Genomic DNA, 71,197 nt, shown 5'->3' with positions numbered 1-71,197 from the left:
CTGTAAAGCAGCCAACACAATTAAAGAACCTCAGCCGTTCTGGCTCTAAAGCCTGGCCATTAGGTGAGAGTACTAAGAGCCTAGCGTTGAGTTGTGCCGCCTCCACGGGGCAAACTCTTGGGGCACCTGTCAGTCAATCCTGGCTGCCCGCTGTGAAGGAGCTCTGAGCTCTAGCAGTTAAAGTCACGGGTGTGGAGAGGCTCTTAGTGCTGCCATTGGGGCACCTGTCAGTCAGTATTGACTGCCCGCTGCGAAGGAGCTCTGAGCTCTAGCAGTTAAAGTCACGGGTGGTTAGGACCTTGGGGCATCCGTCAGCCTAGCCCGGGCTGCCCGCCGCGAAAGGACAGTGCGTCCTAGCGGTTAAAGTCACGGATGGTATAAACGGGCATAGCTGGCACCTCACCAAACATCCTTGGCCGTCGCCTAACAACCACCAGAAAAGAAAAGCAATCTTCGGCTGATGGCATCTGACTCCGATGATGAAAATGAACATGCATCAGTCCACACTGCTTTGGATCGTTATAGAGCAGAACCCGCCACCAGCACGGACATGTCCTCTGGAAGGGTGGTTGAAGCATGAAGGGACGTACGACTCTTTAGCACTTCTGGCACGTAAATATCTTGCTACACCGGCTACAATAGTACCAAGTGAACGCCTCTTCTCACTTTCAGGTGACACTATAAACAAGAAGCGGGCAGCATTATCTCCTGAAAATGTAAACAAACTTGTTTGGCTGAACAAGAAGTAGGACTGAGTGGACTTGTAGGCTCTAAAGTTTCACATTGTTTTGTTCTTGAGTGCAGTTATAAAACAAAAAAAAAATCTACATTTGTAAGTTGCAAGAGTTTGCACTACAGTACGTGTATGAGATGCCATTGAAAAATACTGTTTCATTTGTTTATATTTTTTATTACAAATATTTGCACTGTAAAAATTATAAAGTGAGCACTGTACACTTTGCTTTCTGTGTTGTAATTGAAATGTATTTGAAAATATAGAAAAACATCCAAAAATATTTAATAAATTTCAATTGATATTCTGTTTAAACAGTACAATTAAAACTGCGAATAATCGCAATTAATTTTTGAGTTAATCACGTGAGTTACTAATTAACTGACAGCCCTAGTGGGAATGTATATAAAAGTGATGCTTGCCATTTGCGAAGGGATCCACAGACCTGCTTTCAAGCAGAACTGTTGGCATTTGTAGTTTTGTGATGTCGCATAGACGTCGATACAATGAGTGTCCCCATTGTTAAAATATGTTTTGCAGGACCACATCATTCAGTTCCCATTCGTGATCATGAGAAGCCTCGATGAAGTCCAACTGTTGCACAGGATTTAGAGTTGATTTTTGTGCATTTATCTGTAAGAGGAAGTTACTCACCTTGTGCAGTAACGATGGTTCTTCGAGATGTGTGTCCCTATGGGTACTCCACTGTAGGTGTATGTGTGCCCCTGCACCTCTAATCGGAGATTTTTGGTAGCAGTGTCCCATTGAGCCCGCGCACGTGCCCTCCCCCTCCCTCGTGGTCTGCCTCAAGGCTACTTAGCACTGCACGGGCGAACCCCCCTCACATCCTTCTCTACCGCAGAGCCCTAAAGAGAACTCCGAAGTAGAGGGGAGGAGGGCGGGTTGTGGAGCACCCCTAGGGGGACACAGTTTGAAGAACCACAGTTACTGCACAAGGGGAGTAACTTCTTCTTCGAGTAGTGTCCTTTTGGGTGCTCCACTGTAGGTGACTCCTGAGCAGTACCCACCACTGGAGGCTGGGACTTTGGAGTGGAGTTTTTTTACTACAGAGAGTACTGTGGACTCAAAGATGGTGTGAGTGGCCAAATCTTCAGGGATTGCATAATGTTCTGCGAAAGCATGGGTAGAGGCCCAAGTCGTTGCTCGATAGATTGCTGAGATAGTGGTATCCCTGCAGACAGTGACTGAGGTAAAAACTGATCTCATGGAGGGCGTATGGACTCTGAACAGAAGCAAGTAGCATGCTTGATAAGTGATTAATGCAACTAGAGATCCATTTGGATAGTCTTTGAGCTGATACCACAGAGCTTTTGGATCTTTCTGTGGACAAAAAAAAGAGTTTAGGGGATTTCCTGGAGCCCCTTAGTCCTGTCCAAGTAGAACGCTAATGTCCTTCTAATATCTAGCATATGCACAATTATCTCCCAGTTGTCACAATGTGGTTTTGGGAAAAAACAGGGAGACGGATCTGTTGATTCATATGGAAAGTGCAGCGAAAGTAGGGAGAAACTTGGGATATGGCCTTAGAATTACTTTGTCTGTAAAAAAAAAAAAATGTGAATGATGGATGTGCCATCAGGGCCGCTATTTCTCCTATGTGCCTAGCTGAGGTGCTGGCAATTAGTAATGCTGTCTTCATGGACAGGTGTAAGAAAGAACAAGTTGCCCTGGACTCGGAGGGAGGTCTAGTCAAAGCCCTGAGAACTAGGTTAAAGTCCTAGGCTGGAGCGGGTGGTGTCACATGCGGGAAGAGATTCCCAATGCCCTTAAAGAATCTGTGCATTAGTGGGTGAGCAAACACCAAGCGGGAAACCGATTTCACCACGAGATGAACCATAAGGAAGTTGAATGAGAGTTTAAATATAGTGCAAAATCAGAGGGAGGAAAGATGAGGTTGAGTCTGTGTGTTTGAAATGACACAAATTTGGAGTCGTTTCCATTTTGTAGATAAGTATGTCAAGTGGTCAGCTTTTGGTTGTGTTGCAACACATCTTTCAGCTTGTCAGAGCTTAGTTCCTCTAAGCCTTGGAACTAAAAAGGAGCCATGCCTGGAGGCAGAGGACCTGCAGGCTGGGGTGAAGGGTCAGCCCATTGTTTTAAGAGAGCGGGTGAGGGATGGGCTGAAGAGAAACAGGAGGGCATATTGCCATCTGTGTCAGGTAAGGGAGCCAGAATTATCATGGTCAAGAGGGGCAATCAGAATAACTCTTGCTTTGTCTTGTTGACTTTTCAACAGAATCTTGGATAGAGTAGGAAACTGGGAAGAGACATACAAGTGGGCCCTGTCCCATGGGAAGATGAGGGCAACTGCCAGTGAATGTTTCCCCAGGCCAGCCCTGGAGCAGTAACACACATCTTTCTTGTTCTGTTAAGTAGCGAAGAGATCCATTGGCAGGGTTCCCCAAAGGGCGGATATATCTTGGAGCACCTCTGAATTCACTACACACTCATTGTCATGAGAAAACTGCAACTGAGACTGTTGGCTGTGATGTTCCATATCCCTGCTAGACAGACGGCTGAGATGAGTACATTGTGATGGGTGCATCAATTCCAAAGTTTGAGTGCTGCCTTGTAGAGGGAGGGAGATCTGGCAGCTCCTTGGTGGTTTATACAAAACATACAGGTCCATCATGACCTTTGTGTGTTGTTTTTGATAAAAGGCAGAAAGTGTGCACATGCACTCCTGACAGGCCTTAGCCCCAAAAGAGTGATATGGAAGGTCATTTCTATGGAAGGCCATTTGTCTTGAACCTTGTGGTTGTATAGGTGATCTTCCCAGCGTATTAAGGAGATGTGTCCCAGGGTGGTGAATGTGGGTAACGAGAGGAACGCTCTCGATTGTACTGCATCAGGTTGGTGCTGATAAAGTCCAGTCACTGTACCGGGGTTAGTATGCTGCTACAATGAAGAGAATCTTGGAGAACACCCTGTGTGGAGCAGTCTGTACTGAAAATGATCCTGCCCCAAAGGTAAGCAGTAGGAAATCTGCTGTTCGATGGTTGTCTTGAGATATGGAAGTAGGCACCCTGTAGGTTCAGGGCTAGAAACAATCTCCTGCTTTAGAGCTGGTCTTAACTGCTATGAATGTAGGGCAAGGTGTCTTCCGAGTGGTGTGACAAGTGTATAGATGGCAGTTGATGCTGTAAGATATCGTTGTTCAGGCCCTCGACCAGCTCATCAAAAGTGCTTATAAGAGTCAGTTTGAGAGGCCACAGACTGGGGTGCAGCCTGTTCCCACTTTTGAGCCCTGGTCCTCTTACATTGTGGCTCATAACAGCACTGAGATGGTGGGTATTGAGAAGATTGTGACCTGTGGTGTGGTTGAGAGGTATATCATAGAATATCAGGGTTGGAAGGGACCTCAGGAGGTCATCTAGTCCAACCCTCTGCTCAAAGCAGGACCAATCCCCAATTAAATCATCCCAGCCAGGGCTTTGTCAATCCTGACCTTAAAAACTTCTAAGGAAGGAGATTCTACCACCTCCCTAGGTAACGCATTCCAGTGTTTCACCACCCTCCTAGTGAAAAAGTTTTTCCTAATATCCAGCCTAAACCTCCCCCACTGCAACTTGAGACCATTACTCCTTGTCCTGTCCTCTTCTACCACTGAGAATAGTCTAGAACATCCTCTCTGGAACCACCTCTCAGGTAGTTGAAAGCAGCTATCAAATCCCCCCTCATTCTTCTCTTCTGCAGACTAAACAATCCCAGTTCCCTCAGCCTCTCCTCATCAGTCATGTGTTCCAGACCCCTAATCATTTTTGTTGCCCTTCGCTGGACTCTCTCCAATTTATCCACATCCTTCTTGAAGTGTGGGGCCCAAAACTGGACACAGTACTCCAGATGAGGCCTCACCAATGTCAAATAGAGGGGAACGATCACGTCCCTCGATCTGCTCGCTATGCCCCTACTTATACATCCCAAAATGCCATTGGCCTTCTTGGCAACAAGGGCACACTGCTGACTCATATCCAGCTTCTCGTCCACTGTCACCCCTAGGTCCTTTTCTGCAGAACTGCTGCCTAGCCATTCGGTCCCTAGTCTGTAGCTGTGCATTGGGTTCTTCTGTCCTAAGTGCAGGACCCTGCACTTATCCTTATTGAATCTCATCAGATTTCTTTTGGCCCAATCCTCTGATTTGTCTAGGTCCCTCTGTATCCTATCCCTGCCCTCCAGCGTATCTACCACTCCTCCCAGTTTAGTATCATCCGCAAATTTGCTGAGAGTGCAATCCACACCATCCTCCAGATCATTAATGAAGATATTGAACAAAACCGGCCCCAGGACCGACCCCTGGGGCACTCCACTTGACACCGGCTGCCAACTAGACATGGAGCCATTGATCACTACCCATTGAGCCCAACAATCTAGCCAACTTTCTGCCCACCTTATAGTGCATTCATCCAGCCCATACTTCCTTAACTTGCTGACAAGAATACTGTGGGAGACCGTGTCAAAAGCTTTGCTAAAGTCAAGAAACAATACATCCACTGCTTTCCCTTCATCCATAGAACCAGTAATCTCATCATAGAAGGCGATTAGATTAGTCAGGTATGACCTTCCCTTGGTGAATCCATGCTGACTGTTCCTGATCACTTTCCTCTCATATAAGTGCTTCAGGATTGATTCTTTGAGGACCTGCTCCATGATTTTTCCGGGGACTGAGGTGAGGCTGACTGGCCTGTGTATCTTCTCTTCTGTTCCACAGTGTAGATTCCTAAGGAGTGTAACGTGGTCCGAGAATTGTTCAGGATTTGGAGAGAAAATCTGTCTTCTCTGCATAGAGTTTGGCCCTTCAAACTGGAAGTCCGTAGTTCTTGGGGCAATCTAGAGGTGTAGCCCAAAAAACAAAAACAACACAACCCACCTCAGTACCACTGTCATGGAGACTGGGTGGGCAGCTCTAACAGCTATATCCAGTGCTGTCTCTAGCACCAGTCTGGCTATTAACTGACCGTCTCTAAGAATGGCCTGAATCTGTTCTTTTCGTGTTTCCAGTAATGTTCCAGAAACATACTGGGTTTCCCATAATTAATAAAATTGTATTTGGCCATGACAGTTTGGTAATTTATGATTCTAAACAGTAATGATTGATTGGTTGTTTGTTTGAAAAGTGTGAATTGGGAGTACTTTGTTCCAGGTGAGCCTTGAGTGGGCCTGTTATAAAAAGCCAGTCAGCTGTGAACCAGCTAAGTGTCGAACAGCAGAGAGGCTAACAGAGAGAGTTTGCCTGGGAGTTCGCCTGGGGAGAGCCCACTGAGGCTTACATCTTGACGGCCTCTCTGAGTAGTTACTACAACTCCTGAGGAAGCTCGTAGAAGGAAGGTAATATGGATGGGGAGCTGTTGTGACCTGCACTGGATGTGCCATGTTTGTCTTTCTTCCACAGGACAGAAGCGACTTTGTCTGTACAAAGTGCAAGCTGGACTCCATATTGGAAGAGAAGGTTCAAGGTCTGGAGAAACAAGTATCGACCCTGTGTTGCATAAGAGAAACTGAAGATTTCCTGAATAGACGTCAGGATATGCTTCTATGGGCACAATGTTCTGAAGATTCAGAGCAGGCTGCGCAGCAGGGACAGGAGGACGGTGAAGAAATTTGGCAGCATGTGACCTACAGAAGAAGAAAGGGGAGCGTCCATGTACCCGCAGCGCAGATACAAGTAAGCAACCATTTTCATGTTCTCTCCACAGGTACTAATGCGGAGAGTGGACTAGATGATACATCTGAGGGAAGGGAACAGAAGGAGACTCCGCCGAGTGGAAGGCATGAGATGCACTGTCCTAGGGATGGGGGTTCCACGACCACCGCTCCCAAGAGAAGGTGGCAGGTGGTGGTGGTCAGGGACTCTCTCCTCAGGGGGACTGAGTCATCTATCTGCTGCCCCGACTGGGAAAACCGAGAAGTCTGCTGCTTGCCAGGACATATGATTCACAATGTGATGGAGAAACTGCTGAGACTCATCAAGCCCTCAAATCGCTACCCCTTCCTGCTTCTCCACGTGGGCACCAATGATACTGCCAAGAATAACCTTGAGCAGATCACTGCGGACTATGTGGCTCTGGGAAGAAGGATAAAGGAGTTTGAGGTGCAAGTGGTGTTTTCGTCCATCCTCCCTGTGGAAGGAAAAGGCCTGGGTAGAGACCGTTGAATCGTGGAAGTCAATGAATGGCTACGCAGGTGGTGTCAGAGAGAAAGCTTTGGATTCTTTGACCATGGGATGGTGTTCCAAGAAGGAGGAGTGCTAGGCAGAGATGGGCTCCACCTAACGAAGAGAGAGAAGAGCATCTTCGCAAGAGGCTGGCTAACCTAGTGAGGAGGGCTTTAAACTACGTTCACCGGGGGAAGGAGACCAAAGCCCTATGGTAAGTGGGGATGTGGGATACCGGGAGGAAGCACGAGCAGGAGAATGCGAAAGGGAAGGGCTCCTGCCTCATACTAAGAAAGCAGGACAAACAGCAAGTTATCTCAAGTGCCTATACACAAATGCAAGAAGCCTGGGAAACAAGCAGGGAGAACTGGAAGTCCTGGCACAGTCAAGGAATTGTGATGTGATTGGAATAACAGAGACTTAGTGGGATAACTCACATGACTGGAGTACTGTCATGGATGGATATAAACTGTTCAGGAAGGACAAGCAGGGCAGAAAAGGTGGGGGAGTTGCATTGTATGTAAGAGAGCAGTATGACTGCTCAGAGCTCCAGTATGGAACGGCAGAAAAACTTGAGTGTCTCTGGATTAAGTTTAGAAGCATGAGCAACAAGGATGATGTCGTGGTGGGAGTCTGCTATAGACCACAGGATCAGGGGGATGAGGTGGACGAGGCTTTCTTCCGGCAACTAACGGAAGTTACTAGATCACAGGCTCTGGTTCTTATGGGAGACTTCAATCACTCCGATATCTGCTGGGAGAGCAATACAGCGGTGCACAGACAATCCAGGAAGTTTTTGGAAAGTCTAAGGGACAATTTCCTGGTGCAAGTGCTGGAGGAACCAACTAGGGGCAGAGCTCTTCTTGACCTGCTGCTCACAAACTGGGAAGAATTAGTAGGGGAAGCAAAAGTGGATGGGAACCTGGGAGGCAGTGACCATGAGATGGTCGAGTTCAGGATCCTGAGACAGGGAAGAAAGGAGAGCAGCAGAATACGTACTCTGGACTTCAGAAAAGCAGACTTTGACAACCTCAGGAAACTGATGGTCAGGATCCCCTGGGAGAATAACATGAGGGGGAAAGGAGTCCGGGAAAGCTTGCTGTATTTTAAATAATCCTTACTGAGGTTATAGGGACAAACCATCCCGATGTGTAGAAAGAATAGTAAATATGGCAGGCAACCAGCTTGGCTTAACAGTGAAATCCTTGCTGATCTTACACACAAAAAAGAAGCTTACAAGAAGTGGAAGATTGGACAAATGACCAGGGAAGAGTATAAAAATATTGCTCAGACATGCAGGAGTGAAATCAGGAAGGCCAAATCACACCTGGAGTTGCAGCTAGCAAGAGATGTTAAGAGTAACAAGAAGGGTTTTCTTCTGGTTGCTAACATACCTGAAGAAGTCAAGGAAAGTGTGGGCCCCTTACTGAATGAGGGAGGCAACCTAGTGACAGAGGATGTGGAAAAAGCTAATGAACTCAATGCTTTTTTGCCTCTGTCTTCATGAACAAGGTCAACTCCCAGACTGCTGCACTGGGCAGTGCAGAGGTGACTAGCCCTCTGTGAAGAAAGAATTGGTTCGGGACTATTTAGACAAGCTGGACGAACACAAGTCCATAGGGCCGGATGCGCTGCATCCGAGAGTGCTATAGGAGTTGGCAGTTGTGATTGCAGAGCCATTGGCCATTATCTTTGAAAACTCATGGCGATCGGGAGAGGTCCCGGACGACTGGAAAAAGGCTAATGAAGTGCCTATCTTTAAAAAAGGGAAGGAGGATCCTGGGAACTACAGGCCAGTCAGCCTCACCTCAGTCCTCGGAAAAATCATGGAGCAGGTCCTCAAGGAATTAATTTTGAAGCACTTAGAGGAGAGGAAAGTGATCAGGAACAGTCAGCATGGATTCACCAAGGGAAAGTCATGCCTGACTAATCTAATTGCCTTCTATGATGAGATAACTGGCTCTGTGGATGAGGGGAAAGCAGTGGATGTGTTGTTCCTTGACTTTAGCAAAGCTTTTGACACGGTCTCCCACAGTATTCTTGCCAGTAAGTTAAAGAAATATGGGCTGGATGAATGGATGATAAGGTGGATAGAGAGCTGGCTAGATTGTCAGGCTCAGTGGGTAGTGATCAATGGCTCCATGTCTAGTTGGCAGCCGGTATCAAGCGGAGTGCCCCAAGGGTCGGTCCTGGGGCCGGTTTTGTTCAATATCTTCATTAACGATCTGGAGGATGGTGTGGATTGCACCCTCAGCAAGTTTGCAGATGACACTAAACTGGGAGGAGAGGTAGATACGTTGGAGGGTAGGGATAGGATACAGAGGGCCCTAGACAAATCAGAAGATTGGGCCAAAAGAAATCTGATGAGGTTCAACAAGGTCAAGCGCATAGTCCTGCACTTAGGACGGAAGAATCCCATGCACCGCTACAGACTAGGGACCGAATGGCTCGGCAGCAGTTCTGCGGAAAAGGACCTAGGGGTTACAGTAGACAAGAAGCTGGATATGAGTCAACAGTGTGCCCTTGTTGCCAAGAAGGCCAATGGCATTTTGGGATGTATAAGTAAGGGCATTGCCAGCAGATCGAGGGACGTGATCGTTCCCCTCTATTTGACATTGGTGAGGCCTCATCTGGAGTACTGTGTCCAGTTTTGGGCCCCACACTACAAGAAGGATGCGAAAAGTTGGAAAACGTCCAGCGGAGGGCAACAAAAATTATTAGGGGACTGGAATACAAGACCTACGAGAAGAGTCTGAGGGAACTGGGATTGTTTAGTCTGCGGAAGAGAAGAATGAGGGGGGATTTGATAGCTGCTTTCAACTACCTGAAAGAGGGCTCCAAAGAGGATGGATCTAGACTGTTCTCAGTGGTAGCAGATGACAGAACGAGGACTAGTGGTCTCAAGTTGCAGTGGGGGAAGTTTAGGTTGGATATTAGGAAAAACTTTTTCACCAGGAGGGTGGTGAAACACTGGAATGCGTTTCCTAGGGAGGTGGTGGAATCTCCTTCCTTATAAGTTTTTAAGGTCGGGGGGGGGGGGGGGATGCGAGGGAGGAAGGCAGGCATGGGTGGTGGACTTACCTCAGGGGGCCCGTACCGCAACTGTAGGTTGGCTTGATGGACCTGGGGAGGACCCTTGCAGTGTGAAGGTGGGACATGATGAGGGCCAGGGAAATGATCTCTTCCTGGCCAGTGTCAGATTCTTCAGTGCCTAAGGGTGGCACTGACTGGGGTATTGGACATATGATGCGAACCTGCCACACTGATAAGGTTGATACCCATGTTGTTTTCTCTTGGTTTCAGGCGTATATAGTCCCAGAGTGCAGAAAGTCACTTGGGAGTCTGTCACTGTGTGGAGAACTTTATCTGTCTTTGCAGCAAACAGTTTCTGTCGGTTGAAGGAGAGGTCCTCCACCATGGATTGCATCTCCCTGGAAAAACCCGAAGAGTGGAGCCAAGATGCGTGGTACATGACAACCACGGTGGCTGTAGATCTCCCCATTGTGTCTGCCACATCAAAGGATGTTTGCAGAGCTACAAGCTGACCTTCAGTCACGATAGATTTAAATTGATCTCGTCTTCTGGGATGTCATTAATCAAGTCCATAAGCTTGGAGTTGTTGCTGTGGTTGTATTTAGCTAGTAATGCCGCATAGTTGGCCACCCAAAATCGCAGTGTTGCTGATAAGTAAACCTTGCATCCAAAAAGATCCAATTCCTTCCACTCTTTATCATGGGGAGTGGATCTGTACTGAGTTTGTCTACCACATTGGTTGATGGCCTCCACAACAAGGGAGTTTTGTGTAGGATACGAAAATAGGAAGTCCATGCCGTTGGAGGGCACTTTTTTTTTTTTTAAATCAGCCCTCTTGCAGTTGGGTGGTATTGTCACCAGGGTTTGCCAAATGTTCTTGGCTGGTTCCATTAGGGCGTCATTGATTGGAAGCACTATTTTTGTGGCTGAGGAGGTTTGCAGGGTGTTCAATAGTTTGTATTGGGATTCTGGTACCTCCTCAAGAAGGATCTCTAGGCCTTCAACCACACATTTAAAGAGTTCTTTAAATTGCATCAAGTCATCAGTGGCAATGTTCCCTCTAATTTTTTACATCCATGTGCGGAATGAATTTTGTTATGTGCGCCAATATGGAGGTGATTTGTGGTGGGGGTGGGGCAGAGGAGTTCAGAGTGTGGGAGGGGGTTCAGGGGTGGGCATAGGGTTGGGGTGTGTGTGGGGGGTGAGGGCTCCGGGGTGGGGCTGGGGATGATGGGTTTGGGTTGCAGGCTGCCCGAGGGCTGGGACAGGTGAGAGGAAGATAGAGAATGAACTCCCCCCAGCCCTCTCTCACTGCAACAGTCCGGGGCTGGGGGAGAGGCACCTCTACTCACCTGCTTGGCCCTTGATAGCCTGCTGCATGGTGTAGAGGGAACTTAGGTGGTGTGGTGTCTTGTTTTAGTCTCTCCTCCCTTTGCTCAACTATTTCCTTAGGGGACTCTGACGTTACAAGCACTGAAGGTGGTGGTGGTGGCGGCAATCTAATCCCCTCCCTATTGGGGTAGAGTGGCCTGCTGTAATGCCTTCTCTAGGCGGCCCAGGGATCCCAATAGGGCCACTGTGTGGGGAACAGCATGGGTGAGGACATCCTTGGGTGACCACACCACAGATGTATGTCCTGTATGACCTTGATCGTAGAGGTCCAGATGGTGGTGCCACCTGGACAGGAGAGGAGTGGTGTGAAGAAGAGAGACCCTCTTTCTGATCCTCTTCCTCCTCGCTGGAAATTGGAAGAGGTAGTGGTGATATGGGTTGTTCTGATACTGCGTGCACTGGAGAGATGTTGGTGCCGAAAAGTGATGAGTCCAGCGTTGATGATACTAATATGAAGGAACTGGCACGCTGGTTTCGGCACTGACTTCTTCGGTGCCAATACTTGCGGCATCGCAGTGGACAATGCCAATGATTTTGTCCATAAAGTTTTTGGTGCCAATGGCATCGAGGCTGGCGGAGCCGGCAGTGGTGCTGTAGCCTGTGTTGGAGATCTCAATACCACTGCCTTAAGCAGTGTCGACAGTGTCACGGCAGAGGAGGTAGGCTTGCCTTTGCCTCTTGAGTCAGCACCGGAGTGCTGGGGATTGGCAGAGGCCACAGTGCGGGTGGTGCTGGAGGATCCCGGTGCCTCATAGGTACTCAGCCATGGTGCGATCATTACTGAGGCAGGAGACTAAGCAGGAGATAGTTTATTTTTGGTCAGTTCTCTCTGAGAAGTTGCTGCTTGTTTCCTTGTTGATTTTTAGAGGAATGAGTCTTCCTCTGGGAAGAACGTGAGGTCTCCAGGGATCTTTGATGATTTAGTTGGGGATTGGTCCTGCTTTGAGCACGGGGTTGGACTAGATGACCTCCTGAGGTCCCTTCTAACCCTGATATTCTATGATTCTATTTGTCCAGTGGGAGTCTGCTGGCTGGGGTCTGAAGCTGGTTGCAGAGACTTCTCCATTAAAATGAGATTGAGGCACAGATCCCTGTACCTCCTATCTCAAGCCTTTAGGTTGCTGCAGTGAGTGAATTTTTGCGGGATGTGCGACTCACCCAAGCAGTGGACGCATCGGAAGTGTCTGTCCAACACCAGCATGGAATCCTGGCACGAAAGGTATTGCTTAAAGCCCAGTGAACCAGGCATAACTGGAAAGATGTCTGTTTACTCTAGGGGTGAGCTTAACTAGTCTATGGAAAGAAAAAAAATATTTTAAAAACTAAGGAAAATAGGGAAAAGGAGGTGAATAACTGAACTAAGCTAAAACTATTTTAATGCTAAATGAGCTAATTTTGTGACACTGCTGGGAGCTCCATCTCATGCAGAGGATGGCTGAGAAGGAACGGAGGGAGTCAGGTTGTGCATGCGCTAGATGAGGTGCCAACGATGCTGCAACAGGGACCATGCATACACACTGCTGCTGAAATTCTCTGATCAAAGGCACAGGGATGCATCAACACCTGAAGTGGAGCACCCACAGGGACACCACTCGAAGAAGCTGCCTGAGCTATATCATCCTTCCCCATGTGGGATGAGTCCTTCCTTCTCTGCTCCAGACAAACTAACTTTAGGAGGGCATTCCTAGCCTTCTGAGTGCACTTGGGAAAAAAGAGTGGCCAAAAGAGCAGTGGCCAGGGAGGCAGTGAAAAAGTCACACATGTGAGCACCATCGCTATGCCGACCTAATGCCCAACATAGATGCAGCTAGGTTGATGGACGAATGCTTTCGTCTACCTAGCTACTGTTGCTCAGTGAGATGGAGTTCCCATAGCGATGGGAAAAACCCCTTCTGTCACTGTACAAAGTGACTATACTACAGTGTTAAAGCAGCATAGCTACAGTGCCATCACTGTAGTGCCTGTAGCGTAGACATGCCCTTGGAATGCCCATTATTGAGTGGCAAGATCACTGGAGGGGCATGTCTTAAACCTCAGATTTAGCTTCATCCATAACAGCTTGGAGTCGCAGTATGGGGGTGGGGCAACTATCTATGAAAAAAACCAGTAAAAAATTCCCTTAGTTTAAATCAACAGGCAAATTAACAAGACTAACTAATCACTAACACTACTGCAACTGCTGAGAGGTTGTTGAGTCCATTCTGCCCTTATTCCCTCAGATGGGGGTTGCAAAGACATCTGGGGCCTTGGTGTGCTCACAATGGACACTGCTAGCCAAAAGAATCCATTCTTGGATGCATGGAGCATGTGTACTCAAAAATGGGATCCCTGTGAACAAATATGCATAGAACCTGGTATTAAAGCTACTGCACTCCGTCTTTAAAGGGCAACAGTATTATTCCTATTGCAGAAAAAAGTGACCCCTTTTAATACAGCATCTTAAACAGGGTGCCCACAGGTCTTGTACAGTAAATTAATTTAGCTTTTGATCATATACAATAAATAACCCACAGGGGCAGGAATTTAGCTATCACACCTTGAATTACTCTGCTAAATCATCTAACACTCAGAGGCAATTAGCAAAAGAAAGATTGAACACAAGGTCTAACTCCCCATATGAGCTCTGGCAATTCCACCACCTTGTAAGATCACACATGAACAAAAAATTGACTCTCAATGGGTACATCTACACAGCAATAAAAAATCCAAAGCAGAGTCTCAAAGCCAGCGTCAGCTGACTCAGGTGCATGGGGCTTGGACTGTAAGGCTAAAGAGTTGCAGTATTGACCAGTGGTTCTCAACCGGTTTACCATTGTGGGTTGGATATGCAGTTCTGACTTTGTTATGTGGGCCACATCCACATAATATATATATTACCTGTATGGCCCTGAGGATGTCATTTGGAGCCGCAGCTGTGTGCTGACTGGCCGCAAGCAGTCCACAAGTTGAGAACCACTGGTGTAGCCAGCTGGGCTCGGGCTGGAGGCCAGGTACTGAGAGCTTCCCCCTTTTGGGGTGTCAGAGCCTAGGCTCCAGCCCAAGCCTGAATGTCTACACTGCTTCTTTTAGCCCTGTTGCCCAAGCCCTGCAAGCCCGTGTCGTCTGACCTTGGCTCCAAGACTGGATGCTGCAGGTCTTTTATTGCTGCGTACATGTACCCAATGAGATAAAATTCTGTAAACTGATGAAAATGCAGGAGCTCCATACATAGCTTAGGGTCATGACCATTCCCACTAAAAAAATAAAAGATGAAGCTACTGAAAACAGTTTGTTTTATTTCCAGGATCAAATATTACAATAGGACATTTACATATATTTATAAAAAAATGCAGCAGTTGTTTATATCGATTAGAGAGGTTTCCTTGAGTTTGCTCCCTCCCAGCACAGTGAGCTGAAATCTTCCGAAGACTTCTCCTCCTCCCACTTAGTTGCATCATAATTAAAGAAAATTGCTGCTGTACAAAATGACAGGCAAAGTCACAATTTTGCACAGTTAAAAACTACGTTTATCAACTGGAGGACCCAACCCCATAAACAAACAACGTATTGTATCAGAGTGCACGATGTGCCTGGTTAGACACTACACTTCTTAGACTCAATTGAATTTGACTCAGATTTTTGTCAATTAAAGCTGTTCTATAAGATAGCACCTCATCCCCCTCCTTCATCTACGTTTATATTGTATCCTCTTACGACTTAAAAGTTCCTATACCTTTAAACAATTATAAGATACAGGATTATTACTCTCTTCCGTACTGAAGGTGTATTGGTGGAAATAATGACAACTGACAGTGACCAAGACCAGAATTTCTATAATTATTAATGTATTTTTGCATAATGGTAGATGATAAAAAGTGAGGCAATTTAAGGCATAAGACAGTGACACTAAGTGCTGCATTCTTCAATAAAAAGCCAGTATGGCCATTTTTACTGGGACTGGATAGACACTGCAAGTGATCTCACAGGTAACTATTAAGAGATTCAAATAAAATTCTCCTGTATTACCCAAGGCTGCGTCTATTAATCTCACATGCTCAAAAAGCAAACAGCAGATCATAACTGAGCTGGAATAAAATTGAGCACTTTTCTGGCATACAAGGGAAAAATCCTTGTAAAATAATTATTTTAGAATGCCTGTAGCAGTAATGTGCACAGATTTCAACAGCAGTTGTCAAAATCTGTTCTGATTAATTTGCAGAGGAACTAGTTAGAATCTGGAGATTAATGAAAATTCCAACTCAGGTAGGTGTCTGGCACATTTATATGGGTCAATACTTTACCCAGTTTTGAGTTGATTAAAAAAGAACATCCTAGCCTTTATATAACAGGGGAAGATTGCTTTTTAAAAAAATAGCATAATCAGAAATGTTAACACAGCATGACAAAGGCATGCCTATCTATACTTCATGTGACTGACGGCTGTCAGTATTTATACTTAATATAGCCAAAGCATGTCCATACACCTCCATGCCCTGGACTGCGTCACTGTGTTAACTACTAGCTTGGTAAAAGAAAGGGTGAAAAATCTAAGAAATGATGCAAACTGATTCAGCAGAGCTGCTGAATTAGGCAAGAAGAGTGGGGGGAAAAACAGTTAGTATATAGTCCACAAAGCCACTACAAGGATAACTGCTAAAGGGACGTCTCAAAGGATACATCCAGTTTCACCCCAAAAAGTCTCTGTAACAAATCCTCAGCTAACCTCAATACATGAATAGCATTAATCACTTGTCTATTTGTATTCATCTTTACACTGTTTGGCATCTGGAATAAGGGTAGAAGACCAATGAGTTCTCTCACATGGTGCCTTATTTCCCTCCTAGAAAAGTGATGATTTGTAGATCAAACTTTCATGGTCTTTCAGTGCTAGTGGACCCAGCACTCCAGCTGGGAAGAGCAAACACAACAAATAGAGAAACAGACTTCTTACTCCGAAGGTTACATTCTAATAATCACTGTCACTAACTAGTCATGCACAGTACTGATTGCAAAGGTCATACACCACTCAACTGGGAATCCACTAGGCTGTACCACATAGCTACATATGCAGTTCTGTTTGAGCACTACAGATCAAACACTCAGAACAGAAAAGGTGAAAGGTAGTTATTGTTAGTTATACTCTACTGGTACCCAACTGTTGGTATATTTAATCTGTTTGGTTTGATAACAAAAATGAGTTCTCACTACAGTAGTATCAGACATACAAGGCCAATATTGCTATTGAAGGGCAATCTGGGTTTTTTTTTTAAATTTCAGGATCTTTGTCAATTATACTCTTAAAACAAAGCTGTATTCTGAGCAGACTGAGGACTTAGTGCTGTCAGTTATGTAGCTCATTCAAACTTCTGTAAAATGCATAAATATTATGGGGAAGTAACAATGAGAATATGGAACATTGCAATGAGCTATTTCTTTCAGTCTATAAATCCCATTTTAACTGCAGTCTGCACAACTATGTTGGTAAGTCTACTGAAACAGAAAGACAGAGAGGGTTTTGTTAAATCTGCTAGTTTTTAAAATGTGCACCAGTGTGAGGCAAGAATGTATTTCATCAGATGGTTTCTAGCAACTGCATAAACCGTGATAACAGAAATAGAGGTTTGTATGCATTACTGTGTCTCAGATGAAAAATGCAGAATTATATGCACTTGAGTGTATTTACAACACTAATACTAACAAATTACAGGCACCTAAATTTCTATTCAACTATCCACACTGGTTAGGAATGGATTGCACCTCCCACCCCCCAAAGTTTTTCATTCTAGTGTACTAACAGACTAGCAGATTTGGTTCTTTCTGAAAAGCTTTGATGTACCACAGCTAAGGAAATGCTGTTTAAACAACTCCTGATAACTCTGACACCCTTTGTAACACTATATTGTGTTACTATAGTTTAATAACACTTTAAAGACTGTAAAAGCCTGTAATTACAAGGCTATTAGACATAATTTCAAAAAGAGAGTACAAGCACGTTTGCTGATTTACAAGGGAGTGCAATGTGCTTCCAGAAGTAAAGCTTAGGATGTGAGTGTACAATACCAATCTTTTAGGTCCTAATTCAAAGTTCACTGAAGTCAGTGAAAAGACTCCCAGTGGCTTTTGCTCAGGCCCTCACTGCCTTCTCTGGACAGAGCATGTTGCAAGGTTGAAGCTTTCGGTCAGCTTGCTTTACTATATGCTGTGTCTGAAAACCTAGCATAGTGGTGATCGCTCGCTCCACAGGGGAGTGGAGGAGATGACTGTAAGACGGCCAAGGCTCCCAGTATCCTAGGAGTCACACATCTCAAATTCCTCCACGGTAGGGATGAGCTAGTATCATAACCCTTTAAACCGATGCTCTCTTGATCTGATGTTTATGAAGCTACTATACACGTCCTACTCCTAGTCATGATTAACTGTTATACTCGTGATTAATTTTCAAGGAATTAACGAGTCGGAGAGCAAAACAAGACAAATGGTACACGTGGGACAAACTGCTCCTTTTAAAAGAAAGGAGCTACAAATCAAAACATAAGAGTTTGAAATACTATTAATCTGAGAGGATTGAGATGGCTATTCCCTCCCGTATCTGCCAAGGATACGGACTCCCATTCTATAAACACATCTCTACTCCCTAGTACTCTTCATGACAGATCCACAAAGTAGCACCCATTAGTAAGACCAAACTACGCAGTCATTTAGGTTAAGGGTCTTGCATGAAGCTACACAGCATGTCCACTTCCAAACATTTGTTTTGCTAGCCCTTAGATCACCACTTTCCCTTGCAACTAACATGAGACCTTTCCCCAGCCCACTCCAAAGTAATGCGCATCACAGCCTCAGTGTCATGAAACAATTTGACAAAGTTGTTGTTTACGGGGCGCCTTCTGTGTCAATACAAAAAACCTCTGACCAGGCTAGCTTACATTCCTGCCAGCCAAAGCTCTGTTCTATGTAAATCCCAGGTTAGATTCCCAGTCTCACTCCTCCAGCCTTTTAAGACTAGGTCTGTCAGAGGCAATGCATGAAGGTTCAGACTGAGGAGAGAAGATTTCTCTTAACAGGAGCCTCTCTGGCCACTTACTGACTCTTGGGAGTCCGAACTACAATGCTTTAGCCATACTGCGTAGTTGATGTTTGCAGTGGGGGTCTTAAAAAGACAGATGTGCATAAGGGGGAACTTGGGACTTTGGCAGAGATGCAGAGAACTGAAAGATAAAGGACCCAACCAGAACAAGCACTAACCACTTCTTGGGAAGGGAAGAGACAAGCTACCAGGGCCTGGCACAAAGATCACGTTTTAGTCCATGACCAGTCAGCCATTCACCCCCCAATTGCCAGGACCTACTCATAGTGTTAAATGAAGTCACTGGAAATAGCCATAGTGCAGGAAGTATTTCATATCTTTGAACCTTCTGTGTATCTAAGTCAGGTAGCTAGCTTGCTTTTCTAAGAGGAAAAATTCTCAATGGGTGTGCACTGCTACAATAAGTGATCACCACCTCAGCTTCAGATACTTAAAATTAAGGACCCATGCCACTCTGAACGTCTCAAAAAAAGCCAAATCAAAAAACATTAGAAGCCAGTTTCTTTGGGGAATGGGGTTTAATCCACCAAATACCTTTCTACTATTGTTCACAGCACAAGAGAAAGTACTATGTTATGGATATATTTATTGTTGTATTTTCCTCCCTTTCAGGTTCCCTGGAGTTTTGACATCTTGTCTCTTCAGATCTCCAACCCAGTGAGCTGAGCTGCCTTTTTCATCAGTTTCTCGCCAATGGCTACTTTCAACTTCTTAAAATCATGAAAATAAGTTTGGGAGATTAGTGATCACTGGAGGAATATGAAAATGTATAGAAATTCATTATCCAGTAGTTAAAGTACAGTTGGGGAAGGAGATGGAGTAGAAGGAAATGGCAGTGGACAACTGAAATTCCTCACCTTCCTCCTTGTCCAACAGCTAGGCTCTTTTGAAAAATGTCATTTGCTTAAAAATGAACTGGGAGCAAGCTGCAGGCTCCCAATTCAGCTTACATTATGCTAAAAATCTAGTGCTAAGCACCACTGCCAGACTGGGTAAGAGGCAGATTTTCTTTTCATACCTCCACCACTAAAAAACATAAGTGGCTTCTTCTCAAAGTATAATTATTGCTTCCCTGCCAGACCAGACTGCTTGAGAGGTGGGTGGGCAAGCTTTTAACATAACAAAGCTGACTTAAAAGCTGGTTCAGGACTCTAAATTCAGCTTTTTAATGCAAGATGGCCAATATAAGAGTCTAGCTCCTTGCAACTAAGCAGGAAGAGAAAATAAAAAGGAGCTTTTATGGCTTTTGGCTGCCTTGCAGCTAAAGTCAAAATGTAATTAAGAATGGGGTTTCGGAAGAGAAGTTCCCCTCCATCCATTCAATGTAAAGTGTGTACAGAATTATTTAGGGAGATCATAGCTGAGAGTGTATGATGTCAAAAAGGACCAACTACCCAATCAGAATATTGCTTTGAACAATCAGCGTCCCCCCACCAAACAGAAATAATTTAACACAAGAGTTAGTGGAACTGCCAAGGCCCCCACTCCCATGTACATAAAGGGGCATCAGGGGAGAGCCACAGAAACTTGCAGCCTTAAATCAATCAATTTAGTGCACAAGGAAAAGCCCATGGATAAATGCTAGATACTAAATCTTGGTGCTCTTAAACCTCAAATTCTTCAGATATTCACCAGTTGGGAAGGTGCAAACAGATTCATGCACACAACTGTCAGAGTTAATCATTTCAATTAGCCCTTGGGAGCCCAGGAAAGCATTTAGAACTAAATGATACAGGCTACCACTACACCGCTCCCTATGCGGCCAAGTCTGAATTGGGTATTTTGTGGTTCAGAGGATCCTCCATTCTAGAAGCACCATTTTTCCTTCTCCCACAACCACCAGTGCCCTCCCTTTCTCTTTGATTGTTGCAGTTCTCTTTCTCGGGTCAGTATAGCGGAGGAATAGTTCTCTTTGAGAAAAATGCTGATAATGACCAGTTATCACTTTAGAGTCTCAACACGTCACCTTTGATGTGACTCGACAACTAGACAGGGAATGGAGATCAGAACTGGCTTTTGTATCCTGGAACAGAACTCAAAAAGTGGTATCAATGTGAATGCTTTTAGTCAAATCATCCATTTGTAAAGCATTGTATAAATATACTTATAAATTATATATAAGAATTCACAGTTTTAAGGGCAAAGGACAGTTAGCTTGCAAAGACCCACAAGGAATAAACTGGGTAATCACCATGATTTCCCATGTAACATCTTCTAATGCAGAAATGCAGCCTGGAGTGAAATTAAAGGCAAAGTATCTTGAAAAGTTTTATCCCACATAATATTCCTAGCCATCCACTCAGAGGGTTCTTTTCTGGCTTGGAAATAGTTATTGCCAGCATTAATTCTTTTTTTTGACACTGATGCCAGGAGATAAGATTTCCTGACAAACACAACGAAGCAAAATTGGCCGGGGGGGGGGGGGGCACACTAATCTTTCACCCTATAAAAACTGCCAGTTTTGTCTGATTCTCAAGTTAACCCTACCTGTATTTTTATGTCCAACGTGAAGCAGCTTGTTTTCCTCCACAAATACAGAATACGCGAACACAAACTATCAGTTACAAAAGAGCACCCTGGATCAGTACCAGTTTCTGTAAAAGGATGAGTTAGCAATGAAATGGTTTTGTCTCACTGCAGTCTTCTGTAAATCCTTGAACACGATTGTGCTCAGACTCAGGGTAAAGTATCTGAGGACAAAGGAGAGTACATGGTGCAAAAAGCCATTTGGATGCACTGTACGTTGCATTATATGTTTGGTTAACTGATTCCTTAGTCATAATGTACGTATGGCTTACACTGACAGTTTTTATAGCTTTGAACGATGTAAAGCCCGAATCATACTGACATGAGTTAGTTACCGTTGCTTTACACAACTCAAAACTTTTGTTACAGATACAATTCTATATATTTCACTGCAGTTCCAATTAGGAAGTGGGATAACAGAGTTCAAGTCACCCTGATGATGTGACCCAATAAAATGATCATTCTAAATTAGTGGGATGTCTATCAATGACAGTTTTTTTACAATTTATAATAAAAAGGAACCTCAGCACTAGAGCCTACTTATCTTATAGCCTGACTGCTTTGTGAATGCCCTATTGCCCCAAGAAAGTGAATTACCTAGGAAACAGAGAATCAAATTAGTTTTTAAATTGTACGATGGCAAAAGTTTTTGTTTAAGATTCTTACAATATCCCACCACCAATGAACTCCTGACAACAAAGAGGCCACGTTTTGGAATAAGAGAATAGATTCTGGAGGGGTAAGTTCTAACTATGAAAACAGCAGGTTTCAGCTCCAGATCAAGCATCCAATTCCCATATCAGGCATGCTAAATATCTGCCAAATCCACTGGCAGGTCAACCCTCACTTAAAACAAGATGCCACCTCGTCAGCAGGAAGAGAGAGAAAAATATGCATGTGTAATCTACCAAGCTGCCCCAACCTGAATTGTTAAACACAGCTCACACCACATCCTTCCAGCAAATCAGTATTCTGCAGAGGACATGACAAGGGATCCTCACAAGGCTGTAAGGTTAATGGAGACCTTTTGTGTAGAAAACCAAAACGAAGAAAAATTCTACTGCAAATTACAATTTCTCTGTGCAGAGAGACAACTCAGTGCCTAGCTGCATGGTATTTCTCAATAAAAATAAAATATATTAACAAAATAGATTTTTCTTTTAGGGGTAGCGGTGAGAAATATTTGTTTGTTATGGCCATCCCGAACCCCAGCATGTTGGATGCACAGACTACCCTCTTATTCTGAGAAAGGGATGTGCAGTTGTAGGAGGCTTGGTCCTCCACAATTAGCGCATGATTTTTCCAAGGCCAAAGCTGGGAAAGCTCATATCTTAGCATTTTCATTTGGTCACAAAACTAGGAGAAAGGAGGAAGAGGGAGATGTGGCAAATGCCTGCCTGTCTGATTTCAGCTCGATGATCCCATGAGCCCAGCTGCATACTTAGTGCATTGGTATCACAGGCAAAGAAGAGGAGGGAAGGGAGGCTGGGAGAGCTCAGGCCTTGGTGCTAATTCCTTTCCTGCACAAAGACAGTCTCTTGAGGGCACAGGCCAGCCTCCTGCAATGTGATGTCATAGTCCAGATGAGAAAGCTTCCTTCGAGGGAAATTGGTGAGAAGTTCAAAACGTTCATTAGGGTATCCTTTTGACTGGACATGCTTCACGAGAGCCTGCAGAAAAAGGCAGAAAAGTATTGATTCACATCAGAATCAAGTACAGACAACTGTTTCTTTGAAATATTAAAGTTTGCCATCATGGACAAAAGGGCATTGAACGAGAAGTTAGGTAATAAAGGAGTTGTATTATATACACATTTCTATAGCTCCCATGACTACAATACTGGACACTATTAAACCAAATGGTCCCTAGCTAACGAATACTTTAACAGAAGAGAAATAGATATTAGAATATTAATGCAAACAAGCTGGATTTTGGACTACACATTAAGACAGTAAAATGGCACCTGCAAGAGGATCCTAAAATATCCAAAGGTGGAAGCCCCTTAGTTGTTTATTCGTAGTCACCACTAGAAAGAGTTAAAAATGATCCTCTGTGAAACAAGTGACTTTTCTAGGTTACTTGAACAGGACCATATTGAGTTCATCATATTTTACCTACAATTTAATCTTTTTCTTATTCTCAAAATATATATTTCTTTGTAACTGCCCTCATTAGCTCCTTTGCTTCTCTCCCTAGAATGGCAATATTGTTTTTTTTTTTTTTCCTCAGAGTAGCAGCCGTGTTAGTCTGTATCCGCAAAAAGAAAAGGAGGACTTGGGGCACCTTAGAGACTAACCAATTTATTTGAGCATAAGCTTTCGTGAGCTACAGCTATTCAGCCTTTAATTTTTACCAGTCTGGATATTGCTTCATTGCACACCAATGTTCACAGAATATGCTTGCACTCTCAATACTGCCCTATTCCCTAGATAGTTTGGGGGGGTGGGAGGGAGCAGAAGCATATGTTGTGTTGGCTCCACTTAAAGGATTGACTCACACTTGTCTTCCCATTTTCCATGTCTTTCCTTCTTTCACTCTTTTGGGTTCAAACAGGCAAAGAAAACAGTGTTAATGTTCTTTTATAGTAGCATTTCCTGTGGATGCCTGTTTCGAGGGCAGTGATGTACAGTAAATAGCTCAGTTTCACTCTTTGCAGGTAATATTGTTCTATGCAGGAACCAGTACTGCTTTTCATCTCTGGCTGTCAGATTTTGTTGTCTAGAAAATGTCTATTGCCTACCAAGTGGTTTGAGGTGTAATGACAGGGTGGGCTTTAAAATGTTCAGGGAGGTGTGAGCAGCAAACTTAACTGATTGAATTTTAAATAAAAGAGCATGTAGGAGAATTTCCTTTTTCTCTCTTGTTCTTGAAAAGTGGCATTTGCTTTCCTATTATCCTTTAGCCCCTGCCCCATTTTTGTTTGCTATGTTGTTTCTTCCCTCTTGCACCCCTTTTAACTATTTCCTGTATTCTTTTCTCTCCACAGTCCACTTTTCCACACATGATGGTTCCTTTCCCCTCCTCTCTTGACATGGGCATTCACCCACACTTCCTGACACATTGCTGTTGGACGGGTTGGATATCTCTTCTTCCTCTCACGTTTTTCCCCCTCTTCCTCCTCAAAAAACAAACAAACAAACAAACAAAAACAATAAAAAGAAAAGGAGTACTTGTGGCACCTTAGAGACTAACACACTTATTTGAGCATAAGCATTCATGAGCTACAGCTCACTTCATCAGATGCATTCAGTGGAAAATACAGTGGGGAGATTTATATACATAGAGAACATGAAACAATGGGTGTTACCATACACACTGTAACGAGAGTGATCAGGTAAGGTGAGCTATTACCAGCAGCAGAGCGGGGTGGGATGGCGGGGTGGGGGGGAACCTTTTGTAGTGATGATCAAGGTGGGCCATTTCCAGCAGTTGACAAGAACGTCTGAGGAACTGTGGGGGGGGGGAAGGGTGAGGAATAAACATGGGGAAATAGTTTTCCTTTGTGTAATGACCCATCCGCTCCCAGTCTTTATTCAAGCCTAAGTTAATTGTTTCCCGTTTGCAAATTAATTCCAATTCAGCAGTCTCTCGTTGGGAGTCTGTTTTTGAATTTTTTTTGTTGAAGAATTGCCACTTTTAGGTCTGTAATCGAGTGACCAAAGAGATTGAAGTGTTCTCTGACTGGTTTTTGAATGTTATAATTCTTGACATCTGATTTGTGTTCATTTATTCTTTTACATAGAGACTGTCCAGTTTGACCAATGTACATGGCAGAGGGGCACTGCTGGCACATGGTCCATCACTCTCATAGATCTTGGGAGACAGGCCAGTCCTTGCTTACAGACAGCCCCCCAACCTGAAGCAAATACTCACCAGCAACCACACACCACACAACAAAAACACTAACACAGGAACCTATCCTTGCAACAAAGCCCGTTACCAACTATGTCCACATATCTATTCAGGGGACACCATCATAGGACCTAATCACATCAGCCACCCTATCAGGCTCGTTCACCTCACATCTACCAATGTGATATATGCTATCATGTGCCCCCCCAGTTCCTCAGACGTTCTTGTCAACTGCTGGAAATAGGAAAGCAAACGCCACTTTTCAAGAACAGAAGAGAAAAAGGAAATTCTCCTACATGCTCTTTTATTTAAAAATCAGTTAAGTTTGCTGCTCACACCTCCCTGAACATTTTAAAGCCCACCCTGTCCATACACCTCAAACCACTGGGTAGGCAACAGACATTTTCTAGACAACAAAATCTGACAGCCAGAGATGAAAAGCAGTACTGTGTTCCTGCATAGAAAAATGTTACCTGCAAAGAGTGAAACTGAGCTTTTACTGTACATCACTGCCCTCGAAACAGGCATCCACAGGAAATGCTACTATAAAAGAACATTAACACTGTTTTCTTTGCCTGTTTGAACCCAAAAGAGTGAAAGAAAGAAAGACATGGAAAATGGAAAGACAAGTGTGAGTCAATCCTTTAAGTGGAGCCAACACAACATATGCTTCTGCTCCCTCCCACCCCCCCAAACTATCTAGGGAATAGGGCAGTATTGAGAGTGCAAGCATATTCTGTGAACATTGGTGTGCAATGAAGCAATATCCAGACTGGTAAAAATTAAAGGCTGAATAGCTGTAGCTCACGAAAGCTTATGCTCAAATAAATTGGTTAGTCTCTAAGGTGCCACAAGTCCTCCTTTTCTTTTTGTGAATAGTCTGAGTTTTCAACAAATTCAATGTTAGTGTAATGGCAACTGCCATTAATTAAAGTCTCAGTTTTAACTTCAAAATGCAATTTTTCCTCATTATAAACAATTCTTATGACTGTTTTGGACAACACTAACTGAAACCATGGAGGGTAAAAAACAATTCAGCATGGAAATAGCCATCATGAAGAACTGTCTTTGAAACTTGGCTCTGATTTGACTGAAAGCACTTGACAACTGCATAAGAATCAGCACATTTGCAGTACACATTAAGTGTGCCACTAAATAAGGCTGCCCATGTGCACAGCCAACTGTAAAGTAAAATGTATTGAGAGGGCATACTGGTTGAGTATGACATTCTTGGCAGATGTGTAGTTGTAGCCATGTCAGTCCCAGGATATTAGGGACAAGGTGGGTAAGGTAATATCTTTTATTGGACCAACTTTTGGTGGAGAGAGAGAGAGAGAGAAGCTTTTGAACTACAAAGAGCTCTGGTGAAAGTATGTCTCTCTCACCATCAGAAGTTGGTCCAATAAAAGATATTACTTCATCTTCCTTGTCTCTCTAATATCCTTAGAAGGTGGTGTGACACCATGCCCCATATTTTTCATAGTAATGTTATTGTGATATGAGTATGGCATAATTACAATGTATTTTATACAAGATAGGTCATGTGAGATATCACTGAAAAGGTTATGATTTACTGAATATGATTATCATACTTGCATGCAAGTATGATTTTGGTATCTGAAGTTAGGAATATTGTCTATGTATCTATTACCAATGTGTTTACACCTGGGAAATGCCCACTAGGCAAAAGACTGTCAGTCTAGATGGCTGGCTGGGAAGGGCCCATTCAACTCAAATGGACCATTAAGCAGAACAACTGGTCTAAGAAAATGCTAATCTCCCACCAGGGAGCCTTCCTGACGATGCTACAAATAGCCTCAGAGTCATGGCTGCTATGACACTACAGGGGCATGTGACCAGATCACCTGGTACTGGTCTCCTTGGAATACCAGCATTTTTCCACTGAAAGGTGTGGGAAGCAAGCTGGGAGACAAAGGGTTCCTACCATATGCAAAAGCTGTTTGAGGCAGGGGAGTGACATCATCAGGGTTCTTCACTGACTCCTTACCCATAGGAGACTCTTGGACACAAGGAACAAGGACTGAGACGGGGTGGTGGGGGGAGCAGCGGTGCTGGACCCAGGCTAGAGGGATTTCTAGCCTGTGTGACGGGGCAAGGCCAGATGGGGCTATAGAAAAGTAGTGGGAGATAGATATATTAGCTCCAGGCTAAACGAATCCCTGGTACCAGGTTAAGTGAAATGGAAGCTGCTCCAGGTCAATTAAGATACCTGGGGCCAATTAAGAACTTTCCAGAAGGCAGGGAGAATGCTAGGTTGATTGGGACACCTGAAGCCAATCGGGGGCTGGCTGAAACTAGTTAAAAGCCTCCCAGCCAGTCGGTGGGGGTGCATGTCAGGAGCTGTGGAAGGAAGTTGCGCTGTTGGAGAGGCTGAGTAGTACACACCATATCAGGCTCAAGGAAGGAGGCCCTGAGGTAAGGGTGAAGTGGAGCTTGAGGAAGTGAGGGCTGCTGTGGGGGAAGTAGCCCAGGGAATTCTACATGTCATGTTTCTAAAAGGTCAGCTACCATAGCTGATACTATTATGGTCCCTGGGCTGGAGACCCGAGTAGAGGGTGGGCCTGGGCCCGGGCTCCCACCCCCTCCTTTGCTCCCTGATTAATCACCGAGACTGGGAGACAACAGAGACTGTGCAACGAAGGATAACTTCTCCTCACCTCCCTTGCTGGCTTATGAAGAAAATGGCTCAGTAGACTGTGACCCTTGTCTCTAGAGAAAGAAGGGTTACGTGGAGGGCCACAATGAGCCTCTGAGGCTAGCGAAATCCGCCAGGAAATGTGGGACCCACGGAAGCAAGGACAGTGCTTTGTCACACCTGTGAAAGCAATACTTAGGGTTTTAAGCTGCAAGCAAGTGCAGCTTGCTCCTTAAGAGCCTGAGGTTGGCTTAAATAATTATTTTGGGTGAGAATTTGCTACTTCCTTAGTATACTAAACTTAGATTGTGTTTTTGTTTATTCGCTAGGTAATCTGCTTTGATCTATTTGCTATCCCTTATAATCACTTAAATTTTATCTTTCTGTAGTTAATAAATGTGTTTTTGTTTTATCACAAACCAGTGTGGGAGAGTTATATCTTGGGGCAGAAAACTGTTGCATATTTCCTCTCCACATTGGGGGGGGAGGGGGTGTGTGTGTGTGTGTGTGTGTGTGTGTATTTCATGAGCTTATGCTGTACAGATCTCTGGACAGTGCAAGGCAGCATAATTTTGGGTTTACACTCCAAAGGGTGGTGTGCTTTTGAGCAGCTGGTCAGTTCCTTAGCTGTAGCCTCCCAATGCAGAGCTGACCTCAGCAGCCTGTAAGTACTGCACTGGGTGTGTCCCTACCTGTGTGTATGCTGGCGAAAGAGCAATCTTGGAGAGCTTGGCAACTTACCACAGCAGCAGTGTGAGAGGGAGCCCAGGCTGGTGGGTCAGGGGCCTCAGTGGTACCCCAGTTGCAGGTGGCACCCAGGGGGAACCCGCCACAGGTGTAAGTGACAATAGCCTTCAGAAGGTTCAAAGGACCTTAGCCAAGGTGGTAGAATTTGTCTTTTAACTATATATTTTATTGTAATTGGGAAGAGTTATCAATCACAGACTACCAGAATTCATATACACAAAGGGTAGAGTTAAGGCTGTACATGCAAAAGAAGGTTCCTTACCTGTACTGTAATTGTTGTTCTTCAAGATGTGGGTGCCGACATATATTCCATGCCATTCGGCCCAGTCACAGTCCTATGCCTATGTAAGGGTGGCACCAACCTCACCCTCATCAGATCTCTCCCACTGGAATCCAAGGCTAAAGACTCCAATGCAGAGGGGATGGAAGGTAGGTCGTGGAATACACATCTGTACCCAAATCTCAAACAACAACAAGTTACAGAACAGGTAAGTCACGGTCATTATTTCTTCGAGTGGTTGCGAACGTGTATTCCACTCAGGTGATTTACAAGCAGTAACTGAAGGAGGTGGGGCTCAGCATCTACCTAAAGAACAACCGCAGGACTCCCTTTCCAAAGTTTGCATCTGATCTAGACGCAGTTGTAATAGCTGCATTGAAGACCAGGTAGCTGCTCTGCAAATGTCCAATGTAGAAACGCTGAGGAATGCGACTGAAGCCGCTTGGGCCCTTGTCAAATGAGCTACCAGTCTTTGTGGAGGGATGGACTGAGCTACTCCATATACTGCCATAATATAAGTAGTAATCCACCTGCAGATGGTTTCTGCGCAGAAACCACCTGACCCTTCACCCAATCAGCGTAAGACACAAAGAGCCAAGGTGAACAATGAAATGGTTAGTCCTTTCCAAATAGAATGCCAAACAAACAAACAATCTCACATCCAATGCATGAAGGTGCTAATCCTCTGTATTCGAGGGCTGTTTAGGAAAGACTACAGGCGAATACATAGTTTGTTAAGGTGAAACCGAAATCACTTTAGAAAAAACTTTTCTTACATGTCCTTAGGGCCAACTTATTCTTGAAAAACTATGTGCAGAGGTCCTGCCATGAGAAAACCTGTCTTTTGTCAAAGAATGGACAGAGAACAGGTTGCCAAGGGCTCAGATGGATGTCCTGTGAGGGCAGCCAGCATCGAATTATGGTCTCACAATAGTGCTCTTAACAGGAAGTAGGGATCACCACCACCACCTTTAAAAAATAATGTCTAGCCACAAGGCAGTTATCCAAAGGAAGTCAGTTTTGTCTTGGCAGGTGGAACACCGAGATAGCCACTAAGTGGACCCCTGAACGAACATAAGAGACAGACCTGAGGACTTAAAATGCAACAGATAATCCAAGGAGTCATGAATGAGTGCTGGCCTTGGCCGGATTCCTCGAGCTAGAGACCACACTGAAAAACGCTTCTACTTGGCCAAATATGTACTCCTAGCAGAGAGCTTTCTACTGCACTGCTTCTGAGCATTTTTCTTCCTCCTCATCTAACCATGTGTTATGGAATGGGATGTAGGTGGTCCAGGCTAGTAGTCATAGCAGGAGTCATGGCTAGTGGGTGGAGCAGACGTCCAGGGTGGGGAGTGAAGCCAAGGGTCAGCACCGGAGTCAACTGCCAATCACCAGAGGGGCAAGCCAGAGTCAAGGTCACAAGTTAGAGGCCAGGACTGGTAACTGATTGGAGACGAGGCGTAAGGGCAGGAACTGGAGGAGACACAAGGATCAAAGCACAGAACAGGAGCACGGTGGGAACAGATGTAAAGAGAGAGGTAAGAGGCCAGGAGCGGACCAGAGCAGGAATCAGGAACAGGGTTAGGTGAAAGAGACAGGCATAAGCAGGGTCCAATGCAGCCATAACAGGAAATCACCTTATTGCTCAGACAGACTTCCTGTGCCTCCTTCAGCCTGAAATAGTGTGGTTGGACCAATTGGTGGAGCTGGGTGATCCTTCAATCAGGGTTCCTGTGGGTAATGTCTTGGCTGAGGCTATAGTCCTACTAGCTTCTCGGACCACCAGATTTTGACAGACATTGGGTGGAGGCCAGGATGCAGCAGCGGTCTTGGTTCACGATCCAGGACATCACACATGCAGCATCCATGCCAAGAGATGCAGACTGATCAGCGTTGGATGCCAAATATTGTGTCAGAAGGTTTGGGAGGAGGTGAAAAGGTCTGGAAGGCTGAACAGGAAAAAAAAGTCCAAGAACCAACACTCATCACACCAGTTTGGCTAAGACAGTATCAATGTGACATGATCCAACTTCAGTTTGAGGATAAACTGAGGAATTAGCAGGAACAGGGGGAAAGCATACATCATCTCCGGTCCCCAGCCTATATGAAAGGCATTGCTTAAAGAGCTCAGACCAAAACTGACTGCATTTCTTGTTGTCTTTTGTTGCAAAACAGGTCAATTGCTGAATACCACGATCTCTGAACACCTTGTTCTTCAGGGACCATTCATGATTCTGGAAGAAAACTCTGCTGAGGTGGTTGTCTAACTGATTCTGAGCATGGGGTAAGTGTGCCACTGTGGGGCTAATATCCTCCTTGATGCAAAAGTGCCAAAAAGACTTCACTTCCTGGAAAAGCTGGTTGAAGTGAGTTCCCCCTGTGGAACACTGCGGTAGAATTACTGGTAAGTACATGAACAGCTGTGCACCTGATTTCAGTCCGAAAGGCCTGGCATTCACTTTAAATGGCTCAAAGCTCCAGAATGTTGATATGAAGAGAAGCTTCCTGTTTGGTCCCCAAACCCTGAACTTTTAATGACCCTAGATGTGCTCCCCAGCCCACTTTGGATGCAACAGTAACTGTAGTCCTGGTTGGAGAAGGGCAGGCAAAGGGAACACCCTGGCAAACGTTGCTCTGATTTCTCCACAACTCTAGGGAGTCCAGGATCTTTGGTAGAATCCTTACGAAGCTGTCCATCACCTGACAATTCAGGAGAGAGACTTAATTTCAACCAGGCTTGAAAAGGATGAAAATGCAATTTTGTGTGCTGAACTATGGAAGTGCATGCTGTCATATACCCTAGCAATCTCAAGCATATGCAGATTGTAGCTGAAGGGTGAGGCTGGAGGCATAGATGGATGACAAATTACCTGAAGTCTCTCAATCATCAGGAAAGCCTTCAAACTCATACAGTCTAGCATGGCCCCAGTAAACTCTATGGTTTGTGCTGGCATTAACGTTGACTTCCCTTTGTTCAAAATCAGACCTAGATCAAAGAGATGACGGGTGAACTGGACGTGCAGAGGAGTCACGTGTTGGCCTATCCTTAGCCTCAAAGGGAACACTGAATTGATGACGATGACCTGCCAGTACAAATCTCAAACTTCCTGTGGACTGGGAAAATTGCCACATGGAAGTAGGCAGCCTGAAGATTGAGAGCAATATACCAGGTAATTGTGATCCAATGTAGGGAGGGATTATACCCAGGGTTACCATGCAGAATCTCATATTTCATTAGTTTGTTGAGACGTGGAAGACTGAGAATAGATCTCACCTCTCCCTTGGATTTGAGGCTCAGGAAATAGAATTCCTCTTGCTGATGCTGAAGGAGGAACTTCCTCTGTAGTTCCCAAAGTCCACAGAGTCTGGACTTATGAGAGATGTCCCTGAAAAGGGGTGGGGTAGGGAGGTAGGAATGGGAAATGAACATAAGTTGGATGGCATAACCTGATCCCACAGTGCGTAGGACTCAGTAGTTGTTTCCCAAGGACTGCAGAAGTGAAACAGCCTGTCCCTGAATTCAAGGGATATGGTGAGACTGTCACAACTGGAATGCCCCTCTCGATATGCAAGTAAAATAGGCTCCCTGCCTGAAACTAGCAGAGAGCAAGCTGACTGATTAAAATGGGACCCAGGGGGGTTTCTCCTCTGTGATTTACATTCCTTTCTAGGGAACTCTTGCTGCCTAGCAGGGTAGGATGACTGTTGGAAACATTGCTATGAATGATATTGTTGGTGACCTCCATAATGACGTCTCTTTGTGGCCAGGGTACAAATCTCCCAATGACTGCAAAGTAGCACAAGAGTCCTTAAATGAATGTAAAGTCTCACCAGTTTTCTTAGAAAATGAAAATGGACCTCTATGTTATGTTGGATGTCAGGAGCTATGCCATAAACTTGCAGCCATGAGGTATCATTACAGCTGAGGCCAAAGTCTGGACAAAGGGTCTGCTACATTCAGTGCCGACTGCAAAGAAGTCTTTCCCACCAAACAGCCTTGGGCAACGAATGCCTTCAATTCTTCCTTGGAGGATTCTGGCAACTCATCTGTAAACTTGGACATAGTGTTGCAATTTACTAAGTCATATCTTGTAATGAAGAGGTTGAATAAAAATTTCTCCCCCCATCAAATCTAACCTTTTAGACTGTCGTCTTTTGGTGTGGATTTATACCTAGTCTGCCACAGTCTTTCGTTTGTCACCGCCACAACAAGGGAATTACAGGCTGGATGTGAGGAAAAAACCCACACAAACCCTACCTGGGGGACATACCGCCTTTTATCAGTACACTTCACAATAGGCGTTAAGGATGTGGAGGTATTCCACAGAGACTTTGTAGGTTCCAAAACTGACTCTCCCTGTAAGTGAAACATTCTCCCTGGAGCTGAAGAATGAATATCCACTGACTTATGCGTTTTCTCCTTAAACTCGGTCTGAATACCCGTCAAAGCCATTTGTCTCAATAGATCATGATAGGATTTAAAATCCTCAGGCACCAGAGATAAAGAATCTGGCACTGCAGTGCCATCTGGTGACAAGAAAGAGGACACTAGCAAAACCAGTGACATCTCTGCGGCAACATGTGTCTGTAACAAGGGCTCAAGCTGAACCAACTCAGAGGGAGCCCCTCAGTCTGTGACTGCTTCACAAACAGCTCAGGCAGGGAGATTACTAGGGGACAGGCAACCCTGTCCTCGACTGAGCTATGGATCAGGACGTCACAAAGTGAGGAACCTCCCAGGGTTTCCAAGGAGGCCACTGTGGATTGGGGTATGGCATTGGTGACCATTAGGAACTAGGCTAAGAGTCTTTATAGTGCAGGAGTGGTACCCCAGGATGTCTCAACAACCTTTGAGAGCAGTAATGCAAAGGTGAAGGAGAGGGAGATGTCTCCAAACTTGATCTTACAGAACCTTCCAAGTAGGCTGAAGGTAACGGAGGAGCAATTCTAGGCGGAGCCTGTCACATCCAAAGCCAATATACAGGTATCAGTGGAAACAACAATGGCACAGGAGCTGGTACTTCAAGTAGTGATGGGGGATTGCACTCATACTCAGTGCGTAAACAGATGTTGGTACTGAAGTTGAAGCTGGTACCGGACCTGCAGATACAGACAGCACTGCAATCGTTGTCAGTACCAAAGATAGTACGGGGCCAACGAGACTCTGTACTGAGAAGGAAGCAGACAAATTCTGCCCCTGGGTTATGATGTGGTGTGGACAACAGTGCAGACAATAAATGATATGTCTGCAATCAGTCTGGGTGATCCTGAAGCTACCGAAACAGGAAGCCACCATAGTTGTCTGTTCCTGAGTAAAGGGAGAGTCAGGAACAGAAAGGCACAGCAAGTCCACTGCTGCCTGATAAGTCGCCAGCATGGAAAGAGACTGTGCTGACACCACTGTCCTCAGTAATAGACTCAACAGACACCCCACAGAAGGTACTGGAGTCAATGGTATGGCGTCTAACTAGTCACACGCTGGTACCGGAGAGTAGGTAGATGACTCTAATCTATCTTGTGTATGGGAAGACTCAGTGCCAGTGTCCACTCCTCTTAGAAGGGAAGGACAACGCTCTGAGCTCTGGAATGGCCCCAGTCCATTTTGTGAGTTCTTTTTCTCAGAGATCTAGAAGAATGCTCTCTCTTCCTCCCGGATGGAGGGTCCAAATCCAGCTATGGAACCCCAGTATGTACCGGCTCAGGTGCTCTCTGGAGGGTCTGATGATCTGCGGAGGTCCCTGGTGTCAAACTGGGCCTCATGGGCTGCTCCGAGTGCAAGTCTCTAGCCACTTGTGTTTTCTTTTTAAAAGATCTGCAGATGGAGCACATTTCCTTAATGTGCCCTTCCCCATGGAACAATAAACACAGAGCGTGGGGATCACTGGTAAGGACAGCCATTCCACATGATTGATAATGCTTAAAAATCCAGTGAAGGCATCACACAAGGCTACATTTCTACTAAACTACCTCCTACAGTACTACTAAAATTAACCATTTACTCAAAAAGTACAGAAAACATTGCAATAGAGAAACATGCTCCATCTCAAGCAGCAAGTGGTGAGAAAGAACTGAGTGGGGTCAGGGCAGCACCGCTCTTATATTACCATGGGAAGGGCTAGGGGCTTAAGGGTGTAAGTGCTGTCCTGATGCATGCTGCTAAGCAAAGTTTTTCAACTTTGGTGCACTGGGCATGTGCACACCTGAGGGGAATGTATGCCTCCAATCACTGGAAGAACATTAACTTTGATATTTTCTAACTTTTGAGTATTTAACAAATCAACTGTAACTGTTTCGTTTCATTGGATGAAGTGAGCTATAGCTCACGAAAGCTTATGCTCAAATAAATTTGTTAGTCTCTAAGGTGCCACAAGTCCTCCTTTTTGTTTTGCGGATACAGACTAACATGGGTGATACTCTGAAACCTGTTTTTGCTATGGAATTATAACTTTTTAAGAATTCAAGTAAAATATAAAGGCAAATTTGAAAAGATTCCACACAAATGATTGCTGGCTAAGACAAGGCATAAATGAGGGTTGAAGTGCATGAAGTAAAACTGGTTCCCAAACATAAGATGAATAGCTTTGTCAATGCTCTTTGGGTGTGATTTTTAACACAGTGATATTCAAATCCCAGGTCTATAGAACAATCTGACAATGATACCAAAATATCCTGTAGGTTTGGTATATTTTCTTTAAAAATGTGCCTGAACTAGGGTGAGACCAAAAACTTTCACTTGGAAAATAAAGCAAAATTTCAACTCAAGAGTAAGGTGAATGTCTAATATATCGCATTTGGACCAAGCCATGTCCTCATTTTCTTCAGCTAAATAGTAGTAGGCATCCTTCAGTCTCGAGAGACCATAGATACGCACCCCTGAGAGAGAGAATTTACTCAACTGTTTTTTATGGCAGCCGTGACTGTGGCTGAAGAGACCCACTCAAGAGAGAATCTCCGATGCGTCTGACACATTTAAAGGTGGTGTTTCAATCCTTTGGGCTCTGCTTTCTGCGAGCTCTTTTCTCCTCTGCTAAGCTGAACTGCTTTCTCTCATAACTCTGGAGACCTTTGTTAAGCTCATTTAAAAAGGCTGCGGTCCCGAGTGTGATCTTCCCAGATATCCACATCCATGTCCATTTCTTTGACATCTCGCTTGTACACATCCTTGAAACGCAGTTTTGGGTGTCCTTTGGGTCTTTTTCCAGATGCCAGTTTGCCATAGAGGATATCCTTTGGGATAAGCCCATCATTCATTTGGCACATATACCTAAGCCAGCAAAGGTGTCGCTGTTTGAGGAGTGTTTGCATGCTGGGTATACTGGCCCACTTGAGCACTTCAATGTTGGTGACTCCAGGAAATTCCAAAAATTTGACAAAGGCAACACATATGAAAGCCTCTTTTCCTGATGAGAGTATAAGGTCCATGCCTTGCTTCCCGAACTAAAAAAGTGTGTCGGTTAAATGATACATGATAAATAGCAATCTTACCCTAGTTCTTCCTAGAGTTGAGCAAATGCTCTCTGAAGTTTTGTACTTTTACAAAAGGACATCAGAGAATTCCAGAAAGGGCTTTTATGTCTACTCAGTTTGCAGGGTCACTGCTGGTCATACCCCACATCATGAGCAAGCCTGGTTGCTAGTAGTATAATGGTACTTGGGAGAGTTATGCTATTGCTACCACATGACCACCTTCCTACTATAGTAAACAGTTCTGAGGAACAGTGCAGAAACGCACCAGGAACTGTGTTGAAAAAAAAATTCCCATGTTAGGGGGATCCCACTATGGGGAAAGTTCTATTATCTATGTACAGAGGGGAGCTGTGGAAATATGTAGTCAAAATTAGAGAAAAGGACCCAAGAATCAGGAGTTTTGTATTCTATTCCTGTCTATCACAAAGGGCAAGTCACTTCTCTCCGTTTCGCTCACCATAAAATAAAGAACACCTAAAACGCTGGAGTCAGATGAGACAATGTTTGTAAAGTGCTTTACGTTGCTAATGAAAAGGTATTAATTAGAAAGGTTATCATATGAAAGAAGCAAGCAGCATTAGGACCAGGGAAGACACTGGGGAGCCTGTATAGGGACTGGACGTGGCAGTGAGAACAAAGGACCAGCAGTGTCTGAATGTGGTACTCTTGGGGGGGATTCTGCACTAGTGTGCATGTGCAAAATTTATGTTCCCTGCAGATTTCTTTGCTTCCCCACAGAAAAATGACTTTTGAGAGGGAAGCAAAGGGAAGTGTGAAAGTAGAATGAATTATATTGAAATTATAATTCATTAAAGAAATGTTACTTGAGGGGTTTGTTGAAATATAGTTGTCAGGAAGAGAGATGTTAAGGAGTGTGAGACAATGGGTCCTCAAACTAATTAAACTTAGAGCTCCTACCGAGCTAGGAGATTGGTAAATGTTAGTATGCAAATAAGATATGTATGTATATTTGTCAGTTTCCGCTTTCGTCTTTTATGTTAAATTGGCTTTGGCTTAGCTGTATAAATAAGTTATCTTGAGCCTCAGAGAGGGGCTCACATCTGGGTGCATTAGCAAAGCGCTTGGCTAATAAACAGAGTGGTCTGACAAATTATGTGAGTCCTGAATCTGACTTTGACAATTTGGAGGTTCCACCGAGATGGCAACCGTCTTCTCTGGGGCTGTGTGACTCCTGACTGTTCTTAGGACGGCCGTGGCAAGCCGGCACCTGGGCATTTGGCCCGAGCTGTCCTCCGCCAGAACGGAAGGGTGCATGACCACAGTGAAGTCTACGCCATTGAACCTGTTGGTTCCCACTCTGTTCTGGTAGGGATCCCGGGATCTGACATCAGGAATCTGGTCAGGTAATTATTTCTGTGTTTTGTCCGGACTGAGGACTGTCTTGTCTCTGTGTCTATCTGTCCTCCCTGTGGTGTGTTTGAGTCTGGGTGCCGTCTCCATCCGGGGATCGGCTGATCAAAGGGTTCCTGTCCCCATGGTCTGAGTGAGTGAAATCTGCACAATCGCAGCCGCACTGCACCTTGGGTAAAACCCTTGGTGTGAAAGCAAGGGCGATTGAGGCAGTAGCCTGTGGGCTCCTTTTGTGTGTTGCACCGGGCATCGCTCTGACGAACCCGACTTTCCTTCTTGTGTGATTGGTGTGTAAAGTCCTCCTGTATGGGTAACCAGATGTCTAAGTTGGGACAGTTCCCTAAAGGAATGCCGGTTGTTTATGTATTTTAGGAAGAGTCCGGACTCCTGTAAATTTCTGGAGAAATGGTCTAGGCTAAGGGGGTCAGATAGAGTGGCTACTACCACCACTACGCTTCTGTCCCCAGAAGCCTTTACAGCTATTCTGAGGGAAAATGGGCCCTTTTCCCACAGAAATGGTCTATAAGGGACTGCTGCAGGCAGAGAGAGAATCTGATCAAAATTGTTTGACTATTGGGTAATGTAATCAAAATCACTAAAGGATGTAAGGGGTTTCTACTGGAACTTAACTTGGCTGCTCCTGGTTGTGTCTAGTTGTACAAGATGGAAGTGTAATCGGGGTACAGTTGTGTAAAAGAGTAATCACAGTGCAAGGGATGTTAGGCAAAAGAGAATTTTGTGTGCGTGTATAGTGCTAAAATCTGAAGCTGTGTCTCAGCTATTACCTGAGAATAAACTTGTAGCTTGGTACAGCAGAGAAACTATTGCAAACATGGTCTGTTGCACAAGAGGGGAAACTGAGGTACACCACCTCATGAATTTCATAAATGATCAGTGAGTGGGGTAATTCACTAGTCTGACTATAGAACAGCCTAACTATAGAACAAAATAAGTACAGCCTGGAGGTAATTCTGTTTTTCCTGCAATTAGCAAAGAAATTTGTAAAAGAAAGTGGTATTATTATTAAGCAATAATCTGTCCCCACCAAGGGGGTGGAAATTGTTTCTTTTGTTTTTAGACTCTACGAGCAAGCTGGCGCCAGCGGAAGAATAACTCAGAATACCATGGATCTATGTTTTGTGTTGTTTCTCTGTGGTGTTTGTCTTGTTGCTAGCATTGTTGTATTTTAATAAACAGAAAACCTCATGACATGGGTGGGGGATAGCTTCAAAAGGCTGACCTCGGGGGCGGGGAAGATGTGTATGGGAATGCAAAAGGCTAACTTAGGAGAATCCCAAAATTCAGTGGCCACTGTTAGGATCTTGGGACAAAGACCGAGTAGACGTCTTAAAAGACAAACTCGGCCAACTTAAAACTAAATTGGCAAAAGGAGAGGTTGATTGTTTCATGCAGTGGTGGGAAGAGGCAAATCACAGGTGGACAGAATCAAAACTTGCCTCTCTCAAAGATTCTGGCTTCTATCCCACCAGATGCAACTCATTTTACTGTTGTTGATTTCTGTCCTGGTTCACCCTGACTCCCAGTTCCTGTTTGCCTTTTCTTACACGGGGCAACAGTACACATGGACCACACTGCCCCAGGGGTATACTGAAAGCCCGTCATATTTTTCCCAAGCATTAGCCCAAGACCTTGCTGACCTTGTTTTCCCATCCAGGTCCACATTAGTCCAATATGTAGATGATCTACTCCTCTGTTCCCCTTCCTTGTCTGCCTCTGAAACTGACTCTTTAGTGCTCCTTACTGCCCTAGCAAATAAGGGTCACAAAGTTTCTCACTCTAAACTACAATTTTATCAAGCTTCTGTCACATACCTTGGCTTTCTCCTCTCCCAGGGTTCCTGTGCACTTTCTCCCACCCGCGTCCAAGCTATCCTTAGCTTTCCCCGACCCTGCTCCCCACTCCAGGTCCAGAAGTTTTTAGGCATGGCTGGATTTTGTAGACAATGGACTCCCCAATATGCCTCCCGTGAAAAACCTCTCCAGAAACTCACTCGATTCTCTGTGCCTGACCGCATGCCGTGGCCCCCTGAGGCCAATTCTGCCTTTGTTTCTCTCAAACAGGGTTTGGCTTCTGCCCCTGCCTTAGGGCTTCCTGACTATTCTAAGCCTTTTACCCTTTTCTGCCACTAACAATCTGGGTGTGCACTTGGAGTTCTCACTCAGATGCACAGAGAAAAGAACCACCCAGTGGCTTATTTCTCTGCCACTTTAGACCCTGTTGCCCCAGGCTTACCCCCCTGCCTGCGTGCTGTGGCTACTGCAGCGTGCCTAGTTGAAATGTCGGATTCCCTTGTTCTCCGCTCTCCTCTTACCCTCTTGGTCCCTCACTGACCTCACCCTGCTCCAAGACTCTGCCCCAGAAACCGAGATAGAATCCTGGGTTGCCCAGGGTTGCTCTCTACATCCCGATTCCTTTTGGCACTCGCCTACTGGCACCTTTGTAGCCCTCCTTTCACTCTACCCATCTCTGGCCGCCCTGCTACACGGTGTTTCGCATGTCATAAAGGAGGGGATGGTCTCTGCTGTAACAAAGACAGGATGGTGGGCCCCCCCATTTTAGCTCTTTTGCAGCCCGCCACTGTGCAGCCTGTACCATTTGCCAAAGCCATAATATTGGTAAACCTGTAAAAGTGGCCATGGGGTTCCGGGGCCTGCCTCAAGCACCATTCTTGAACAAATGCTTAAGTGTCAACAATATGAATTTATATTGGTTATGGTATGTTTATTCTCCGGTTGGATTGAAGCCTTTCCTTGTTGCAAGGCTGACTCACTGTCTGTTGTCAAATGTTTGTTAAATCATATTATGCCTGCCAAGGGAATTCCTGCTACTCTGTCCAGTGATCAGGGTACACATTTTACTGGACAATTTGTTCAACACCTGGACTGTATATTGCATATCAAACACCTGTTGCACTGTCCCTACCACCCACAGAGTGCAGGTGCAGTTGAAAGAAAAAATGGTGTACTTAAGAATAAGCTTGCTAAAATTTGTTACTCTACAGGATTAAGCTGGCCAGTAGCCCTTACGGACATGAGATCCACTCCATCCCAAAGGCATAAATTAAGTCCCTTTGAAATTGTTATGGGACACCCTATGCGAGCTATGACTACCATTACTCCCGTTCCAGATTTGAACTTGACTCACAGTGCGCTTCTTCAGTATTGCAAGGGACTAATGCAAGCTGTAAGTCACTTCCATTCACAGGTTCGAGTCGCCTGGCCCACAGAACCCACCTCCGATGCTTGCCACAACCTCGAGCCAGGTGATTGGGTCTACGTACGGCACCATCATCGAAAGCACGCCTTGGAGCCCCGGTGGAAGGGTCCTCATCAGGTACTGCTTACTACACAGACGGCTGTTAAACCATCTGGCATTGCAGCGTGGATACATGCTTCACAGTGTAAGAAGGCACCATCCCCAGAGAAACAATCACCACCTCAGGACAACGCAGAGTCAATTTTGGCTCCAGAAGATGACGTAGAGGAACACTCTACAATACCTTACAATCTACGCTCTCGTAAGGGTTGCCAGAAGCAGACGAACAAAAAAAAAAAACCCCAAAAAAAGCAGTAGCGAGCCTAGTGCCTACTGCCTGGTGGGCATAAAACCGTGACTGCGGTTCCCTCAGTTGAGGTTGTCAGAACCAGAAGAGCCTTGCCTCCAACATGCGCCTCTGCCTGTTCCTCAGTTGCTGGTATCTTACAGCCTGGGGAGACCACGATGACAATTCTTTTATCCAGCAGCAGGTATGGATAGCTCAGACCCTTAATATTTCTAATTGCTGGGTCTGCAGCCACATCCCAGCCCACTCTCAAACTGGTGTTCCTGTCCTGGCTATCCCACTCAAGTCTCCAGACCTCACTGGAGGGCCTTGTCCGTTTAACAAAATATGGAACAGCAATGACACTTGGGAAGCGGTGGGAATAAATACATCTAAATGGATAAGTGTGGTGGAGGGAAAAGGTCACTGGTGTTGGGTGTGTAATGGGACAGGGCTGGATCTGGGGAAAAGCCATTGCCTTCAGCATATTGTGGCCAATGGTGTATGGGATTATTCAAACAAAACTAAAAAGTGGCGGGCCAGGTATGGAGATATGAATTTTTTTCTCAACCTGGGATCAAACAGAGAAATCACTCATGTTCCCCCTACAGTAACCTTAGTGAAAACAATACAATCTTTCACTGTCATGCAAATCACACCATTCCTCGTAAGGAGAATTACCCTGTACCCTTTGGGGGATACTCCTCCTCCTTTGCAAACACCTATATGACAAACGGGTGCAACCCACTCTTCCTGGCCTTTATAGGCCATCACTGGGTGTGTGGGACCAGAGCTTACACCGTACTACCAGCTAATTGGTCAGGAATCTGTTATCCCGCCCGACTCTTCCCACAATTCCAAGTGCTGGGAACCTTCCCTCAAGAACGCCTCCGCAATTTCAGGCGAAAAAGAAAGGACTTAACAGATGCCCAATGGTATGTAAACAACATAAGCTCCTTAACCTGGGAAGAGGCCATTGGCGGTTCCTTAATACCATTAGGGGGAGTAATACATCATGCAAAAAGGCTCCTAAGGTTACAAGCAGTAGTTGAAATAATGGTAAATGAAACCGGAGAAAGTTTAAGAGCCCTGGCCAAAGAAACAGGGGCAGTCCGACAGATGGCCCTCCAAAACCGTCAGGCATTGGACATAGTGCTGGCGGCAAAAGGAGGGACTTGTGCTCTCATTGGAAAAGACTGCTGTGTGTATATACCAGACAACACCAATGAGGTAATAGATCGTGCTAGCCACTTAGAACAAATCGCATATCTTCCATAAAGAACTTGGCTCTTCGAGGGGAAGTGGCTAAGTAACCTTTTCAATTTCTCTGGCATAGGAAACTGGTTGTTTCAGGGAACCCTAACTCTCCCGTTTGGAATCCTAATAATTTTTGTATGTTTTCAGTTACTTTCCTGTTGTATCCAAAATTGTGTCAGGCATGCTACACAGATAGCTGCCCCAAACCAGAGTGCTAATTTGATGATTTTAAATATCACTGATGAACAAAGAGATAAAGAACGATTGATATGTGGAACCCAGTCATTGTTGGTGATTGCGTAGCTTGACCAAAGGGAGGGATTGTGAAAGTAGAATGAATTATATTGAAATTATAATTCATTAAAGAAATGCTACTTGAGGGGTTTGTTGAAATATAGTTGTCAGGAAGAGAAATATTAAGGAGTGTGAGACAATGGGTCCTCAAACTAATTAATTTAGAGCTCCTACTGAGCTAGGAGATTGGTAAACGTGAGTATGCAAAGAAGATATGTATGTATATTTGTCAGTTTCTGCTTTCTTTTGTCTCTTATGTTAAATTGGTTTTGGCTTAGCTGTATAAATAAGTTATCTTGAGCCGCAGAGAGGGGCTCACATCTGGGTGCATTAGCAAAGCGCTTTGCTAATAAACAGAGTGGTCTGACAAATTATGTGAGTCCTGAATCTGACTTTGACAGAAGCCACAAGAGTGATCCTGTGACCCTCCCCAGGAGTATGTTTCAAGAGGCCTAGGGCAGGTGGCAGAGAGGTAAATCACTGTGGGGCAAGAGGCGGGACTGTGGAAGACCCGGCTGGTGGCTTTTACCCTGCGCCGGGCTCAACTGCTAGTCCTGGCTGGGCTGCGGACAATGGGACTTCCTCTTCTCTTGCATAGCATCTGGGGCCAGGTCAGACCCACCCCCAGATTTATCCCACAGCTGAAGGAAGCTCTGCAAACTCCTTCCCCCCCCCGCCTTGCTTCCTACACCCATCGCCCCTCAGCTGCAGGAATCCCTGTACAGGGAGCTGCTCCCCCAACCCCCGTGCATCCAGTTGCCCTCATATGCAGACCCTCCCACCAAACCTCACCCCCCCACCCAGAAACACTCCCCCAATGAGCCCATTCCCCTGCATCTGGACCACCTAGACAAGCCAGCCATACCTATATCCCCACCCCACCAAGCCCTAGCCAGCTGCATCTGGACCCCCCACTGAGCTCTACCCCCCCACACACACCCCCACCGAGCCCCAACCACCCTCACCTGGACATCCCTGCAGAGTCCCATTACTGTTGCAACCAGAACCCCCACCCCCCCCAACAAGCCCTTGTGCATCCAGATCCCCCTGTACCCAGATCCCCCTCTGAACTGCCCGCACTCAGATTGCCCCCACACAGAACCCTCTCAACCCACACCTGGATCCCCCCACATTAGGCCTCTCCATACTTGGATCCTGCCTTGCTGAGCCTGCCTTCCCAAACCTGGTGAACCTGAAGCAGTGGTGCAGGACCCTAGCGTGTTTCTGGGGCAGGCCCAGTCTTTATGCTGTGTCAGGGTTGGGTGCAGCCTCACTGCTGAGTCAGTGACCCGGGGGAGGCTGCACAGTGATCTCCCACCTCTGTGCAGCCAGTGCCCTGTGCTTCCCAATTCCATGCTGGAGCCTCCCCATTTATTTGACAAATAAAATTTGCAGAATTTTAAAATATTGTGTGCATAATATTTTTGGCAAAGAATTTTTAATTTTCTGGAGCAGAATGCCCTCAGGAGTAATGTGGGAAAGATAGTTATATAGCAAGAAAGAAGCCTCATAGCCTGACAGCACAAGCCCCTCCATATGTATACCAACCACTTTCATATTTGGTTAAGTCTAATTTCAAAGTGACATCAGAAAAAAGTATTTTCTAGTTTCAGCTCTCTTCCATTCAAACAAGGATCTCCAATTAGCTTCACTTACCAGAAGTTTAGCTTGTTCGGGCAGTGAAATTTGTTCCCTCTTTCCATCTGGATACCTTAGCATCAGCTGTGCCTTTGGTCCTAGTGTAAAGTAAATTGCTACAGGTTAACAACAGGGCATCTGAATTGAGCTCTTTTGCACTTCACTCTAAGGGAGAAGAGGATTAGTGAGTGGAAATTAACACACAAAAGTCTTAAAGGTGAGCTGCAAAGCTTGGTCCATGAAGATGAACTTCTGTTACATGTATTTTTTAATCAAAATCCCTGTTTTCATTAATTTTTTTTAAGTTAAAACCAGTGACTGATACTGCTCCTCCCCCCCCCCCATCTCCACAGGGAAACCACAGCAAAGGGAATTTAAGGTGCAGCCCTCTGCTGACTTCATATCCATTTGCATGCCAAACTGATGCCATTCCCCTCTCTTCAGTGCACTCTCTACTTGAACATTGCTGCACTGTCTTGTGGAAAACTGCTGTAGTCCTACTGCCTACCAGCAGAGAAAGCCAGGGTGTGGGTGTGTAGAACTTTTGAGGTCCATCTACACTAGGAAAACGTGCACCGATACAGCCACACCAGCGCAGATATGCTGCATAAGTGCAAAATGGATTTACATTTGTGCAGTGTACCTCACTACGCACATCTACATTACACAAATGCCAATTTCTCTAATATAGATGGGCCCTCAGACCAATAGAAACTCAGAATACAGTTCAGTGATTAACAGGTTCTTGGCGTTTGTGACGTCATTTCATGCTGCTGAAAGTAGAGGGACGTATCCAAATGGCAAACTTTAAGGATAAAGACCAAAAAGGTGTTCTTAAAATTAGGATTTAAGCATGCTTGATAATATAAAAAGGCTGTTGCAAAGCTTTTTAAAAAAAATTTAAGTTACGTTTAAAGGGGAAAAGCTCACCATTCAGATCCAATCCCTCCACTGCACTTTCAGGCTTGTCAGCTGATTCCTCCAGTATCCCAGCATCAATACAGGACACTACTCGATGGTTTGATGTTGTTCCAGGATCAGTCCTTGTGGGAGGCTCAGGTGGAGGCCTCCGGCTCTCCTCTTTCCTACACCCCAAGTCCTTGTGTGGAGACTTCCTAGACTTGGCAGGATTCTCGGACTCATCATCATCATCGGAGCCACAAACAGAAATAAATTCCTCACTTCCAGAGAAAAGCTCAGATTCAGACTCCTCATCTGATCGGCTGTCCTGTTTGACCTGGGAGGAATCAAAATGTGTCTCCTGCAGGGAGGCCCTGATGGCAGCTTCCATCTGGCTATCCTCACTAGCATCAATGAGGCTCTCCTGTTTGATGTAGCCATAACACAGAAACGAAAAAAAAAACCCAAAAACAACAAATAAGCAAAATATTTTAACAGGAATTAGAGGACTTTAACAAAGGGTTCTCAGGTGACATCTGATAGGTGTGTAATGATTAAATGATGTGGCAGCCAGCTGTTCTACAATTTTAAAGCCTGCATTTCTCCTTTTTGAGGAATACGTAAATTCTCCACAATTGACATCTCCCCCTCCCCCACTCCTCTATATTCTCTGAAGCAATGCTGATCATGGAGTACTGTCTATTCCAATCATTCCCAAACCTTCATAATATGGTGGATCACCTGCACTCTTCCAACTGTCCAGTCTTGATTTCCATATTGCAGCTACAGTATTTGTCTGCATGGAAAAGTACTAAAAGGTCTATAATAAAGAGGCAAGTTGTAATAAGCTCCCTTTAATGTGGTGGTCCCAAACTTTTCATGTAACACCCTCCCTTATCTCTGCTGCCTCCCACCTCCCAGGAGGGACAGTTGGGAGCCATGGCCAGGGCTCCTGGTAGAGGGGAAGGTGCGGAGGTAAGGGGGCTGAGGATGGGGCCAGAGCTGCAGCTGGGCCAGCAGTCAGTGGTGGGTGGCCTGGGGAGGGTCTGCAGTTGGGCGCAGGGGGCAGAGAGGGTGGGTAGTGCCCCCTCCCACGAACATTCCTCTGAACCCCCTTAAGGGGCTGTGCCCCAGCGTGGGGACCACTCTTTTAATGTGATCTGTGCAGCTGCTGGATGAACCTCTCCTTCTCTCAGGGCACAGGAGTTGACAGTTCTAATCCCAAGTTTTCTTTAGTTGCCAACCTAGTCTTTCCAGGTCACTCAGTAGTTTGGTTCTATCCTCTGCTTGCAACCCCTTCAATCTGTTTTTTGCAAATTTCATCACGGCTTCGTTTATACTGAAGAATCACTCAAAAGACACAAACAAAACTACTGCACAAGTTACAGCAAGGTGCTTGGGTTTTAGTTTAGTTGCTCACAAAAAACTCTGGAAACTGTAAGAATCCAGGTCTGGGGTACAATTAGCAGGAAAAACAATTGTGTAAAGAGTGACAGAAGCGTCATCATTTTGAAAGAGGCAATTCTATTGAGATTAAGTAACCTAAACAGGAAATTATGCATTCTACACTTTTCATGGATTAACTCCAGTACTGAAATTTGTATTAGCTTACTGAAAGTCATTCTGCACGACATTAAAATCACAATGAGTATTTTTAAAAAGTTTCCTTTTAGGATTATTGTATTCTAGAAAACTGTACAAGTGAACCAGGTGGTGGGAGAACAAGCACTAGTGCCAAGTACCTGTACTTTCCTCTCACCTTTATTTTCAGTCCCTCCTTCCAAGACACCAATCCTACCACTTAGTCTTATTTTATTTGGAGGTGTGGGGTTGTGAGGTTATGGATACCACAGATGGTTGAAAACCCAACTACAGAGAAGAACAAACATTTTCCCCACCCCCATACTATCTATCAAATAAACAACATTTAAATTATAGTGCACCCATTCTAATATTTAGACCTCAGAATTCACATCCACCAAACCTCTCATTTCTACCTAGCAATTTTAACAACAAAGTGCCGTAGTGAAAACTCACATTACTATGGCTATTACATTTGTAACAAATACTATAGATTATGTAGCATCGAATAAAACAAAACTACTGATCAAAAAGGAGAGAAAGTACTTTCTCTGATGCATTATCTGCATGTTTTGTGTTTTTACTCACTTGCTAGTTCACACAAGTCTATTTGTATTTCCCATGCAGAGGGGTGAGAGGTTCTACTGGACCAGACACAATGTGCTGAGTTTTCCTCTTTCCCTCCCCCTACCCACAAGGCCTTATACTTACAGAGCGGGAACATTTTTGGGGAGGGCTGGTAGAATGTCCATCCAGTTGCCCATGCTCACCCAGGAAACCAGTCACTTGGTCCAAGAAAGAAGTTACATCCAGTTGGTGCCACTCCACTAATTTCTGGCCTATGAAAAACATAGGAACATTGGACTGCATTTCACTGAGGGGGACCCTCAAGAGATTTTTGCTTAGCCATAAGGAGCATAAAACAAATTTATCTTAAAGCACATAATGCTTATTAGTTTTTATAAAGGTCCAATTTTGGTCTGCAAAACTGATGAGGTGGTGAGGAGGCAAGGGTGGATTTGTGGAGGACCCTACATTATTTTTATACTAAAGGTCAGCAGTTTCCTTTTCTCCAAAGCTTTCACACCTTCTAAAGAGCCTCATTCTTGGCCCTACCAAGCTAGAAGTATGAGCCGGTCTCCATTTAAAGTGCTGATCACAACAGAAGTAATAGCTTCTTTCCTGTATGCAAGAATGTATGCATACCACACATAATGAATGGAATGTTAAAATTCAAGTTTTGAGAAAATAAATTCACAGCTAAGATTTCTTCAGTGTGCATAACTCAATCTTTTGCCTAGATGGATCTGACATCCCAATCTGCGAGCTCTCTTTCCATAAATGTAACTCACTACAATATACGTTTATTTGTTTTCTACCTTAAAAAAAAATGGGGAAGATTACAAGGCTGGAGAAGCAAACAAAACTAAGGCCTAATTCTATACAACAGAAGGTTAAATGGAAAAATCCTAATACAACTGCAAGGTCTTTCTTAAGCTTGCAATGAAAACGCCAGTGAAGGGAAGGGAGTAGATATCAGAACCTGGTTTTCCTGTAGCCACATACTAAGTGACTAGTTCTAAACAGAATAGCAAGGTTTGGAATTCTCAAAGGGCTGCGGCCCACCGGGAATAAAGACTCCTAAGTAAACTGCAATTCAGTCCCTTTGGAAGGAGCACTAGAGAGAAGTTACTCTTATAACCTTAGTTATATGTATAACCTTCGTACATAAAAGTCAAGAGCATTATCTGAGCCTGAGTTTCGGTAATGCAGATTCTTTTATTGTTATCAAGCGGTAAGAAATCTCAGGTCAGCATTCATTACAGAAACCAATAATTCAGTATGAAGAAATTGAGGACCAGTAATGGTTTGGAGGGAAGGGAAGAGAATCAGAAAATTCCTTGGGGACCTTAAAAAGCCAAAAAACCAGTAGATTAATTTTGTCTAGCATTCCAAAAAAAAAAAAAAAGGTCAAAGCCAAAAGCAAACAAACAAAATATTGCACTGATATTTGAAAATTAAGATGTGACTAAAATAATAATTTCTGAGCCTCCTGGTAGTGACTAACATGCTACTATGACATTAACTTTTGATTTGCAGTGTTGTTGTAGCAGTGTTGGTCCGAGGATATTAGAAAGACAAGGTGGGTGAGAGTATTTTTTATTGGACCAACTTCTGTTGGTGAAATTGGCAAGCTTTTGAGCAATACAGAGCTCTTCTTCAGGTCAGTTTGAAGACTAAGACCCTAAAAGTAAGTAACTGACTTCAGATTTGCATCACTCAAGCAGAGAGAAATGAAAATAGTAAACAAGGAGCACCACTAATGAGTGAACAGATTTTTAAAATTATTTCACTTTTAACAGCCTACGGTGTTTTTAATACCACAAGTAAAGAAATATTTGTTTATAACATGGTTTAAATTAGCCCTTTAAAGGGCACTTCAAAGCCAGTTCATGATTTGGCCATGAAGTGTCATCAATTTTGTTTTCCAAATGGATAGATAAAGTTAGCAACCTAAACTGAAATCAAGTGTCACTACGCAAAATTTGTGCAGAACTTGAATTTTTATTCATTTAGTTCTTTTGTTAGATTTTTAGTCCACATAATCTTTAACAGCTTCAGTACCTCTCAGAGAATGCTGCTGTTTGTGTACAGACCTTTAGAATGTTACAATGTAATTTACATGTTTTAACCCATATTAACTAGCACTGCCAAAAACAAGCAGAACTAAATATTCCAGATTACAATCAGCAGTCTGTCTGAAGATCATATATATTGTCCTTTCTCTTACCTGTCCTCGGGTCCAGAATGGAGACATAAGGGAAATCTGCCAGTTTATAAAACTGTATGTATCTCTGTCCTTCCTCACTGTCATGGTATACCTACAGACCACCACATTTGAAAAAAGTTAATGCCTCAAAACTGAACAAAACGTGTCTTTATTTTACCATATACTCTACAGTTTGTAAGTACACAATTCCCATTAACTCTTCCAAACATTAGTATGTGGATTTTATTAGCGTAGAAAGGTCACAGACCCAAAAAGGCTAGTTTTGAACACGTGGCTTTTAAAACTGTTTTAATATACACTCATTTCGGTAATCTGAGATTAAATCCACAGTTCCATTTTTCTTGGCAGTTCTTAGAGAGCACTGGGTTTTGTTTTGTTTATAAATTACAAGAGGATTGATTTTGTTGTCTCACTCCCATCAACTCCTATCTTCAACGTATCTCTATTAGCCTCTCACCTGCCAAAAAATGAAATGCTCCCGGATAATGTTCTTCACAGCCTCGTTGCTCCAGACGTCACGGTTAAGACACTGGCATGCAAAGTCCTGCACATTCTGGATGTTAATCATGAGCCATTTATTCTGCATCTGACCACACTCTTTGGCCTTCAAGCAGACAGAAATAATACATTATTTAAAAACAAAAGGCTAGACAGAAACAATGTCAGCAACGATGGGTTGATTTGTGCACCAGGCTTCACCAAAACCCCTTTACAGTAGAAAGGATGATCAGGACTAGCAAAAGTCATCCTCAAAACACCTGACAAACAAAAGGCAGGGCTAGAAGACCTGCTTAACTGCAGTTCAAGTTGGCTAAATGTATTAAAAAAAAATAAAATAAAAAAATCACACTTTGGTTAACTGAGATCAACAAGCTAAGCCCAGAAGGATAGGGAAAGGAAGCAACTTGAGAAGCAAAAGACTGAAAATGGAAAAAAATCTGAATTAACCATTTGTTCAGAGAAAACAGAGTGAAGTGAGTCACATCTGATAGCAGAGGAAAGACCTGGTTACTCAAAAGGAAAGCCTGTGGACCCTTTTTCTGTGTAAATAGGATAAAGCTACTGACTGGGGACTTGTATTTATACAACAGCCCCCTTTTTCCACTCTTCATTTTTTCTAGATTTTATGTTGTTAAACTTAATTTTGGTGTGACTGCCAAATCAGGAGTCATTTTCTGATGCTCATTCAGACTGCAAGTGGAGGGAGGGTGAGGGGGGAAAGAGATGGGAGGGTTTGAAGTCGCAGGAAGAGATCTTACTGGTTTGAGTCACAAAGCTGGCATTGTCTGATTGGTTGGTTGCAAGTTAATGGTAGGAGTTTGATCAAGAATGTAATTCTGATCGCTGAATTGTCAAACCTGTTGAAAAAAAGAGGGCTTTATCAAAAGCAGGAATGCTCATATCTCCAGGATAGATTGGAAATAGTGATGAACTTTCCTTAAAAAAAAAAAAAGATTTACTTACATGAGTTTGCACTAACTGCATTACTCACAAGGGGGGAAAACAGCAAATTCAAAGGTTTAGGGTATTTCACCAGATTTTACTGTTTTCTTCAGAACCTAAGCTTTAACTTTTAGAATGAAGTTTCTTGTCTTGTCTACCCACTCATGTCAATGAATTGTAAATTTAAAACCTCAGTATTACCATTCCAATGCTAATACCTCATTTAACTGGTAATTCAGTTAGGGCCTGTATATGTTAAGGAAAGCTGGTTCAAGTTTACTTACTGTACACAGGACCTCACATTAAACACCTAGGTAATAAGATTTCTGCCTGGCCAGATGACAGACCAATTGTGGCCTGATTTTCCATTCACTTTAAAGGACATCATACAGAAATTAGGTGCAGGTAGGATATGCCAGTACTCTTGCATATTCACATAATGAGCACTTCAGTACTTATCTTTAAAGTGCTTCTCATTCATTAGTTAATCCTCACAACACTCCTTGGGCACCTATTTAACAGAAGGCGAATCTAAGTAAGTGGCCTGATTTTTCAATATGCTCACCGGCTCCAAAGGAGACAAGCCTTTTATTTAAGAACCGAAATACAGATTTGGATGTCTAATTTTTGGAATTATGACTTGCCCAAGGCTCAGGGGAAAATCCATATCAGAATGTATATTTAGACCCAAGAGTCCTGGTCCCAGTCCTGTGCTCTGACACCCAACGCTGCTGGATTACAGGGACAATGACTAAGAGGTCTATTCTGTCTGCAGTTTCTCTCCTACTCATTACATATAGCTAAATTACTATTAAAAAAAAGACTCAAAGTGTTTTTCTAATTTTCTAATTCTAATTTTTCTACTTGTGTGTGTATTTGCCAGCGTTTTGTGTAATCAATTTCACTCCCCTCCCACCCAAATATAGTCACTTTCCTCTTTAAAGTTTGTGAACAAGAAAAACCCATACTATGTATTTACAAAAACAAGTCTACAGAGATTGATTGGGAGGGCGGGGGGTTGGAGGGGCAGGGGAGAGAAAAGGGAGGGAGAGGGGGAGTTCTTCAGGGCAGGTGTAATGCCAGAATTACTTTAAACTCATTTTTAAAACTGATCAGATTTTATACTGTGTCCTTTCAAGTAGTAAGACTCTTGCAATTACCTTTATTTATAATAAAAATTGAGTTTACAGCATTAGACAAGCACTGGACTCCCAGAAATGACTTGCAGTACCTGAATTTTCTACAAAACTTGGACCTAGTTCAATAGCAGTCACTATTTACTTTAATAATGTGATGAATATTTCTGAATGACTCCTTTTTTATTACTGAACTAACTGGAACTAGTATCAAGTTTATTTATTTATTGGAACCCTATTGTGCCAAGTGCTATACAAATACAGACTGTTTCAAAGAGTTTGCAGTTTAGACACAAAAGGGAAAGGAAAGAGGCACAGACTTGTCCAAGGTCACAACAGGTCAGTGGTAGAGCCAGAAATAGAATCCCCAGTCCCCTGATCCCTGCCTGGTGCCCCATCTACTGGACCATACTGCCTGTCCAATGTATGATAGAATGTGACCAAGAAGAAAAGTTGCACATTTAAAAAGACAGCATCTTCTCAGAGTTCTCTTGTTTGTATGTGGTAGAGTGAAACAGGAGGAGTCTGAACTGGTTGATCCAAACAGCTGGTCATATTTGGTGTTCCATTTATACCAAGCAGCCCTATAGCTCTGTATTTGTTGTTATTAGAAACAGAAATTCATAAGTATTTTACTAATTAAGTTACACAAATACAAATTCACTGACTCATGGGATTGAACAAGATTAAAGGACAGCCTAATTTGGCCATCAGAACCTTTATTATATGTGAGGATAAACAAACCCAAACTTGACTTAGAGCAAGACTGATAGTTGGAAGACATCTTTTTAACCTGAAAAACTAACAGTATTTGATATGGACACAAAGACAACATTGAGCTCTACAACATAATTTTTATTAGGCTTTTCAAAGAAGCGACACACTTTTAAGGTTCAAATAAACGTTTTACTCATTAAAAGTTCAGAACCAGATGCCACATGGCTAGTTGCTTACACACATCTAAGAATGCACTGAATCCTGACCACCAGATTCCTAGCTATGCCAGCTTCATGTGTATCATGAGCAGATACTGCTAATTACACCTACAATGCTTGTGGGCGTAGAAACATACAAAAGGCCTGTGACATACAAAAGCGTTCTTTTGGGAGTAGGATGAAACCAAGTGTTCACTTATGATCCTCTCAAGAGCTATTCAGCAAGAACTCAACGCTCCTTTTAACCATGACTAAACCTTCCTCTTATTAGTCCCAACCCCTTGATCTGTCCCTGAATCGCCTCCCAATTCCCATCTTCACACTCTACATGCATATTTCCCTCGCCTTCAAGTACTCTACAGTAACTCCTATCATGAAGTGCCTCATTTCACCTCTCCTCTATTTCATTACCCTAATTGGATCCATGTACAATGACAATATTTAGTGTCGCAGTGGTTTTAATTGTTTGTTCCATGCAGAAGTCTACATTAAGGAAAAAGATTAGTTGCAAGGCTGAATATGGCAGAGTCAGGAAATGCTCCCGCTATTACTTTAAAAGGTCTGCAACAATGGTTCTCAACCTTTCTAGACTACTGTACCCCTTTTCAGGAGTCTGATTTGTCTTGCATACCTCAAGTTTCACCTCACTTAAAAACAACTTCCTTATAAAAGCAGATAAAAATACAAAAAAGTGTCACAGCACACTATTACTGAAAAATTGTTTCCAATCTCATTTTTATATAATTATAAAATGAACCTATTGGAATATTATACTTACATTTCAGTGTATAGTATACAGAGCAGTATAAACAAGTCATTGTATGAAATTTTAGTTTGCACTGACTTCACTAGTGCTTTTTATGTAGGCTGTAGTAAAACTAAGCAAAAATCTAGATGAGTTGATGTACCCCCTGGAAGACCTCTGCGTACCCCCAGAGGTATGCATACCACTGGTTGAGCACCATTGGTCTACAGGACTAAATCAGGTCTCTTATACAATCCTTGCCTCAACCTATGTACACCCTCACAATACAGCCAAGTAAACCACATGCAGATAGCAATAAACTCTACGTAAAGTGTACTGATCACATGAAAAATGGGTCATAACTTGATCAAAGACACATCAATACTCACTGGAACATTCAAAGGCATTTTTTCCTCAACAAAAGCTACTTTCAATGCCAAAATTGAATTTTCTATCCATAACAGTTTAAACCAGAGGTGGGGGAATGGCTGGTGCAAAAAGTTGCAATTTTTTAAATTGTATTTTTTTTTAATAGTTGGAAAAGCTTTTTTCCCTCCCTCTCTCTACATGTATTTAAAAAATGAGAACTGGTCATGAGAGAAAACCTCAAAAAACATTAAGAAGTGCATAAGTTAACTTAAGTTGCAGATGAAAACTGGAAAATTTCAGCCCAAAGAGATGAGCTACAAAAATCTGAATGATTGAAAATAAGGGATTGAATAGAAATGCTCACACAACCTTAACTAGAGTGGACACTGCCACTCCTGCTATCTTTTGTGTAAATGTCACAATAAGCTATGGCCCCGCCCCAGAGGAATTTAGCATCTAAATATTTATTTAAATAAGATAATACCAAGATCTGAGGGCGTAAGCAGTACGAAACATTTGTTCTTAGATATTTCTGGAGGCAAAAACTTTAGCTTATGACCATTAGAACTGTCATATTAGATTTACTCGATTTCATAAATGTATCATGTAGTCAGGTACATGGAGGGGGGTTAGCTAGAAGTGAGTTTTGAGGAAGGTCTAGAAAACTGTGTGGTTATCAGGTATACAAAAGGAAGGAGGCTTTCCCAGGCTTAGGAGTAACATAAAAGAGCGAAGATGACAAAGAACATGGAAGCGAGGATAGTGGTAAACTGATGGACAGGAGAGTGACTTGGGGATGGGGGAAAAAATAAGTTCCTCTAGGAGCCCTAGTCATGGATCAGCTGTACAAACAGAACAAAAAAGATGGTGCCTGCCCCAATAAGCTTACCATCTAGTCTTTGCCACATTACAATTGAGTTGTTGGGACACCAGGGTGAGATGCCAGATGCAGTCACACGTGTAAAACTGAACAAAGAGGCAGAGGTCACAAGTGAGTGGAGGTGTAGACTTGGAAGCAGTTAGATACCTGTCCTTGTGCTACCTCATCCCCTCTCAAGGGTTCAGTGAACCCAGGGAGAAGAGAAGAGCACAGAGGAACACTGGTGATGAAATATTGATCTGTGAGACAGGAGAACCAGGCAATTACAATGCTCTGGAATTCCTCAGAGAGGGAAGAGCGAGGACAATATTGATTATGATGATACTTGATCTGTGGAATACTATTTCCGTCACCACCATGCTTCTGCGCAGAAAGATCATGATTCTGCACAGACATCTGGTACCCAGAGCACCTATAAAGAAAACCTTTAGCCACAGCATCTTTCCTGAATTTAAACAACTAGGATTCTTCCATCCTGGTCAGCTTCACTCATGCACTGAAATCTTTCACCAGTGGCATCTGCGCAACTTCACATTTAAAAAAAAAGAAAAAAGAAAAGAGTGTGGGCCAGGGAAGAGAACAGTGGATAACAAGCCCACCCTTTTCAGAAATCAGTTACTACTTGCTAAGATCAGTCCTATACAACTCATAAAATTACTACCACATGCAAGTGCTAGCTGCCAATATTTAGAAGCAGACTATTTTCTTGTAATTTATTGTATGATCATGTTATAAATCAATTTGGACATGCATGCTGATGTAGGGCTTACAAGCTATGCCCAATTAATACATAGGTAGTCTTACTGAAAGACAGAAACCTACCGTTTCAAAGCTGCCTTTGTGCATCAGATCGATGGGAGGCCTGAAGAGGTCTGCAAGGGTAGTGAGTTTCTTATCTATTGCACCTCCATTCCGCAGCTCCTGCTCCTGTCGAACTATACAGCCCCGGGAGGAACAGGAGTTGAATTAGACAAAATATTCAAAACAGTGCATTACAGTGCCTTCATCCCCATTCCCTGGATACAAATTCACCTGGCTGAAATAATTTTAAAAGGTTACAAAGTCCACAGGCCAAGTTTTTTTTTTAAGACAGGATCCTAAAGTGAGGATTCTAAATACATAACAAGGCAACTAAGTGCTCTGATTTTCTGAAGTGCTGAACACTCAACTCTCATTGATTTAAATATATTTTGATTTGTAAAATGTACACATTAGTGGGATCTGCTTGTGAAAAATCAGGCAACTTATTCTGGTTCCCAGATATGGATTTAGTAGTCTAACTTTAGGCTCCTGTTTTTCAAACATTGACCTACATCCAAAAATATTTCTGGTTTGATCTTTCACCGGTTCCCTCACCTTCACAAACATCAAAGGACCCCTTTGACAGAATCAGATATTTCTTCACATAAATAGAATATTCTTTGAAACTCACATTTATCGTAGAGCCAAGCTCTACGATACAACCGCATTTGCTCCAACTACTCAGACAGAGACAAACACCTACAAGATCTCTATCAAGCATTCTTACAACTACAATACCCACCTGCTGAAGTGAAGAAACAGATTGACAGAGCCAGAAGGGTACCCAGAAGTTACCTACTACAGGACAGGCCCAACACAGAAAATAACAGAACGACACTAGCCGTCACCTTCAGCCCCCAACTAAAACCTCTCCAATGCATCATCAAGGATCTACAACCTATCCTGAAGGACAACTCATCACTCTCACAGATCTTGGGAGACAGGCCAGTCCGTGCTTACAGACAGCCCCCCAGCCTGAAGCAAATAGTCACCAGCAACCACTCACCACACAACAGAACAACTAACCCAGGAACCTATCCTTGCAACAAAGCCCTTTGCCAACTGTATCCACATATCTATTCAGAGGACACCATCATAGGGCCTAATCACATCAGCCACCCTATCAGAAGCTCGTTCAACTGCACATCTACCAATGTGATATATGCCATCATGTGCCAGTAATGCCCCTCTGCCATGTACATTGGCCAAACTGGACAGTCTCTACGTAAAAGAATAAATGGACACAAATCAGATGGCAAGAATTATAACATTCAAAAACCAGTCGGAGAACACTTCAATCTCTCTGGTCACTCGACTACAGACCTAAAAGTGGCAATTCTTCAACAAAAAAACTTCAAAAACAGACTCCAACAAGAGACTGCTGAATTGGAATTAATCTGCAAACAGGATACAATTAACTTAGGCTTGAATAAAGACTGGGAGTGGATGGGTCAATTACACAAAGTAAAACTATTTCCCCATGTTTATTCCTCCCCTGCCCCTGCTGTTCCTCAGATGTTCTTGTCAACTGCTGGAAATGGCCCACCTTGATTATCACTACAAAAGGTTTCTCCCCACCCTCCACCCCCACCTTCCTGCTGGTAATAGCTCACCTTACCTGATCACTCATTACAGTGTGTATGGTAACACCCATTGTTTCATGTTCTCTGTGTATATAAATCTCCCCACTGTATTTTCCACTGAATGCATCCGATGAAGTGAGCTGTAGCTCATGAAAGCTTATGCTCAAATAAATTTGTTAGTCTCTAAGGTGCCACAAGTCCTCCTTTTTTTTTTTTTTTTTGCGGATACAGACTAACACGGCTGCTACTCTGAAACTTGACATTTAACATTAAATCCTTTCACTGATAGACTTAGTTACTGCAACCTCTTATAGGTCAGAGGTTCTCAAACTCTTTCTATAGTCTACACCACACTTTGAAAAACAGTGTCCTCTGGATACCACCTCTCCCATTCATGACCATGGAGGCCACCTTGCATGCCCATCTGTGATCACATGAAATCTTTGGGGGAATTACAGCAATTGCTTACCTAAAAAAGCAAATTCACAAAGTATTTTATGCAGTTTAGCAGCTGGAAATGGGGAGCCAGAACCATGTGGTCAGCCAACTCTCCACTAGACACAAGCAAGTGGACAGTGGACCAGAGTATAGAAGCCTCCTGTACCTGTAAATATCACTATTTTGCCGCCTCTGGAAACATGTCTGCAAACATTAAAGGCCAGATTAGTGTCAGACTTTAACTATTACGTTTCCAGCTTTCATTTAGGTGAAAAAAGCTTTTGGTGTATTTATGTATTTTTATTGAATTTTATTAAGTTAGAGGAGAGAGAATGTGTAACTGGATCATATATCCTTCTTCAAGAGCTACTGTTGACATGGTGGAATGCTTCCAGATTCAAAGACATTTAGTATAGGGATATGAAAGAATTAAACATTGCCTGCAATATTAATCACTTTTAGTAACACACATCATAGTAACAGACAAAAGGTTGTGTTCCATCTAACTGACCCATGTTGGTGATCATGGAGCTGTAGAGTCCACTTTTTATGCACCAGCATGGGCCATTCCACTTTGGATTATTGTAAGGATGTGTCAAAAAACATTTTGGAACATCTTCCTTTGTGGAAACAGAGTAATTAGAGTAATGGAACCCTAAATTCCACTGTGTTGTTTAATCTACCACTTCCCAGTACATTACTAAACTTTAACATAGACTCCTCAGTTTGTATATCTTTTGTTCAAATAATATGAAGCACACTGTCTGAGACTATGTGTTGGAGTCAAAAAATGTGGTTATGCAGTAGGGTATAGGTTATTAACAGAGAAGCCAATGACACTACCTTTAAATACATTATTATTAAAGAGTGACTGGGACCCTTTGAAAAATGCCAGTAGAAGATTGTCAGCTTTTTGTTCAGTGTTCGTATAGTGCCTTGCACAAAGGGGTCCTGGTCCATGACTAGGGCTCTTAGGCACTACAGTAATGCAAATGATTAACAACAATAAAAGTTATTAAGGCTGCATTTGTCACAGCTGCCAAAGGAGTCATTTTTTGAAATTTTATGATTTAGAAGAGTCTCTCTATTACTTTTGTCATTTGGAGATTTTGCACATGGGTGGGTGGATGTAATGGTAAATGGCTAAACAAATTCATGGAGAACTTCGTGTGCTGCCAAGTAAAACCCAGGACTAATCTGAAGACTAATAAGAGTGCGGGCAGAGCAACAGTGGCCACACAAAAGACCAGATTAGTGAATGAGAGCTTTAATTCCCCTAGGATTCTTGAGCTCTTTCCCCACCGTTCCACCCCCCACCACCAAAGGAAAAAAATGCTTTTGAAGAATTAGATTGGGTTATCAAAGTCCATTCTGGTATGGCAAGTACTTTACTCATATGTCCAGTACTGCCACAGAGCACACACAGATTTTTTTGTTTTATAAGATCGGAGGTATGTATCAGGGTCACAACAAGGTCCACTAGTATCTGCCAAGATTCATATTTCCATGACTTGGAATCTTCATCATAATCACCCCACAACTATTTAAGATTGCATGATTATAAAAGCAGTCCTCACTATGACACTAGTATCCGTGGGGAGACAGCTGTAGTTAATAAATAGACATACCTTTAATTATAAAAGTAGTAATGGCACCACTACAATTAAAGATTAATAAAGTAGTTTTAGAATAGAATATTGCCTACTTCACTGGAAATTCCAATCTCATTTAAAATTAAAAATTGTTTGATGACTGCAGCCAATGATCATGGCCAATAGCAGATAACTCTGTTCATTCCACACCACAAACTAGAAACCCTACCATAATGAACTACAGATACTTACTGGTTTCTGTTTGAAAATCCCGAAAACCATCAAATATTGAACGGGCAGGTCTGCGTCGTTTAGGAGCTTTAAAAAATAAAAAAAGATCTCTCATATGTAATTTCAAAGCTAGATTGTCAAAGAATTACTTTTGAATGATGGCTTACCACAAATTTGTGATGCAAAAGACTGAAGACCCAAAGCATTAATAAGGAGGAAGGTCACTGGGGCAGGGTAGGGGGTAACCAGAACAACAGACACAAGTATCACCATATTTTACTTTAGGATATCCCCCACAAGAGCAAGTCTTTCCTCAAAGCAAATCCAGGTTGCTGATGAAAGCAAGTAAAATACTGGGCCTCCCATTTCTGATATGCTTGTACATACCCATGCTGATTGCTTTTCTGCCATGCTGCCCAATGTAGTATTTAATGAAATAATTCTTACCACACTGAACCCAAAACATAAAATAGGGACCCTCTTTAGAAAATAACTGTGTGTCCTGTAGGAGTAATAATGGAAAACCCTTTAGGAAGGCAGCTACTCCCAGGGTTCTCCAATTTAGTTCTGTCAGGCCTCTCACCCACATCATCTTCTTGGCTGTTGGGTGGGGTGGGCAATACCTGGATTCAAAAGGAGGAATCTTGCTATTACCCTATCCCCAAGCAAACCCCTCTCAAGGAGCTCTATGCAGTTGCCTCTGGGCACAAAAGGAGGGGCAGAGATACTGGTCCAATTCTCTGTCTGGGCAATTCACTCACACGGACCTCTGTAATACCAGGATAAAGGGTTGGGCTGAAGTCACCTGGCATTACTATCTATAGCTGCTGCTCCAAAGTACTCCTGATGGGGCCATAAGACAAGACACCATAGAGCGATTTATTTCAAATTTTTGTCTGCCTAGGAATGGTCATTTTTAACAATTAAGACAGTACTTTCCAAGTAATTCAGTTACAGGAGATGTTCAAACACTCAAAGTAAATGGAAAGAGGCCACCATACAAATTAAACTTAAAGCCTGTTTTTAAAAAATCCATTTGCAGGGAGACTGGTTGAACTAATGGGCATTGCCTACTCCTGAGGGAATTCTGCACCAAAAAATTAAAATTCTGCATAATTCTGCATATTTTATTTGTCAATAAACAAACATATATACATGAAGGTTCCAGCATGGCAGTGGGGAGCACAGGCCACTGGCAGCATGGAGGTGCGAGATCACCCTGCAGCCCTCCCCCACCCCAGGACAAGAACTCGGCAGTGAGGCTGCACCTGACTCTGACACAGCATGAAGGCCAGGCCTGTCCCAGAACGGTGTACCAAGACAGTAAGCAAGAGGGACAGAGTCTCGCACACCCAGCTCTAGCCCCCAAACTAGGTGTGGGGCAAGCAGGCTCAGCCCAGCAGGATCCAAGAATGGAGATGCTTAGTGTGGGGGGATCCAGATGTTCAGTGAGAGGGTTCTGTGTGGGGCAATTTGAATGCTCAGGAGCTCATTGAGGGGGTTCCAGGTGTGGGGGAAGAGGTCCTGGTGAAGGTAACTGGGGCGCAGGGGGGTCTGGATGTGGGGGGAATGGAGGCTGGGGGGGGCAGGTGCTCGGGGTGGGTGGCTTGATGAGGTGGAGGTCCAGGCGCAGCTGGCTGGGGCTCAGTGGAGTGGAGGTCTAGGTGCGAGGGCTTCTTGGGGTGGTCCAGGTGTAAGGGAGGTGGGGCTCAAGTGCAGGGGGCCTCAGTGAGGGTTGGTCTGAGTGCAGGGGGAGGTCTTGGTGAGGGTCCAGAGGGCTCTGGATGAAGGGGGGAAAGGCATGGTGGGGGGGGGAGTCAGGTGTGGAGGGTGGTCTGGGTGCAGGAGTGGGGACTGGATGCAGGGGGGGAAGGGCTTGGTGGAGGTCTGGATGCACAAGGGGTTGGGCAGAGGGGGGACGAGCAGTTCCTCATACAGTGACCCCTCCCCCTGTGGGCTGAGGAGCACTGGGGACAGGAAGCGGGGAGGCCTGGGGAAGTGCAGAGCTCCTTAGAGCCTGGGAGGTTTCTGGGGGTGGGTCTGATCTGGACCAGGCCACTCTGGGTAAGGAAAGAGAAGGTCCCATTGTCCTCCCCCGCCCCCACAGCCAGGACTAGCAGCTAAGACCGGCGCAGGGTAGGAGCCACTGGCTGGGATGTCTCCTCCACAGTGATTTACCTCTCTGCCGGCTGCTCCGGGCGCCCGAAACGATGTGCCCGCACCGCTGGGGAGGGGTGCATGACCGCTCTTGTGGCTTCCCTTTGCTTCCCCGTCATTTTCTGCGGGGAAGCAAAGAAATCTGCGGGGGACATGAATTCTGCACACACGCAGTAGCGCACAATTCCCCCAGGAGTAATTTCCATCTCTAATAACTATGAAAAAAGGCATCATATTTTTGACCCCAAGTGATCTGCTTTGTACATTATAATCACAAATTTTCAGACTTGGGTGCTTCAATGTGAACTTTGGAGTTAAATACTAAGCACCCATAAATCTCACACAAATCAACAGGTGCTACAAGTGCTCAGCATTTGTGAAAATCAGCTGTCTGTAGTTAGGTATTTATGTGCGGCTTTAGGAACCTGAGATTAGGCACGCAAGTCTGAAAACATAGTCCTATATTTGTGTGTTTCTTTGGGATGTAATTTAATAGTTGGCTATGGATTGCGGTTATCTTCTGTTTCAGACAATTATTTAAGTATCCCATTCTCAAGAGAGTTCCATGCAAAAAACAACCAGACAACATTCAAATTCAAATATCCTTATACCTAGACGGAGTTCTGTAGGGCAAAGACTGTCCTTTCTTACATATCTGTACAGTATCTAGCACAATGGGACCCTGAACCTTTATTGGGGTTCCCAGGGATCATCATAAATATCCATCTCTTCTCAGAAGATCAATATTTTAACTAATAGGAAAATGATCTTCTCATTAGCCCGTCACTTTAAAAAGGGAAAAAAGACAACACTTCAAAAGCAAAAGATGATAAAGCAATCTTATACTTAAAGCAAACAGTAAATAAAAACTACAAGGTGCATTTCAAAACTTCAGTTTATTCTCCAAAGGAGAAAATGAGATTAAACTACCAATAGCAGTAACAAATAGAAAAAGCTACTATTACCATCTAAAACGAATTCACACGGTATCCTTATTTTGCACTGTGCCAAGTGTACAATTACTCGAGCCTTGGTGCATTACACCGTAATGCCCATTGCATATTGCCTGTAGAACGCCCAGGAACCACCCCCTTTCTCAGAAACCTTCTACTTTCTAAGCCTCCCCAAAAATATTTCTTCAGCAGATAGGTAGGTTCAGATCACTCAAGAAATTCAATACAAAGCAGAACTAAAATAATCAAATATTTTTCTTTAACATTTCATTAATAGTTTGTCTTTACCCTTCATATACTTCTGACTTCACTTCTAATCCTCCTATCTCCTTTGTAGCTCTAGTCCTCTTGAATCTTCAGCAGTTCTTCTTCCCTTCATCACTAATCACTCTACCCTTCAATCCCATCACTTTGAGCATCTCTAATATGGGAGAAGTATCTTCCAGTCCTGTTCCTGGACCACTATACTCAGCCAGTAAACGGGAGTATTTTAGCATAACTTATGAGGCAGCACCCACTATAAATAGCACATAAAGCAAACTTCACTCCCAGTGGTGCATGATTTATTACCTATGTCTCCTTTGAGGAACCGTACTTCCAACTGCATAGAGGTATTTCAAAATGTGCAATCACATCCTATGGCTATAGAGTTATTGTAGAGAAGAGCAGCAAGAAGCAGTGACGGGATTACATTTCTCAGGCTTGGTCTACACTCCAGACTTATCCACACTCTCTGAGAAATGCATTTATACTGACTGAACTCCTGGTATAGACAGCGCTGCGCTGACTGGGGGCGGGGGGAGAGCTTCTCGCATCAACATAGCCACTGCCTCTTGAGCAGGTGGAGTACCTAGAGTGGTGCAGCTGCACCACTGTAGGCATGTGTAGACAACCCCTCAGTCAGTTATGATTTTTCTTTTGTCACTCACCCAGGTTGGAAGCCACATAAACAAAAACACAAACAAATCTTACCTCCAAACAAGGGCTCTGGCTCTACCAAAATTTCCTGCTTTTGTGGAATTGGTGCTCGTACTTCATCCCTACCAGAGGGGAAAAAAAATAACTTCATGTTTACCGAGGGATGTGCTGGGCACTGTATAACCAAACACTACCAGTTCCTGCCCCAAGGATCTTGCAGCTTAAATGACAGACAATAATACAGATGCATACCACCACGGTGAAGTAAGGATGTTATACATGTTTTTAATGATGTTATCATTTCAGGTGGCTCAAAGGCTCCACAGAGGAAGTGAATGTTTAAAAGACCTGAATTGAGAGAGGTTCTTTGACACATAAGAGGTTCCATGCATACAGGGTGTCACAGATTAGAGTCTACAACCCTACATAATGCAGAGAGAAATGCTTTATTTGTTTTACCAATTTCTTCACAGTCTTTTAGGCACTGTGTTTGAAGTTTAGGAGATGGACTGGCTGGCTCCTGAATGGAGCCAAGGTATCAAATTTATTCCAATAAAAGCACTTCTAGGTTTTAACTTATGGTGGTATAAAAAGAAAAGGAGGACTTGTGGCACCTTAGAGACTAACAAATTTCTTTGAGCATAAGCTTTCGTGAGCTACAAGCATCCGATGAAGTGAGCTGTAGCTCACGAAAGCTTATGCTCAAATAAATTTGTTAGTCTCTATGGTGCCACAAGTCCTCCTTTTCTTTTTGTGAATACAGACTAACACGGCTGCTACTCTGAAAAGTGGTAAAAAAGTCACTGATTCACACAGACACAAGGCCTCCACACTAATGAATACAGACTTTTAGCTTCAGTACCTGTCAAAGGCAACTGGCAAAAAGGAATGGAATTTAGCATCAGCTAGGACTGTTGGAATCACTCCAGCTGTTTTAACCTCAAGTACACCCTTTTCTGGCACTTTCATCTTTATACTTAACCTGAATTTAGACAGAAAGTTTAATAAGATTGTTTCTAGGGTCAAAGTTCTCCATCCATAGAGCAGCTAGAGCAAAAGGTGCAGCACTGCCAGCTTCCCTACAATGCCCAAATGCAACGCACTCATGCCTTTCAGTGACCAACTCTGCATATGAGCGGGTAATATGCTCTTCATAATTATTCATACCCTGGCCTTTCATGAACAACATGGACACCAATTAATGGCAAAAAGAAAAGGAGTACCTGTGGCACCTTAGAGACTAACCAATTTATTTGAGCATGAGCTTTCCGATGAAGTGAGCTGTAGCTCACGAAAGCTCATGCTCAAATAAATTGGTTAGTCTCTAAGGTGCCACAGGTACTCCTTTTCTTTTTGCGAATACAGACTAACATGGCTGTTACTCTGAAACCTGCAATTAATGGCAAACGTTGCTGTGGATTTTTTGGTAGGACACAAGCCCCCTCGGAACCAGACAGAAACCACTAACTCATATCTTGAGGAGCAAAAACCTAATTACTTTTTAGCCATGACTAATCCAATTTAGACCAAGTTTAAACCAGTGATTTGGAGGTGAAAGTAACTGTCATTACTACCACTTACACATCCACTGTGCAAGACCCAGCTTCTATGTCCCCTGACAGCAGCATTTAGCTAGCATGGCTTGTAACCAATATTCCTGATAGGTATGCAAATGTTATCCAAAACTTACAGGTGAGAAAATTGAGTCCTGGTACAATTTTCAGGACAGGGGACTCTCTCTTTGTTATATGTTTGTATAGCACCAACAAGGTGCTAGCCTCTAGGTACTATTTTAACACCAGCAGTGAGAATAGGTAATTTTCCCAAGTCAAAACGAGAAACAAACCCCAGGTCTCTTAAAACCCAGTCCTGTGTTTTAACCACAAGACAATTCTTACTACCAGATAAAAGTTTTACTAGAACAGCCCTACCAGAGGAGTGGAGAAATGGACAAGATCATTAAAGAACTACATAGTAACAGTGAAGTGACAGCAGGTTATGAGAGAAATGAACAATGCAACAGCAAAATGCCTTGATGCCATAACTTTCCCACCTTTCTATCCTACCACCATTCAACACAGGTTATTCATTCACATGGATACATTCACACAGGCACATACTCAGTATGTGGTCGTACAGTTGATACTGCTGCTGAACTGGTGCTGGGCTCCTCTGCTATGCCTCCACCATCCAGAAACATAGTGACAGCCATCTCTAGATTATTGTTGCATGCTTCAAGCATATGTTTCCCCACACTTTCACTGGCACCTATAATACCAAAGACAAAAAAAGTCTCAGAAAATAGTATCAAGACCCTGATCAAAGAGGTGCTGGGAATAGCTGACAGGCAAGATTGCTCTTCCAAAGAATTGGTAATTAGTAAGAATGCACAACTTATATGGCTGTCACTTGCTTTGCATTTATAGTTTAGAAACCACCAGAAGAAACACTAATATACATATCTTGCCTGGGGAGGGGAAAAAAGAGAGATGGAAACGTGGCTCTCCTTCAATCCTATCCCCTTCCTTAAAAAAGTAAAGTTTAGCAATAGCCATTTAATCTTTTTTGTTTTTTTAATAGGTCTCAGATCTTTGCCCAACACAAAATTCAAAACATGACGAAGGTGCAAGGATCCAGAAAGATGTTGGGTTATACACAAAATTAACTACCAACTTCTCAACACCCTTTAGACAGCTCAATATTAAATCAGCAATGAGTATAATGCAGGGCAGATTTGATTTAAATTACTAGTCAGGAAGATCCGATTTAATCATGGATTTCTACATAAAGTGCATTCTTGTTGGTTGTTATAACCTTAATACATATTCTTCACAACTCAGAGATAGAATCAAGGTTTTGTTTTTAGAAGGTACACACTATACATTTTTAAAGTGATTTCGCAAATTTTTCAGATTAGTTTTACAGCTATATCAGAAAATGAATGATTTTGTAAATGAAATACCCAAACAAAGGTAATTGAAGCAGATATTTATGAAGTCACTGGGAGGTGAACTATCTCCAGTTCAACAAGTTAATCATGAATATTTGGAGGATTTTCTTGCCATGCTGTATTACGAGGAGAACATCACCAGACAGAAAATTGTTTTATTTAACTAAAGCAACAATGTTAAGTATTCTGGATTTTTTTCTTCAACAGCAAACATCGTATTTTAACAAAACAAGCATATAAATTTTTGAATTTAGTTAAACATTCAAGTTTTTAAAAATCATTGTTGTTTTTGTTAAAATCAAATTTTAACTATTTTAGTTAAATACTACTATGTCAGCCAGGTCAACATGAGAAACTTAAGATACTGGCTTCTACAGCTATCTCACTCGTCTTCTCCTTCATTTTCCTGTTTGTTTATAATCTGGAAAAGAAAAACAAGCTTTCCTGCTTTTTCAGGTCCCAAACGATTTCTCAATTTGTAATGAATTAGTCCAAAGAAGCTACTGCTGTTAAAAGTGAGATTATCACTTCAACAGCCTCTGAATCCAAGAGTTTAAGTGACTTCCACCAGTTCACTGGTGTGACTTTCTTTAAAACATCAATCAGCAAATGTATAATCCTTGAATGGTTCACCCTTGGCTGTGACATGGGCATCCAGCAATCATTCCTCCATAATGCCAACTATAATAAACTTCAGCACTAACTCCTCTTCTTCAGCAGTTAAAGTTTGACCCTGGTACTGTCACTGCATATTTCTTTCTTAAGATCTCACTCCGTTCCTTCCAAATGTCAACAGTGTCAGCAACAAAAACAGCCATTTCCCTGCATTTTGTTCAAGGCTACAGAAATAGGCTTCACGGTACTCAGCATGTTTTCAACATTTCTCTTAAGCCCAATGTTGAGAACTTTGGCTGTGACAGTGCCATCTATTTTCTTATGATTTTGTTCACAGTCATCAGATTAGGCCAATTCTTGATATAGCGCTCAAAACAGTCCACTACTGAGTTCCATCGCACGTCTTGTGGGAGAGTTAACTTAGTTACTCCCACTTTTTTCAGAGAAGCTGCTGCAAAGTGGTGTTACGGAAGCATTTTGCAATTTCAACAACATTAGCCTTTATTTCTGGAACACGGAAGTCTCTGGCTCGGAGGTGCATCAAATGAGCACTGCAACTGTATGTTATTAGGTTGGGACTCTCTTCACACTCTGCTAAATAATTTCTTCTCATCTAGGATACATTTGCAGCATTGTCTGTGACCAAGCTACATACTAGACATTTGAATTGTTTTCCACAATTTGTTATAGCTTTTACTGCTACTTCTTGGAAGTATTCTGCTCTGTGTGCATTTCCTGATGTATCAATTGTTTTTGTAAGGAAGACATTCCCTTTTTGTTGTCACACAAGCACATACAACAGGATCATTGTGGACATTGCTCCACCCATCAAGACTCAGGTTAACAATTTTACCCTCTAGACCTTTTGCACACTGTTCAATTTCTCTTTCATACACTTTATCCAGCAATTGGGTGGACTGTATCCTGGTCTTAATGACTAAACCATGTTAACGAAGTGTGGGTTCTCAATCATATGGAATGGAGAGTTTGTTGCATAAACAAACCGGGCAATTTTTTCATCAATTACCTCTTTATAATCTGCTGGTTCTTATCACAAACTTATCTATGGCTGTTTCTGGATGATGGAGATTTTCTTTTCGCTACAGGTGACATACTGTGGCTATGTGACATACATAATGTGACTGAAACGCCATCATTGACAAGTAACTCTGAAACTATAGAAAATGACAACCATATTTTCCTATCTTTTAAAACCCTTCCCTTCTCTATTGTGGTTTGAAGGCACACAAAGAGAGGAAACTATAATGAAACAGACTATGCACAAGTTGTAGCAAGTGCTCAAGATAAACCAAACAAAGAATTTTCATAGGGAGCAATCCAGTGCCGTTTGTAAGAACAGGGGGGAAATATATATGGAAAAAAGGATCATTTCAGTGTATTAATAGATTACTTCCACAGATCATGTTACACCAGAATCTGCCCACTAATTACTCAAGCAAACAGAACTTCAGTTGCACTGGGGGAAGCAGGAGGAGGAAGACTGCTGCATCTTGTGGTCTCTGTTGAGTACAAGGAGCACTTGTCTTGGCGACGGAGGGAAAAGGAAAAGAGCATCTGACAGCATTGGAGTTTCCGTGCAGACAGGGATTCCGTGCCAGCCCCCCCCAGCAGCCTGTCCCCCCACGCATGTCCCTCCGCTCGCCCACCCGGCTCCGGGTCTCTGTGCCGCAGACACAGGCCGGGCAGCGGCCCACCTGCCAGGTGGGGTGCCTGAGCGCCCTTCCCTGGGTCCAGGACTTTGCCGGGAGAGCAGGGCCGGGGCCACCCCTCGAAGGGCACAGAGAAACGGGCCAGCCCCTGATCTGGCCCACCTTAGGGAGGAGGAGGAACCCGACATCCCCTCAGCCGGGAGCCTCCGTGCCGGCGCCCCCCGGCCGGAAGCCGCCGCTGGCCCAGGCCGGCTCCGCCCGGAGCTGGCCCAGAGCAGCGGGACCCAGCTCCCCGGTGTTGCCCCCCGCTACCGGGGCTACAGGACGTGCACAGCCCCCCGGCTTCCGTGTGTCTCACCCGTGATAGCGGTGAACTGCTGGATTAACCCTTTGAGCGCCGAGGAGGCCGCAGAGCCCCCGTGCGCCGCCATCTTGCCGCCGCCGCCGCCGCCGAACAACAACACACCAGCCACCTGCCCGGTTGCTGTGCACAGGCGCAGAGCCGCCCAAACTCCTTTCCCTTCGCTCGCCCCCAGGGAGGCGCTTTCAATTTCAATATCAAGCTTTATTGGTGGCCGCGGCTGCTCAGCCCACTTCCCCGCCCCTCCCGGGGCGGGGCGCTACTGTCCCCTTCCCTCAACAGTGGGAGGTGCCCAGGGCCAAAGTCGGGGTTCTAGATCTGCTCCCTCCAGCAAGGCCAAACACTGACAGCCCCTGATGCGGCCATGTCCTTCCTTGGGCCAGGCACTAAAAACTCAAGAGTCAGGCTCTTGCTCTCATAAGATTAGATAGAAAATCAGGAGGGTGTTTTAAAGAAACAACGGGTTTCCGAGTAACAGCCGTGTTAGTCTCTAAGGTGCCACAAGGACTCCTTTTCTTTTAAAGAAACAACGTGATTCTTTAAATGTGGCAGTGGGGCTGAGCCTTGTCCCATTCTTCATGCTACCAGACAGGCTAGAAAATGCCTTTTTTTATTATTACATACAGTTTCTCCTATTCACATGACTCCAAGAGCTGGGGCTTTATGAAAAGTACCATATATCATGCAACGCACTATAGCTTAATGAGAAGTGGTGGCACTGTCTCCGTCGGCTGGCCATCTACACCAAAGCTACCCTCGGGGGATCCATCACCACCATGCTGTAAGGAGGCTGCTCACACCACACCCATGCTGAGTCTGCTGCTAGGAATCATAGAATCAGAATATCAGGGTTGGAAGGGACCTCAGGAGGTCATCTAGTCCAACCCCCTGCTCAAAGCAGGACCAATCCCCAATTAAATCATCCCAGGCAGGGCTTTGTCAAGCCTGACCTTAAAAACTTCTAAGGAAGGCAGCAGTTAGGTTCCACCCACCCCCTGGCTGCAGTGACGGTGACAGGAATCTGGTGGCAGAAGTCCAGGGCCAGGGAGCGTTCTGTAAACACAACAGGCAGACGAATGGGGTAATTAAAACTTCTCAGATGCTTCCTGTAGATGTCACATAGAAGGCACTGTAATTAAATTTTAGCTTTGTTGTAACGGAAAAAATACCAAAGAAACACACAACGGTAGCATTTTTTAACTTTAAAGAAAGGAACTACACAAAAATAAAGAAGCTAGTTAAACAGAAATTAAAAGGAACAGTCACAAGAATGAAATGCCTGCAAGTTGCATGGAACAGACTTAAATGCCACAATGGAGGTTCAAACTAAACATATACCCCTATGGGGGTATATTATTATTATTATTAATAAAAAACAACAAAAATAGGACCAAAAATTGCCACCCTGGCTAATCAGCAGACTAAAAAAGATGGTTCAAGGCAAACAGGCATCCTTTAAAAACTGGATGTCAAATCCTGCTGAGGAAAATAGAAAGGAGCATAAACTTTGGCAAGTGTATAAGTGTAATTAAGCAGGTCAAAAAAGAATGTGAAGAGCAAATAGCAAAAGACACAAACAGCAAAAAATAAAATAATAATATTCAAGTACATCTGAAGTGGGAAGCCTACCAAACAACCTAGGTCCACTATGATCAAGGTACTCAAGGAGGACAAGACTGTTGCAGAGAAGCTAAATGAATTCTTTGCATTAGTCTTCACTGCAGAGGATATAAGGGAGATTCCCACACCTAAGCGATTAGAATCATAGAATCTTAGACTTTAAGGTCAGACAGGACCATTACAATCGTCTAGTCTAACCTCCTGCACAATGCAAGCCACAGAATCTCACCCATCCACTCTGGTAACAAACCCCTAACCCTATGCCTGAGCTACTGAAGTCCTCAAATCGTGGTTTAAAGACTTCAAGGTGCAGTGAATTCTCCAGCAAGTGACCTGTGCCCCACACTGCAGAGGAAGGCGAAAAACCCCAGGGCCTCTGCCAATCTGCCCTTTCCTGACCCCAAATATGGCAATCAGCTAAACCCTGAGCATATGGGCAAGATTCACCAGCCAGATACCCAGGAAAGAATTTTCTGTAG

The 71,197-nt window shown here is 43.8% G+C and overlaps 1 protein-coding gene across 3 annotated transcripts; it reads right to left on the bottom strand.

Moving 5' to 3' along the window:
* Window positions 1-14,585: 14,585 nt before the first annotated feature.
* UBXN7 (UBX domain protein 7) lies at window positions 14,586-69,218 on the bottom strand. Of its 3 annotated transcripts, none has more exons than XM_084639220.1 (11): window positions 69,096-69,218; window positions 65,623-65,770; window positions 63,557-63,624; window positions 59,496-59,561; window positions 55,652-55,764; window positions 49,779-49,925; window positions 49,322-49,412; window positions 47,242-47,369; window positions 44,980-45,373; window positions 44,068-44,147; window positions 14,586-22,592 (listed from the first exon to the last, which is right to left on the bottom strand). In XM_084639220.1, the coding sequence occupies exons 1-11, from the start codon at window positions 69,166-69,168 to the stop codon at window positions 22,431-22,433; spliced, it is 1,470 nt and encodes a 489-aa protein (XP_084495346.1). In that variant the 5' UTR covers window positions 69,169-69,218; the 3' UTR covers window positions 14,586-22,430. The 3 variants fall into 3 exon arrangements, with proteins under 3 accessions (XP_084495346.1, XP_084495347.1, XP_084495345.1); XM_084639221.1 differs by lacking the exon at window positions 14,586-22,592 and adding an exon at window positions 23,568-24,040 and having other exon boundaries at window positions 44,980-45,286; XM_084639219.1 differs by lacking the exon at window positions 14,586-22,592 and adding an exon at window positions 23,570-24,040.
* Between the last annotated feature and the right edge of the window lie 1,979 nt (window positions 69,219-71,197).

The sequence above is a fragment of the Lepidochelys olivacea genome (assembly GCF_965140295.1).
Source record: "Lepidochelys olivacea isolate rLepOli2 genome assembly, chromosome: 9".
NCBI classification, from domain to species: domain Eukaryota; kingdom Metazoa; phylum Chordata; order Testudines; family Cheloniidae; genus Lepidochelys; species Lepidochelys olivacea.
This window is presented reverse-complemented; position numbering and strand designations above follow the sequence as displayed.

Bases quoted from the DNA above. Each gene is read 5' to 3' on its own strand.
- UBXN7 (XM_084639219.1), bottom strand. From the start codon at position 69,168: ATGGCGGCGCACGGGGGCTCTGCGGCCTCCTCGGCGCTCAAAGGGTTA. The intron at 47,370-49,321 runs GTAAGAGAAAGG...TGTTTTTCATAG, and splicing joins CATTCTGGACCCGAGGACAG to GCCAGAAATTAGTGGAGTGG. The intron at 24,041-44,067 runs GTAAGTGAAGCT...TTGTTTTTTGAG, and splicing joins CCGAACAAGCTAAACTTCTG to GAGGAAGAGGGGGAAAAACG.